Below are 72,089 nucleotides of genomic sequence, written 5' to 3'. Positions count from 1 at the left end.
ACTGTGAACCAGGAAAATCAAAATGATTGGCCAAAGGAATCCCATAAAAGGAATTCAAATTCCCACAACAGTGCGACTCATTGACTCTGTCTCTGAGTCCACCCATGTGTCTATCCATGTGTACAGTACTTTTTTCCCCTCCCAATAAATACTTGCTTCACTACTTTCTGTCTTCATGAAAATTCTTTTCTGCAAAGCTGAAGGGCCAAGGACCTTGTCACTGACCACTGGTCTAGGGCTAAGACCTTGTGCTTTCACTCCCATGACCTGGCCCCAGTCTCTGCCTGGGAAACCCAAGCCCTGCTTCAGGCCGAGGCCACCAGAGATCATCATGGACAGTATGTCCATAATACAATCTTTGCTCTGTAAAATACATATAAATATATATGTAGACTGGAAATTCTGTACCAAAAAGAATGTTGCTTTAGGGTGCTAGGATTAATAATGTCTGTGCCTGTTTTTCACATTTTAAGTAAACTATCATTGTCTAGGGCTTCACAGGTGGCACAGTGGTAAAGAATCTGCCTGCCAAAGCAGTAGACACAGGAGAAAAGGGTTCCATCCCTGGGTTGGGAAGATTCCCTAGAGAAGGAAATGGCAAACCACTCCAGTAATCTTGCCTGGAAAATTCTGTGCACAGAGGAGTCTGGTTGGCTACAGTCCACGGGTTCGCAAAGATTTGGATGCACGCACGTAGACAGCATAATTGTCTAAGTAAGATATGACAGTTTCCCCTCCTAAGAGAGCCTTACCCAGAAAGGTCCTGGGTAGCCTGTGCTTTGGCTAATTTTGAAATAAGGAAAGAGAGTTGAGGTAGCTTAAGACTCCCCAAAGCTCTGCCTGGTGGTCTGGCATTGGGAATTTTTACCTATTGTATTCTTTAGAGCCTGTTTTTATTTTCCTAAACTTTTTCTCTGACACAGCATTCCTTACCTTCGTAAATGTGAAAGTCGCTCAGTCGTGTCTGACTCTTTGCAACTCCATGGACTATACAGTCCATGGAATTTTCCAGGCCAGAATATGGGAGTACGTAGCCTTTTCCTTCTCCAGGGCATCTTCCCAACCCAGGGATTGAACCCAGGTCTCCCACATTGCAGGCAGATTCTTTACCGGCTGAGCCACAAGGACTAGCCGCTCTGAAATGAGATGCTGGTGTTGGAATTGCAGACTTGTACCAAGAGCACAGGAGGTTGTAATGATGGCTGGCTGTTGGAATAGTCTTTTTCTCCCTGGTCCCTGCAGAAGGAGTTGTGGCTCTGCAGTAGGAAGAGAGATGGGGTGCTTTGCTCTCCATGGCTGGGCTGCAGAGTGACTCAAGAGAGAATCTGCTGCAGCAATCCCCTTTAGGAAAGACGTGATATAGTCTTTATGAAGCCATCAGATTTCTTATCTTGTTTTTAATTGCTAAGTCACATCTGACTCTTTTGCAACCCTGTGGACTGTAGCCCGCCAGGCTCCTTTGTCCATAGAAGTTTCCAGGCAAGAATACTGGAGTGGGTTGCCATTTCCTTCTCCCTTTAAAAAGATTAATTCTGTTAAAATGAGGTTATTAGGGTGGCTCCTAATCCAATATGACTGATGTCCTTTTATTTATTTATTTATTTTAAATTTTATTTTATTTTTAAACTTTACATAACTGTATTAGTTTTGCCTAATATCAAAATGAATCCACCACAGGTATACATGTGTTCCCCATCCTGAACCCTCCTCCCTCCTCCCTCCCCATTCCATCCCTCTGGGTCGTCCCAGTGCACCAGCCCCAAGCATCCAGTATCGTGCATCGAACCTGGACTGGCAACTCGTTTCATACATGATATTTTACATGTTTCAATGCCATTCTCCCAAATCTTCCCACCTTCTCCCTCTCCCACAGAGTCCATAAGACTGTTCTATACATCAGTGTCTCTTTTGCTGTCTCATACACGGGGTTATTGTTACCATCTTTCTAAATTCCATATACATGTGTTAGTATACTGTATTGGTGTTTTTCTTTCTGGCTTACTTCACTCTGTATGATAGGCTCCAGTTTCATCCACCTCATTAGAACTGATTCAAATGTATTCTTTTTAATGGCTGAGTAATACTCCATTATGTACCACTGCTTTCTTATCCATTCATCTGCTGATGGACATCTAGGTTGCTTCCATGTCCTGGCTATTATAAACAGTGCTGCGATGAACATTGGGGTACACGTGTCTCTTTCCCTTCTGGTTTCCTCAGTATGTATGTCCAGCAGTGGGATTGCTGGATCATAAGGCAGGTCTATTTCCAGTTTTTTAAGGAATCTCCACACTGATCTCCATAGTGGCTGTACTAGTTTGTATTCCCACCAACAGTGTAAGAGGGTTCCCTTTTCTCCACACCCTCTCCAGCATTTATTACTTGTAGACTTTTGGATCGCAGCCATTCTGACTGGTGTGAAATGGTACCTCATAGTAGTTTTGATTTGCATTTCTCTGATAATGAGTGATGTTGAGCATCTTTTCATGTGTTTGTTAGCCATCTGTATGTCTTCTTTGGAGAAAGGTCTATTTAGTTCTTTGGCCCATTTTTTGATTGGGTTATTTATTTTTCTGGAGTTGAGCTATAGGAGTTGCTTGTATATTTTTGAGATTAGTTGTTTGTCAGTTGCTTCATTTGCTATTATTCTCTCCCATTCCGAAGGCTGTCTTTTCATCTTGCTAATAGTTTCCTTTGTGTGCAGAAGCTTTTAAGGTTAATTAGGTCCCATTTGTTTATTTTTGCTTTTATTTCCAATCTTCTGGGAGGTGGGTCATAGAGGATCCTGCTGTGATGTATGTCAGAGAGTGTTTTGCCTATGTTCTCCTCTAGGAGTTTTATAGTTTCTGGTCTTACATTTAGATCTTTAATCCATTTTGAGTTTATTTTTGTGTATGGTGTTAGAAAGTGTTCTAGTTTCATTATTTTATAAGTGGTTGACCAGATTTCCCAGCACCACTTGTTAAAGAGATTCTCTTTAATCCATTGTATATTCTTGCTTCCTTTGTCAAAGATAAGGTGTCCATATGTGCGTGGATTTATCTCTGGGCTTTCTATTTTGTTCCATTGATCTATATTTCTGTCTTTGTGCCAGTACCATACTGTCTTGATAACTGTGGCTTTGTAGTAGAGCCTGAAGTCAGGTAGGTTGATTCCTCCAGTTCCATTCTTCTTTCTCAAGATTGCTTTGGCTATTCGAGGTTTTTTGTATTTCCATACAAATTGTGAAATTATTTGTTCTAGCTCTGTGAAGAATACTGTTGGTAGCTTGATAGGGATTGCATTGAATCTATAAATTGCTTTGGGTAGTATATTCATTTTCACTATATTGATTCTTCCAATCCATGAACATGGTATATTTCTCCATCTATTAGTGTCCTCTTTGATTTCTTTCACCAGTGTTTTATAGTTTTCTACATATAGATCTTTAGTTTCTTTAGGTAGATATATTCCTAAGTATTTTATTCTTTCCATTGCAATGGTGAATGGAATTGTTTCCTTAATTTCTCTTTCTGTTTTCTCATTATTAGTGTATAGGAATGCAAGGGATTTCTGTGTGTTGATTTTATATCCTACAACTTTACTATAGTCATTGATTAGTTCTAGTAATTTTCTGGTGGAGTCTTTAGGGTTTTCTATGTAGAGGATCATGTCATCTGCAAACAGTGAGAGTTTTACTTCTTCTTTTCCAATTTGGATTCCTTTTATTTCTTTTTCTGCTCTGATTGCTGTGGCCAAAACTTCCAAAGCTATGTTGAATAGTAATGGTGAAAGTGGGCACCCTTGTCTTGTTCCTGACTTTAGAGGAAATGCTTTCAATTTTTCACCATTGAGGATAATATTTGCTGTGGGTTTGTCATATATAGCTTTTATTATGTTGAGGTATGTTCCTTCTATTCCTGCTTTCTGGAGAGTTTTTATCATAAATGGATGTTGAATTTTGTCAAAGGCTTTCTCTGCATCTATTGAGATAATCATATGGTTTTTATTTTTCAATTTGTTAATGTGGTGTATTACATGGATTGATTTGCGGATATTGAAGAATCCTTGCATCCCTGGGATAAAGCCCACTTGGTCATGGTGTATGATCTTTTTAATGTGTTGCTGGATTCTGATTGCTAGAATTTTGTTAAGGATTTTTGCATCTATGTTCATCAGTGATATTGGCCTGTAGTTTTCTTTTTTTGTGGCATCTTTGTCAGGTTTTGGTATTAGGGTGATGGTGGCCTCATAGAATGAGTTTGGAAGTTTCCCTTCCTCTGCAATTTTCTGGAAGAGTTTGAGCAGGATAGGTGTTAGCTCTTCTCTAAATTTTTGGTAGAATTCAGCTGTGAAGCCGTCTGGACCTGGGCTTTTGTTTGCTGGAAGATTTTTTATTACAGTTTGAATTTCCGTGCTTGTGATGGGTCTGTTAAGATTTTCTGTTTCTTCCTGGTCCAGTTTTGGAAAGCTGTACTTTTCTAAGAATTTGTCCATTTCTTCCACGTTGTCCATCTTATTGGCATATAATTGTTGATAGTAGTCTCTTATGATCCTTTATATTTCTGTGTTGTCTGTTGTGATCTCTCCATTTTCATTTCTAATTTTATTGATTTGATTTTTCTCCCTTTGTTTCTTGATGAGTCTGGCTAATGGTTTGTCAATTTTATTTATCCTTTCAAAGAACCAGCTTTTGGCTTTGTTGATTTTTGCTATGGTCTCTTTTGTTTCTTTTGCATTTATTTCTGCTCTAATTTTTAAGATTTCTTTCCTTCTACTAACCCTGGGGTTCTTCATTTCTTCCTTTTCTAGTTGCTTTAGGTGTAGAGTTAGGTTATTTATTTGACTTTTTTCTTTTTTCTTGAGGTATGCCTGTATTGCTATGAACTTTCCCCTTAGGACTGCTTTTACAGTGTCCCACAGGTTTTGGGTTGTTGTGTTATCAATTTTGTACCTATATTTTCTTTATAATTTTCGCGACCTTGTTTGTTTTTGTTTGTTCGTTTTTTTCTCTCTTTCTTTTCCTTCTTTTCTTTAACATCGTAGTTTTGAAATTCCAAACTCTACTCTAGATTTTTAATTTTTGCTTTTATGTATTTGTTACCAATTTTGTACCTTTAAGAATCCAATCTTCAGTACCCATTTTTCACTAGGGAGTGAGATTACTGGCTTGACTGCTCTCTCTCCCTTTGGACTCTCCTTTTTCTCCACCAGGTCGCCTGTGTCTCCTCCCTAACCCCTCTCTACTCTACCCAACTCTGTGAATTTCTGTGTGTTCCCGATGGTGGAGAACACTTAGGGAACTGATTACTGGCTGGATCTGTCTCCCTCCTTTTCATTCCCCTCTTTTATCCTTCTGGCCAGCTCTGTCTCCTTCCTCCTTCTTCTCTTCTCTGTATAACTCCGTGAACATCTCTGAGTGGTCCAGTTGTGGAGTGCACATAAGGAAGTGATTACTGGCTAGCCCACTCTCTCCAGTATTGATTCCACCTCATCTCATTTGGGTCACCTCTAACTCCCTCCTCCCTCTTCTCTTCTCCATGTAACGCTGTGAACTTCTCTGAGTGACCCTCACGGTAGAGAAACTTTTCATCTTTAACGTAGATGTTTTATTAATGGTGCTGTATAGAAGGAGAAGTTTTGAAACTACTGTAAAAATAAGACCGATAACTGGAAGCAGGAGGCTTAAGTCCAAACCCTGACTCCAGGGAACTCCTGACTCCAAGGAACATTAATTGACAGGAGCTCATCAAACGCCTCCATACCTACACTGAAACCAAGCACCACACAAGGGCCAACAAGTTCCAGGGCAAGACATACCAAGCAAATTCTCCAGCAACAAAGGAACACAGCCCTGAGCTCCAAGATACAGGCTGCCCAAAGTCACCCCAAAACCATAGACATCTCATAACTCATTACTGGACATTTCATTGCACTCCAGAGAGAAGAAATACAGCTCCACCCACCAGAACACCAACACAAGCTTCCCTAACCAGGAAACCTTGACAAGCCACCTGTACAAACCCACACACAGTGAGGAAACACCACAATAAAGAGAACTCCACAAACTGCCAGAATACAGAAAGGACACCCCAAACTCAGCAATTTAAACAAGATGAAGAGATAGAGGAATACCCAGCAGATAAAGGAACAGGATAAATGCCCACCAAACCAAACAAAAGAGGAAGAGATAGGGAATCTACCTGATAAAGAATTCCGAATAATGATAGTGAAATTGATCCAAAATCTTGAAATTAAAATGGAATCACAGATAAATAGCCTGGAGACAAGGATTGAGAAGATGCAAGAAAGGTTTAACAAGGACCTAGAAGAAATAAAAAAGAGTCAATATATAATGAATAATGTAATAAATGAAATTAAAAACACTCTGGAGGCAACAAATAGTAGAATAACAGAGGCAGAAGATAGGATTAGTGAATTAGAAGATAGAATGGTAGAAATAAATGAATCAGAGAGGATAAAAGAAAAATGAATTAAAAGAAATGAGGACAATCTCAGAGACCTCCAGGACAATATTAAATGCTACAACATTTGAATCATAGGGGTCCCAGAAGAAGAAGACAAAAAGAAAGACCATGAGAAAATACTTGAGGAGATAATAGTTGAAAACTTCCCTAAAATGGGGAAGGAAATAATCACCCAAGTCCAAGAAACCCAGAGAGTCCCAAACAGGATAAACCCAAGGCGAAACACCCCAAGACACATAGTAATCAAATTAACAAAGATCAAACACAAAGAACAGATATTAAAAGCCGCAAGGGAAAAACAACAAATAACACAGCACTGTTTATAATAGCCAGGACATGGAAGCAACCTAGATGTCCATCAGCAGATGAATGGATAAGAAAGCTGTGGTACATATACACAATGGAGTATTACTCAGCCATTAAAAAGAATACATTTGAATCAGTTCTAATGAGGTGGATGAAACTGGAGCCTATCATACAGAGTGAAGTAAGCCAGAAAGAAAAACACCAATACAGTATACTAACGCATATATATGGAATTTAGAAAGATGATAACAATAACCCTGTGTATGAGACAGCAAAAGAGACACTGATGTATAGAACAGTCTTATGGACTCTGTGAGAGAGGGAGAGGGTGGGAAGATTTGGGAGAATGGCATTGAAACATGTAAAATATCATGTATGAAACGAGTTGCCAGTCCAGGTTCGATGCACGATACTGGATGCTTGGGGCTGGTGCACTGGGACGACCCAGAGGGATGGAATGGGGAGGGAGGAGGGAGGAGGGTTCAGGATGGGGAACACATGTATACCTGTGGTGGATTCATTTTGATATTTGGCAAAACTAATACAGTTATGTAAAGTTTAAAAATAAAATAAAATAAAACACACACACACACACACACACACAAGGGAATTCCCATAAGGATAACAGCTGATCTTTCAATAGAAACTCTTCAAGCCAGGAGGGAATGGCAAGACATACTTAAAATGATGAAAGAAAATAACCTACAGCCCAGATTATTGTACCCAGCAAGGATCTCATTCAAGTATGAAGGAGAAATCAAAAGCTTTTCAGACAAGCAAAAGCTGAGAGAATTCTGCACCACCAAACCAGCTCTCCAACAAATACTAAAGGATATTCTCTAGACAGGAAACACAAAAATTGTGTATAAATTCGAACCCAAAACAATAAAGTAAATGGCAACGGGATCATACTTATCAATAATTACCTTAAACGTAAATGGGTTGAATGCCCCAACCAAAAGACAAAGACTGGCTGAACGGATACAAAAACAAGACCCCTACATATGTTGTCTACAAGAGACCCACCTCAAAACAGGGGACACATACAGACTGAAAGTGAAGGGCTGGAAAAAGATTTTCCATGCGAATAGGGACCAAAAGAAAGCAGGAGTAGCAATACTCATATCAGGTAAAATAGACTTTAAAACAAAGGCTGTGAAAAGAGACAAAGATGGTCACTACATAATGATCAAAGGATCAATCCAAGAAGAAGATATAACAATTATAAATATATATGCACCCAACACGGGAGCACCGCAGTATGTAAGACAAATGCTAACAAGTATGAAAGGAGAAATTAACAATAACACAATAATAGTGGGAGACTTTAATACCCCACTCACACCTATGGATAGATCAACTAAACAGAAAATTAACAAGGAAACACAAACTTTAAACGATACAATAGACCAGTTAGACCTAATTGATATCTATAGGACATTTCATCCCAAAACAATGAATTTCACCTTTTCTCAAGCACACATGGAACCTTCTCCAGGATAGATCACATCCTGGGCCATAAAGCTAGCCTTGGTAAATTCAAAAAAATAGAAATCATTCCAAGCATCTTTTCTGACCACAATGCAGTAAGATTAGATCTCAATTACAGGAGAAAAACTATTAAAAATTCCAACATATGGAGGCTGAACAACACGCTGCTGAATAACCAACAAATCACAGAAGAAATCAAAAAAGAAATCAAAATTTGCATAGAAACGAATGAAAATGAAAACACAACAACCCAAAACCTGTGGGACACTGATGTCCTTTTAAAAAGGGGAAATTTGGACACAAAGATAGAAGGACAGTCACGTGAAGACACAGAGAGAAGCAGCCACCGTAAAGTCAAGGAAAGAGGCTACAGAGAAATCAACCTGCCAACAGGTTGATCTCAGACTCCTAGCCTTCAGAACTGTGAGGAAACACATTTCTGTTGTTTAAACCACCCAATATGTGGTATGTTGTTACAGAAGCCTTAGCAAGCCAGCGCAACTATTTCTACTTTTCTTATGCCCTTAAAATAATTTGATAAGGAAAATTGATATTATTGTTATTTTTAATGATATACAAAACATGGCCTGAAAAGAAAAAACAGAGGCACTTGGGAGTTCCAAAAACATTTAAGTTATTTTTATAAAACAAGAGGATTGCATGATGTCAGAGAACAAACCTTCATTCTAAATTCAATTCTTTCTTCTCTCTGAGGCTATGCTAAGCAAAATATCTTTAAAGCAGAATCACAGAATATTAGAGAATGCTGTTTGAGATTATCCTCTCATTTTATAGATGAATAAATAAAAGCCTGAGGAGATATTTTTATGTCTATTGTACCAGGATTTATTCCTTCCTGCAATGCAATTGAAGGGACTATAAATCAGCAAGTATTGGCAGCTATATAGCTAATTAGCTAATTAGTTGTAGTACAACTCTTACATACTTAGCAGTGAACAGAATGGTCTTATTGTTTTCTATACTGAAAAAAATAAACATTAAAATAAAAATGCTATTATTGTGTTATAATAAAAACTATTGGTCCATTACCCTCCAATTCCCAAAGAAGCACAAGGGTTTATAAGATCTTTGCAGAATCCTCAGGATCGTCTTTAAAAATACTTAAATCTTCTATTGTGAGTTTTTTCTATTATGTCCAGTAGGTGGCACCACTTTAACCACACAAAATGAGAGCTTTGAAAAAGCCAGAGTACTTGTGATCAGCGATTCTCAAATCTTGGTCTCTAGACCTGCAGCATCAACATTGCCAGGGAACTTGACAGAAATGCAGAGTCCTGTTCCCACCCAATTGATTATATAATCTCTAGGGGTGGGGCCTGGAAATCTGTGTTTTTAACAAGCCATCCACTGATTCTGTTGATACTATATCGTGAATGAAAAGAAAAGTCAAAGTGTTAGTCACTCAGTGATATCTGACTCTCTGTGACCACATTAACTGTGGCCCGTCAGGCTCCTCTCTCTGTCCATGGAATTTCCCAAGCAAGAATACTATAGTGGGTTGCATTCCCACCTCCAGGGGATCTTCCCGACCGAGGGATCAAATCTGCATTTCTTACATCTCCTGTCTTGGAAGGTGGATTCTTTACCACTAGCGCCACCTGGGAAGCCCTATCTATCCTCAGTTAAGCAAAAGTAATATATTTTCATCTGTTTGGTTTTAAGTAACAAACTTTTTCTGCTTTAATAAATATTTATCTGCTGTATTATTTTGCTCTTTGACATTAATTTACACCTGGCTTAGCTTCACCGGTGGCTCAGATGGCAAAGAATCTGCCTGCAATGCAGGAGACCTGGGTTCAATCCCTAGGTCAGGAAGACTTCCTGGAGAAGGAAATGGCTACTCACTTGATTATTCTTGCTTGGAGAATTCCATGGACAGAGGAGCCTGGCAGGGTACAGAGTATGGAGTTGTGAAGAGTCAGACACTACTGAGTGACTAGCACTTTCACTTTTCGCTTTAGAAAGAAGTACTTCATTAAATATTAACTGTGACTCTTAAGAAATTGGGATTTCCAAATTACTAGTACTATCAAACAAATGTATACCACCATGGCTTCATATTCGGGGGGCTTCCCTGGTGGCTCAGTGGTAAAGAAGCTGCCTGACAGTGCAGGAAACCCAAGAGATGCCAATTCAACCCCTTGGTTCGGAAGATCCCCTGGAGGAGGGCAGGGGAACCCACTCCAGTATTCTTGCCTGGAGATTCCATGGACTGAGGAGCCTGGCGGGCTACAGTCTATGCGGTTGTAAACAGTCAGACACCACTGAAGCAGCTGAGTACACAGCACTTTGTATTTGGCTCACAGAGGTTCCCATTATGAAAAGAGTTTAGTGATTTCTTTATTCTCAGATCCCCAGGTGCTGTTTTTCATAAATTCTTACAAGCAGTCTACAAATGAAATACTGAACAAATGTATGTTGCACTATTTCACTGAATATACAAAGTTATTAAAATGCATATTTATTCCCCAAACAATAATCCAGGCTCCAGTACTTGAATAAGCATCCCTCGGGGACCTCTCTCTCCTTTGTGCAGTGGGAAACACCTACAGCGGGGGTGAGTCAGCATGAGTGCTTATCTGGAAGGAATAGACTGCCGCTTATGCTAAGTCTTGGGGGATTTTCAGTCATTTTGTGCTATGCTCCCAGGACTCTACAACACCAGTGGAGTTTTCAATGTCTTAGCAACTCTCTGGAGGAGTTCAAGACTATTTTAAGAGACATGGTGGGTAAGGGAGCTAGGGACAAACCATGCCATTCGACTCACTCCTCTACCAGGTTATTAACCATAATAGTCCCCACTCTGGGCTAAGACCTGGACTAGATACTTAATATTTTGTCATTTTTTCCCCTTACAAATCTACCTAAAAATATGTGTGATAATCTCCACTTGACAGAGGAAAATAAAACCCAAGGTCAGTGGATGGTAAGGGGTATGTAAGCCAGATATGTCTAAGCTGAAATCAGTTCTGTGTTCACCAAGATGCACTACTTCCCTACTCCATGTAAAAATATGTGTGTGTGTGTTTGTGTGTGTGTTTTAATCAATAGCAAAAGTACATGTGGAAGGAAGACAAGAGGACTCTAGTGTGTGGACAACTTTGGGCCTGAGTGTGGAGCAGGGTGGAGCTCAGAGTAAAGTCAGGCCCACTGGCAGGTTACAGAAATGAAAAATGTATTCCCACCTGTGCAGGTTAGTCTCCATTTGCACTGGGTGGGAGGCAGGGCCATTCTCTACCCATCCTGTGACAGCTTTTGTACAAGGTGATCTTCTCAAGGACGTGTGCACAGCAAATAGCCTTGGAAGGCAGAAACAGTGTCCCCTTCCAGGGCAGAGAGAAGGCTTGTTTTCTGACCAGAACAATGTCAATCATGTCTTCCTTGAGCATACTGTTGGCATCCTCCGAGGGGTTTCCTGAGCTTGTTGTTCCTCGGAGTGGCATAGCTCCGGTATCCACCAGGACCTGCTCCCACATGGCCCTCGTGGAACTTGGGACAAGGGGACTGGGCAGACAAAGCTCATACTGTCTGTAATGCTCTGAGTAATCAACTGTCCATCTGCATTTCTTGCTTCCTTACCAAGCAAATCTGCACAACTGCGCTACCCACTGCTGCTGCTCTCACCATCTGCTCCTGCACCCGGTCCATTCTGCACACTCCTCTGTCCTGGACTAATAACTGTATCCCCAACCCCACCTCCCAGGCCTCTGGCTTCCTGGTGAGGACTGGCCAATGGGAGGTGCCAGGGGAGGATCGATACAGGTCAGAGTATTAATTTCCTTGCTCCTTCTCTGCCGCTCTGGCTATGGCTTCTGTTGGCAGTCTTTCTATCATAGCCACATAGGGCTCTCCCTTCACCCTCAGACCGAGGGAGGTAAAGAGTGTGCCACTCTTGCTAGACCTTGAGCATGTCACCATCCCTTATTGGATCCTTAGACCCTAAACCTATGGCTCAGATGGTAAAGAATCTGCCTACAATGGGGGAGACCTGGGATCGATCCCTTGGTTGAGAAGATCCCTAGCTGCCTACTCCAGTATTCTTGCCTGGAGAATTCCATGAACAGAGGAGCCTGGAGGGCTATAGTCCATGGGGTCACAAAGAGTCGGACATGACTGAGCAACTTTCACACACACACACACACACACACACACAGAGCCTGCCCAAGTCTCTGTAAACAGACTTCAGGAAAGTTATCTGCAGTTAAACTCTTTTGAATGTGCCATTTTGCTTTCAAAAGTAATTGAAGGCAGTTTTTTAAAAATGTGTATGGAACACAGGTTATATATATTTACACACAAGACTACATTTTAACCTGAACTTACCTCTTCTTCCTCATCTTACCAAGTCATTGAGCCACTTTGAACTTAGAACAGCCAGAGACCTCTACAAAGACAAAAATATTTGCCTTGATTTCTAGCATTCTAAGAATGGTTCCAACTGAACGGTGTTACAAATGCATTTTTTCCTATTCCTAGCTATTTTTGACATAGAAGTGCTGTGGATGGGCATATTGGTAGACACAATAGAGATGTTCTCTTTACCAGTATGTTCTCTTTGCCACTGCCCATCTTCTGGCAATAGTTATCATTCCCAGTGTGTATTTAATATACTCTAAGCTTTGGTTTAGTTAAATAAAACCACAGCATTAAACCAGATCACTTGGGGAACTTAGGATCACAGTTTCTAGTTAGAAGAGATTGTTAAAGATTTTAACAAAATTCCTTTATTTGATAGTCCATTTAATTCTGGAAAAAAATATTGTTTAAATTCATTTTAATTTCTTTCAAAATTCATTTTTTCTTTTTAAGTATTATTTCTACAACTCATCGAGAGGCGGGGGAGGGGCGGGGGCCTACAAGAACAGTTCTAAAATTCCAAACCAGTGGAAGAGCATATTATCCCAGTACCACATATAAAGAGAAACTTAGTAAATAAACTGTTTCCTTCTGGTAATAATAATGATGACCTTGACTGAACTGGGAAACTATGTTTGCTCTTTGTCTTCAAGTATGGGCAGGTATTAGGCTGGAGGATGGACTGTGCAAGGACAACTCAAGCAGAGGAGACAACCCCGGCCAAGGCCTGGAGCTGAGAGAGAAGTTAATGTAGCTCCTGGGAGCTGTATCCTGGCAGTTCAGAGTTAAAGGAGCATAAAGGGTAAGCTAGAATGAGGAACGACAGAGGAGAGAATGAAATTATCTGCTTCTAGCTGTACTCCTCGGCTCTTCTCTCTATAAATGTCAACCAGCTCAGGGCTGGAGAACAGCCATAATCAATGAAATTTAGGTTCCAATTGACCAAACAATCATGATCAATCATTTGGGGATCCTTATCTCCATTGAGTCAAGAGTAATTTAGCATCTGTTATACACTAAGCACAATGATAAGTGATCCTATCAAAATCCTAAGTAATTTTAAGTCTAATTAAATGGTCATTATGAACCAAGGTCAATGCATCTATTGAACCATCTCCACCACTGCTGTCCCTTCCAAGAACTGGTTTTTGATTCTCTTCCAGGAAGTCTAAATCCACAAAGCATCTAGAGCAATACAGTTCAAGGTAAAACTGGGTCCACATTGATGAATGTGAATCTAAACAAGGGATAACTGGCAGACAATTTAGCCCCTCCATTATCTACATCCAGTCCTATCACTTCATGGCAAATAGATAGGGAAATGGTGGAAACAGTGACAGACTTTATTTTCTTGGGCTCCAAAATCACTGCAGATGGTGACTGCAGCCATGAAATTAAAAGACACTTGCTCCTTGGAAGTAAAGCTTTACCAATCTAGAGAGCATATTAAAAATCAGAGACATTACTTTGCCAATGAAGGTCCATCTAGTCAAAGCTATAGTTTTTCCAGTAGTCATGTATGGATGTGAGAGTTGGACTATAAAGAAAGCTGAGCACCGAAGAATTGATCCTTTTGAACTGTGGTGTTGGATAAGACTTTTGAGAGTCCCTTGGACAGCAAGGACATCCAGCCAGTCAATCCTAAAGGAAATCAGTCCTGAATACTCACTGGAAGGACTGATGCTGAAGCTTAAGCTCCAATACTTTGGCTGCCTGATGTGAAGAAGTAACTCACTGGAAAAGACCCTGATGCTTGGAAAGATTGAAGGCAGGAGGAAAAGAGGAAGACAGAGGATGAGACGGTTGGATGGCATCACCAATTCTATGGACATGAGTTTGAGCAAGCTCCGGGAGTTAGTGCTGGATGGGGAAGCCCGGCGTGCTGCAGTCCATGGGGTCGCAAAGAGTTGGACACGACTGAGCAACTGAACTGAACTGACCTACATCAGAGTCTGCCCCTACCTCTCCTCCAAATAACCAACGACACATGGAAGTAGAAACAGAATGCTTTTTATGCTATCACAATTTCAAGATCATCACCTATCACTTAACACAGTCAGACTGTCTTCTCTAAGCTTCATCTATGTGGAAATGTTACCTAAGTATAATTTCTGCCTAAAATGTTGTTTTATTTCTAATGTGGAAGCTTTGAGGATGGGGAAATGGTCTCAGAAATTGGAATAAAGGTAAGAAAGAAAAAAAAAAAAAAAGAAGTGTCTGCTAGCCAAGAATTTGTATTGCAACTAGATACATTATTTTTAACAGTACTTAATAAGAGATGGTCATACAGGGCCCAGAGAAGGGCCACTTTTGGTTTAATGCACTACTCTCACCATTTTGAAACAGTTAGTGATTTTTGAACAAAGGGTTCAATTCCTCTTCAACTGTGCTCCATGAATTATGTAGCTGCTCTTAACTATATGTGACATAAGAATCCTTAGAGAAGTGGTCACTGAGTGTACAACTGATCAGGGAAAGCAAATGGAATAAGACTTATACCAGGGTTAGAGTAATATTTAGGATTCAAATAATTCAGATAATATTCTTTCTGGGAAAACACTAAATAAATAAATAGTACAGATAAATTAAAATTAAATTCTGAAATAATCTCCCAAGATGGTTCCAAAAAATTAAATTAACCTGCTTTTGCTCTGCCCATTCTTCATTGACTTAAGTAGCTGGTAAATTACCCTCAACCTGTGTTACTGGTTCAGCCTCTAGAAATATTTAGTACCATAGAGAAACCAAGAAATAAGTGCCTAGTTGTCTGAGAATTCCACAAGGTGTCATCCTTGAGCTAAAATGATAAATCCAATACTGGAAGACAGTTTTCATTTGAAAATTGAAGATTCCAAGCCTCCATTTTGAACTCTGTGGGTTTGGCTCTACAGTCTTACAGCAAGTCCCCCTTATTGAGTACTTAGTATGAGCTAGGCTCTTAACATACATTATTTCTAATCTTTTAAATAACCTTGTATTGATCTAAGCTGGCATTTTACAATGGAAAAAGCCAAGATTCATAGACGTTAAGTCAGTTTCCCAAGGCACACATCTAATAAGTGCCAGAGTCAATATTCAAAGACAGAACTAGCTGAGCCCAAATTCTGTGCAATTTCTGCTTAACTATACGGTCTCAAAGTATCAAACAAAGAAAATAGGCAAAGGAGTTCAAAGAATGAACAAACAAATTCAGGGATCTCCCTCCTGTCCAGGCTGTCTATTCTACACCAGATCAGTGGCAGCCGGAGCGCTGCATGGGCATTGACCAAGCAGCTGCCCTCTCCTGAGTTTGTGGGCATAACAGGAGCCCTCACCAGACCAAACCTAGGGATATAAAGCCCTGAAAATGGGTGTTCCAGTACACCCCACCTGTTTTGACCATCATCTATTATTGTTACTTAATGTCAGAGGTGATGTTCAGAATAAGCTATGGACATGAAAACTACTATTGCCTCCAGATGTTCCTAAGTGGAAAATCATCGGCACGGCTTCCTACTGTCAGGAGCCTCTCTACATGTACAAACTCCCCCCACCCTCAAAGCTCTGGGGCCATTCTCCATTACTAACAAGGTAATATGGCATTCAGTTCCCTCTAATGGCTATTCTGGTCAGCACTGTAGCTGAGCCTTATCCCCAAGACAAAAACCCCTCTTTGTATCAGGTTCTTGTCATTTAGATCCAGTGCCTTGTTGTCCTGAACCTGAATCTCTTTCCTTGGGAAGGCAGTAAAAACTACAAGAAAAAATATCTCAGGCTCTGAGTTTGCATCCTTGTACCATCACTTTTGGAGAAGGCAATGGCACTCCACTCCAGTACTCTTGTCTGGAAAATCCCATGGACGGAAGAGCCTGGTAGGCTGCAATCCATGGTGTTGCTAAGAGTCGGACACGACTGAGCAACTTCACTTTCATGCATTGGAGAAGGAAATGGCAACCCACTCCAGTGTTCTTGCCTGAAGAGTCCCAGGGACCGGGGAGCCTGGTGGGCTGCCATCTATGGGATCACACAGAGTCAGACACGACTGAATTAACTTAGCAGTAGCAGTAGCAGTACCATCACTTTTAGGGTGACCAACTATTCTGTTCTGCTTGTAACTGTCCTGGTTTTAGCATCAAAAATCCAGTGTCTCAGGAAATCATCAGTCAAGGGTGAACTCATATGGCTAGTCACCTTAAATCCCTTCCTAACTTAGCCACCTTGAACAGGTTACCTAACCACACACCTGACAAGGAGAATGGGCAAATTACTAACACTTACCCCATCAGGTCATTGTGAAAATCAAATGAGGTGTGTGTGCAGTACTTAGCACAAAATAAGCATGTCAGATACCTTAGCTGATATTATTACTCTTGACCTACTCAGCCCATAATTCTTCTAGAGTATCCAAGACTGGAAGGCTGCTCTGATCTTACAAATCTCCTCCCGAAGAGATAATTCCTGCTCCAGAGCCTGAGACCTGGGGCCCTTCCAGATCTCACCATCTCTTGCTTTTTCCATATTGCTTGTCACTGCCCCATCACCCATCCTACTTAAAAAGCCTCTGGGATCTTCTAGTTTTTAAGCATCAGTAACCACTCTGACAGCTCACACTTCCAAAGTCTCAGTGACCATGAGAATGTCCCTCTCAAGGAGGTACAGCCAGTGATCAAGAGGACAGTAAGGAAGGGTAGACCCCTGCTGGTGCCTAAACCTTGAAAGGGTGTACTGAAAGTACACCCTTGCTTCCATTCACTCGTATAACATGGATCTATCCTTGAGAATAATTTTTGTTGATTTGGCCAATAATTCTTTGCAATCCAACTGTATCTAATGTCCTGTGTAATTAAAGATCTTTCTCCAACCAAGCATTTAATGGCTGTCATGTTTGACTACACTTTGACACATATATCTTCATCATCCTTGCAAAGATTGCTTTTCACTACTTTATAGAAGCACTGTGCATAATTAGATTCTGTTTCACATTATAAAATACATTTTTCTTTGCAACAAGATAAAAGAAAATATGATTAAATGTGTTGCCTGCTATATTTTCTTTTTCCATCTTGTGTACACTCATGTTTATGTTCAAACCCATTAAAAAACATGTACCTATTGCCTCACTTTAGGATAGCCTGCCAAGACATTCTGGCCATGTTACCTACCACTTATGAAATCATAACCAAGAATCTACAACTGAAAATGATATGCTTAATTTCTATCTTCTAAAGAGATACTAAGAGGTTATATATCATTTTCATAGGATACCATCTTCTAAATTTTTAGACTTTGCCATTTTAAGTAAAATCAATACCTTGAGAAAATAATATCTGTATTTGTCCTTTGTCTCCTCATCCAAAATGTCTTAGTCATCCGCTGAATGCCTGATTTTCACAGGAGAGCTAGTCTGGATGATTTTCAATGCAGATTTCTGTGGAACTCAAGTATACCCTCTTCACAGGATTTGACTGGTGTTCTCACAAGACTACACAGTAGACTTCACTCTCCCACTCCAGCCCAATCTCTAATCCCTCTCTGGAAGAGGAATACAAAACAGCACCTCTGAGAGCTGCAGTCCCCACTGACTTTGGGGGAGGGACATCCCCTGTCTACACAGCAGCTAGGCCTGTTCTCCCAGCTAGCTGTGTAGACCCAGTTGGAAGGAGCACCTGGAGGGTGGGGTATTAATTAGTTCAGTTGTTGAGGCTTCAACTGAAGTGTGTGCCTCTGGTGAAGCATCTGAATCTGGATTTCCAGTCCACATGTCACACAATTTAACAGAAACTCTTAGAAAATTAAGGTATTGCAATATATCTCCTTATTAACTTCCAGCCTTCAGATTTTATGACACAGTAGTTTAAATAGAGTGAGTGGACTAAACTAGGTAAATAACAATAGGCATGGTGAAGAATAGATTTGTAACACTGCAATTATTTTACAATTAGGCTCTGGTTTTTGGAAGAGTCAATCAGGAAATTACATAGTAAAGATAATGATGACATGAGCTTGAAAGTAAGGTGAGAGAAGAGGACTTCCAGGTACTTCCCTTTGACATGTTCCAAGCTGACTCCCTCAGTTTAAATCAGCAGTTAAGATCACCAATACACTGTCAGGAACACCAGAGGCAACAGAAAGTACCCACCCAGTGGAATACAGGCTTATAGTCTGCTTCTAAGTCAGCCAATCAGTCAATCCATTAATTAAAGAATCCTGTAAAAGTGATTTATCAACATCATACCAAGGTATATTTTCCGTGTTGTGAACATGTATTCTTTAGATATCTATGGAAATGAAGCTTCCTAGGATACAGAATTCTAGACCTTTAGAATATCAGAGCTAAGGACATCAGGTAAATCACTTGTGCAGCCCTCTCATTTTAAAGATAAGAAAACAGTACAAATTGTGAAACGCAGGTTTACCAGATAGGCCTTAACCTCTCCAGCAGGTTTCAGAAATAGAAGTCTTCATTATTAGAAAGAAGAGAGGAAGGACTTCAAAGGCTTTAAATGTGATCGACATCGAAAAAAATAAATATCCATTGATCTTGATCTCTGAATTATTGGACCAGTTCCAATTAATTGAGGTCATCACTAAGTTTGAACTTAAACCCAAAAGGGACAAAGAAAGCTACATGATCTCTAAAGAGAAATACATGAAAAATTTTCTAGCTCATCCTGCATGACTTTTTGTGCCTTTACACGTTCATAAATCCTAATTTCACTCCTGTGACCTGTATCAGCACACTCCATTTGAAGTAACTCTCTTTACTAGCTTAGATCCAGCAGAGAGTTCCTAACATACCTCTATTTCTAGAGGACATGGAAACTTTCTGAATGGCATAAAGTTTTGTGCAATCTCACATTTGTCCATTAACATCATTGTTTCAGTATCAGGGAGCCAGATTCAGGAAATTTAAGATGTTTATATGTACAAATAGCTCCCTAATAGTCTCTTTGACCAGATAGCATGAAAAAAACAAAACACTGATTTATTGCCTAGCACCATCTTGCATGTGTGTCTGCTAAGTCACTTTAGTCGAGTCCAGCTCTTCAGGACTCTCTGGATCATAGCCTGCCAGGTTCCTCTCTCCATGGGATTCTCCAGGCAAGAATACCGGATTGGGTTGCCATGCTCTCCTCCAAGGGATCTTCCCAACCCAGGGATCAAACCCACATGTCCTATGTCTCTTAATTTGACAGGGGGGTTCTTTACTACTAGTGTCCCTTGGGAAGCCCCGGCATCATCTTATCAATACTCAGAGGAGTTTCAACTTCTTTAAACTATTGCTCACAAGTGTTGTTATCCTGCCTATAGTTTCTTTCCTGAAAAAATTCCATTCCATTTATTCAGAAATTCTAACACTTTCATATACTCAATCTTAAACTCACCTCTGCTGGGAATAATTATTTAATAAGAAATGAGTTGATGACCCTGAAGAATAGCTTAAGAGTCTGGCAACACCAGTTGTAACCAATATCCCAAACTCTAACTCTATGGATTAATCACTATCAGAAAGAAACACTATCCCACACTGAATAACATGTAACTAACAATGATATAATGATGGTGTAGATCTTTGTATAACCTTATTTCATTTTCAGATTTGTTATATGACTTATTGTCAAACCTCTGCCCACAAAATCAAAGTTGATAGCTTGCCCTCCAAAACAAGAACATCAAAAAAGCCTTGGATCCTTCAAGTGTAGTTATGAAATAAGTTCATGCTCAGTAGAACTCCCTGATGCCTCAGTGGTAAAGAATCTACCTGCAATGCAGGAGGCACAGGAGATGCAGTTTCGATCCTTGGGTCAGGAAAAGCCTCTGGAGGAGAAAATGGCAACCCTCTCCAGTATTCTTGCCTGAAAAATCCCATGGACAGGGGAGTCTACCAGGCTACAGTCCAAAGGGTAGCATAGAGTCAGACATGACTGAGCGACTGAACACAAGCATAGAGCAAAAAAAAACAACAAAAAAACTTACCCCTATCTGACTTAGAAGAAATTTTTCCTTCCAGGCACCCATTTATTCATTATTTAATTCATTTAACAAACTTTTAGTGATCACCTACTCTATTCCAGGCACTGGGTCAATATTGGGAATTCAAAGACAAATGAGGTACATTCCTTCTCTCAAGAAGTTCATCATCAAACAGGTTAGCAAATAATCACATTGCTTTACTCACATCTATCAGTTCAGTTCAGTTCAGTCACTCAGTCGTGTCTGACTCTTTGCGACCCCATGAATCGCAGCACACCAGGCCTCCCTGTCCATCACCAACTCCCGGAGTTCACTCAGACTCACATCCATCAAGTCAGTGATGCCATCCAGCCATCTCATCCTCTGTTGTCCCCTTCTCCTCCTGCCCCCAATCCCTCCCAGCATCAGAGTCTTTTCCAATGAGTCAACTCTTCGCATGAGGTAGCCAAAGTACTGGAGTTTCAGCTTTAGCATCATTCCTTCCAAAGAAATCCCAGGGCTGATCTCCTTCAGAATGGACTGGTTGGATCTCCTTGCAGTCCAAGGGACTCTCAAGAGTCTTCTACAACACCACAGTTCAAAGGCATCAATTCTTCGGTGCTCAGCCTTCTTCACAGTCCAACTCTCACATCCATACATGACCACTGGAAAAACCATAGCCTTGACTAGACGGACCTTTGTTGGCAAAGTAACGTCTCTGCTTTTCAATATGCTATCTGGTTGGTCATAACTTTCCTTCCAAGGAGTAAGCGTCTTTTAATTTCATGGCTGCAATCAGCATCTACAGTGATTTTGGAGCCTAAAAAAATAAAGTCTGACACTGTTTCCACTGTTTCCCCATCTATTTCTCATGAAGTGATGAGACCAGATGCCATGATCTTAGTTTTCTGAATGTTGAGCTTTAAGCCAGCTTTTTCACTCTCCTCTTTCACCCTCATCAAGAGGCTTTTTAGTTCCTCTTCACTTTCTGCCGTAGCCTACAGTAAATGCACTGATGACTTCAACCTAGATCAACCTTCAACCCTTTTCAGTAATAAGTGAATTGGTATTATAATCTTTGCATATCTTCTCAAAGTCTAACAACTTCACACTTTAGATGACTCAATAGCATCTAGCCTTTTATTAAAATAATCACCCCCTTACCACAAAGGTGCCCCAAGTTATTGATTATCCAACTTCACAGCTTACAGGAATTTATAACCCACCTCCCTAAACACACATCCATCTATACACACACACGGCCTTTGTCTCATAGCCTGTCTAGTGAGTGACTCTCGAGTGCTCAGATTCCTCCAGTCTTCAGTAACCACACTAACAAGAGTAACAGGCAATGAGTTCACTTGTCACTCTACACCCCCAGTATACTTTAGAAATGTCAGCTAAGCCCGATGACCTCAGGAAAACTGATAATAGTTAAATCAAACCCCAGCCATAGGACTGGGGTTTAGAGCCACGAATCTTTTACTTGTAGAGACATTATAAGATCTAGAAAATAGTTACTGAGATCTTATCATGTGTCACACACTGTGTGCTGAGTATTTAGTCGGCATTATTTAAACCTCACAAAAATGCTACTGTCACCATTTTAGAGATAACTGAGCCCAAGGCTACTGCTGCTGCTGCTAAGTCGCTTCAGTCATGTCCGACTCTGTGTGACCCCATAGACGGCAGCCCACCAGGCTCCCCTGTCCCTGGGATTATCCAAGCAACAATACTGGAGTGGGTTGCCATTTCCTTCTCCAATGCATGTTAAGTTGCTTCAGTCATGTCCGACTCTGTGCGACCCTATGGACAGCAGTCCACCAGGCTCCTCTGTCCATGGGATTCTCCAGGCAAGAATACTGGAGTGGGTTGCTATTTCCTTCTCCTGCCCAAGGCTACACAGTAGCAAGTGGTGAGGCCTTGACCAAAATTCTAACAAGCTGACTTCAAAGCCACTCTGTAAGAGGAGAGAGAAACTGCCATCCAAGATCTTAGGATGTCATTGACTTAAGATACCTGAATACTGAACTTAATACATTTCCTTTGAGGACAAGATTGTCCATAGACTGTGGTGAAAGCCAAGTATTATGGGAAATATCCATTAGCCACACTCTTTTGTCTTTGCCTTAGTAGAGCCTGATGTGCACAGACAGTCTGCTTCCAAATTCTGCTCTTTCTGCTGTACCATGATGTCTGTTTATAAAATGTATCTGCATCACAGGTATAGAAGAGAGTAAAGAGTTATGAAAGATTGGACTATGAAAATGAACTATAAAAAAAATAGATGTTCAACTTTCATCATCACCGGCTTATTAAAGTTAACCAATTGCTTTCAACTAAATGTAGAATGTCTGTCTGATTGCATTGGAAGAACATTTTTATTCAACTTCTGAATCTTGTAATACCTTGTCTGTTAATGAGGATATCATTCTGAGTGCCTCATGTTCAGGCTGGTACAGACCCCATTTATTACCCTGAATTTCCACTAAAGTGAAGCCAAAGCTCACCATCTTTAACATCCAGAAATGAGCCTCAGAGACACATAGAACTGTGTCTAGTTGAAAGCTGTGTGTCAGACAGCCATGGGGCCCCACTATGATTAATGACACCAATATGAAGTCTCCTCTCTGCCATTTGGGGGAAATGTTTGTGATGATGGCACATTCCTCCTTTCAATCCTCGCTTTCCTCTTAAGGAAGACTGCTCATTTATGTCCTCTGAGGACGCTCCTAACAAGATGGATGTACCATCATATGTTTAAGGAGAGAGGAAAAAAGGCAATTGCAGGAGTTCAAGAAAAAAATGAAAGCTGAATCATTCTCAGTAATCTCCCACATTTATATCCCTCAGTATCACAAACTGAATTACCCCTATAAACATTAGGTTAAAAAGCCAACTTTTCTCTTACAGCTGCATGGTGAAGTGCCACATCACATCCATATAGTAAGGATTTTATTTTCAATCTAATGTGCCAATGGCAGTTTCCAATGAGAAAAAGCAATTTGCTAGTCTAGCCAATTACGATTTGTCCTTGGATGAAGATGACAGCAAAGTCTGTGCCTCTGGTTCGTTGAAAACATCAGAAAGATATCCCCAGTTCTCAGTTTGGTTCTCTGTGAAGTTAAGCATTAAGGAGGTGATTAAAATTCAGTTTAACTTTGGTAGCAAATCAAAGGAAAGGCATTGCTATCTGATGGTAGGAGCAGGTTTTCAGAACAATCCGAAACAGCAGTGGCCTGCATTTTAATTATGAGGACAATATTGAAGCTCTGTGCCTCCAGTTATGCCCTCACTAGGAAACCTTTATTCTGTACCCTGAGGGTATTAGGACTACTTGACGTATTCACACTACCACATATGGGTGTATTTAAACAGACAACCATTGCTTTACTTGATACTTCTGTTATCAAAAGATGACCCATGACTATGAATGAGAAGTTTGGAAAAAAAAAAAAAACTCCTGACTATGCCATTGATTTCCTATGTCATGATCAGAAAATCATTTTCCTTCTTTTTGCCCAAGCCATAATGTTAGAACACATCAGAGAGCTGATTTGTAAGGTTGTTATGCTGATAGAATCAGATTTTAAAAAGCAGATCTGGGATATTTGCCATTAATATGCTTTTAAAGATGAGAAAACTGAACAACTCTTGAATAATTAATTATCCAAGTCAACACTTTTGAAGTTCATCTACCACTATTATATCAATGCAATACCAGGTCATTAGTGTGAGGATATGGGAAATTTTGCTTGATAATTAAAGACCTTTCCTATACCCTGGCCCTGGATTGATGAACAGAATGTTAAGCCTAAATTATCTGCTCCAGTTCAAGCAGCAGACGAAAGTCCTGGGGAGAAGCATGATCTGCTCATTCATTTACTAATGTAGCAAATCTCCACTGGATGTTTACTCTGTCTGGCTCAGTTGCACTAGAGGAACAAAGATGAGTAAGACTTGGTTCCTGCCTCAAAGGATTTACAGAGGAGTGAAGTGGATTTACCTGCTCTCAATGCCCTAAACGCCTGTCCCTCACTTGGACACTCACTCTCCATATGCCTGTCTACCAGCTTTCTGTACTGGTCTCTCTGGCAGACCCACTCTATTTCATTCTTTACCTAAGTCACTTCTATTCATCATTTTATCTTTATGTCTGGCACATGGCATTTGCTCAGTAAGGATTACTGAATTCATTATCATACAATATGAGAAATTCTTAAATAGAGAAGGAAGCAAAACATCTTTGGGGCACAGAGACCATGGTAAGGGTGCCAAGGAATGCTTCACAGAAGGCTCTTGGGTTGGTGATATTTGAGATGGACTTGCAGCATGAATACAGGTTAATGGTGAATAGGGACAACATGAGAAAAGAACTGTAAAGTGGTGAATCAGCATTAAGGAAAATCGAACCAGACAAAGGGAACATCATCTGTACATACATGAAGATACTAATGAGGATGCGATGTTTGCAGTTTGCAAACTCAACATAGATAACATTGAGTACAGTACAGAATGGAAGGTACATTTGAGCTTACATGTCATGTTTAGAAGTATAGATTTTTTTTCCTAAGGTGATAAGCAGTCACTGAAGGTTTATCGGCAGGTGTGTCAAATGAGATTTAGAGGCAAGGTAAACACACACAGAAATTGTAAACACTCTAGCTTAAGGTGATAAAAAAATAATTTATTATACAATGTTGAGTAGGGCAGAGACATTCTGGAAGGCACAGAGAGTCCAGACTTGCATGCTTTGCCCAAGACCACTCACCTCCACTGAGTACATACTCCAGCAGCCACACCAATGAACCTGGGCACTAGTTGAACAAACCTCCACCAATCCTTTCAAGAAAGCCTATGACCTTGGACAGAACTGAATTCCACACAACACTTCCCTTCTCACATTGTTGTCTTTAAAACCAAAGTCTCACACATATTCTTCTGAATGATGGAGCCCAAGTCACATGCCAGCACCATATATGGAAGGGAGACTGAAAAAATGAATTTCTAGCTTCCATCTAGGCGGGAAGGACCCATAATGTGAGAAATGCCCAAACCTACAAAAGATGTTCTAAAACAGCTTCAGTTCAGTTCAATTCAGTTGCTCAGTCATGTCTGACTCTTTGCAACCCCATGAACCGCAGCACGCCAGGCCTCCCTGTCCATCACCAACTCCCAGAGTTCACTCAGACTCACGTCCATCGAGTCAGTGATGCCATCCAGCCATCTCATCCTCTGGCATCCCCTTCTCCTCCGGCCCCCAATCCCTCCCAGCATCAGAGTCTTTTCCAATGAGTCAACTCTTCGCATGAGGTGGCCAAAGTACTGGAGTTTCCGCTTTAGCATCATTCCTTCCAAAGAACACCCAGGCTGATCTCCTTCAGAATGGACTGGTTGGATCTCCTTGCAGTCCAAGGGACTCTCAAGAGTCTTCTCCAACACCACAGTTCAAAAGCATCAATTCTTCGGCGCTCAGCCTTCTTCACAGTCCAACTCTCACATCCATACATGACCACTGGAAAAACCATAGCCTTGACTAGACGGACCTTTGTTGGCAAAGTAATGTCTTTGCTTTTCAATATGTTATCTAGGTTGGTCATAACTTTCCTTCCAAGGAGTAATTGTCTTTTAATTTCATGGCTGCAATCACCATCTGCAGTGATTTTGGAGCCCAAAAAAATAAAGTCTGACACTGTTTCCACTGTTTCCCCATCTATTTAGAGACCACAAATCATGAAACTGTCCCTACCATAGGGAAGAGCATAATTAGACTTACATCATAAAAAAATTTCTCAGTGTTGGCAGTGGACAGAACAGAGCAAACAGAATACAATATTCTAGACAGCAAGGATTTGGTCTACCTTTTTAATTGCAGAAATAATAACGATTCCTTCCACATAGAAGGTACTCAACAAATTATTTTTCTCTTTGTAAAATTAAGAAAAATTTACATACAGTAAATTTCACCTTGTTTGCAAATTTTGACAAGCACATCCTATAGTATAACCACTACCACAATCAAGATATAGACTGGTTCCATCACTCCCAAAATTTTCTCATGCTGCTCCTCTATAGTCAGTCTCTCCACCCCAACTCCTGGCAACCATATACATGCAGTATGTAGCCTTCTGTGTCTGGCTTCTTTCACTTAGTGTAATACACTTGCGATTCATCCATGTTGTGTATATCAGTAGTCCTTTTTATTGCTGAGTGGTATTCCATGGTATGGGTGTACTAAAGTTTATCGATGCCCCAGGTTAAAAAAAAAAATATTAGAATTGTTTCCAGTTTGAGGGATTACAAATCATTCACACTTTTTCCATGAAGATAATTTTTCAATTCGTTTGGGTGAATACCTAGGAGTGGGAGTGCTGAGTCACATGATAAATACATGCTTAACAATAAAAAATTGAAAAACTCTTTTCCTAGTTTTACATCTACATTCTACGTTCCCATCAGCAATGTATGAGAGTTGCAGGTGCTCCACACCCTCATAAGCCCTTGGCATTGTCATTTCTTAAAGCCATTCTAATAGGTGTCTACTATTAATAGTACCTTATTGTGGTTTTCATTTAATTTTCCTAAATATTAGTGACATAGAATATCTTTTCATATTCTTATTTACCTCTGCTACTGCTGCTGCTAAGTCGCTTCAGTCGTGTCCAACTCTGTGCGACCCCATAGACTGCAGCCCACCAGGCTCCCCCATCCCTGGGATTCTCCAGGCAAGAACACTGGAGTGGGTTGCCATTTCCTTCTCCAATGCATGAAAGCGAAAAGTGAAAGTGAAGTCGCTCAGTCGTGTCCGACTCTAGCACACGAACTGCAGCCTACCAGACTCCTCCGTCCATGGGATTTTCCAGGCAAGAGTACTGGAGTGGGGTGCCATCGCCTTCTCAATATTTACCTCTAAGATATCTTTTTTGTTAAAATGTTCAAATATCTTGCCTATTATTTTTCAATAAATATTTAATTAATTTATAATAAACTGATTTAGAGATATTTAGAAAACTACATATATAAAGAGATTCCCCAGTGGCTCAGTGGTAAAGAATCCACCTGCAATGCAGGAGGTGCTGGAGATGTGGATTCAATCTGTGGGTGGGGAAAATGCCCTGGAGGAGGGCATGGCAACCCACTCCAGTATGCTTGCCTGAAGAATCCCATGGACAGAGGATTCTGTCAGGCTACAGTCCATAGATGTGCAAAGAGTTCATCGGGTCACGAAGAGTTGGACACGACTGAAATGATTAAGCACAGAAAAATAAAATAACCTCCACCTGGTATAACGTGACATTGCTAATGAGATAGAAAGACTTCTCAGGTGTCACTGAGGTTAATGAAACCACCTGCCAATGCAAGAGACTTAAGAGATGTGGGCTCAATCCTTGGGCCAAGAAGATCCCCTGGAGGAGGGCATGGCAACCCACTCCAGTATTCTTGCCTGGAGAATCCCATGGACAGAAGAGCCTGGCAGGCTACAATCCATATAGTCTCAAAGAGGCAGACACAACTGAAGTGACAGCACATGGTGAGACAGAAAGGAGGCATTGAGGATGATTCCAAACTTTTAAGGTGAATATTGGTTAAGAAAGTTTAACTGACTGACTTAGCAAGCATAATCAAACGTGGCTACTTCAATGCCCTCCAATTTGGGAGGGCATTGAAATACACAGTAAAGAATCTGCCTGCAGATGGAGGCTTAGACAGTAAAGAATCTGCCTGCAATGCAGGAGACTTGGGTTTGATCCCTGGGTCTGGAAGATCCCCTGGAGAAGGAAATGGCAACCCACTCCAGTATTCTTGCCTGGAAAATCCCACGGACAGCCTGGTGGGCTGTAGTCCATGGGGTTGCGGAGAGTCAGACAACTTAGCGACTAACACTTTATAGGCTTCCCTGGTAGCTCAGCTGGTAAAGAATCTGCCTACAATGTAGGAGACCCTGGTTTGATCCCTGGGTGGGTAAGATCCCCTGGAGAAGGAAATGGCTACCCACTTCAGTATCCTAGCCTGGAGAACTCTATGGACTGTATAGTCCATGGGGTCCCAAAGAGTTGGGCATGACTGAGTGACTTTCAATTTCTTCAATTGATTTTTGTCTTTCAATAATTTGCAGTCAAATCTAAAATACACAGAATAATGTTCTTAAGTTTTGGGCATCTGCAAAAACAAGTAAACCTCAATTGTTTTTTATCTTTTGCTTGTAAGAGAAATAAATAAATCTCAAAACCCAATCCCATATCATCCCCCAGGAAATCCTGGAAGTGGCTCATTATTTACCCCCTCTGAAAGAGTTCTAACTTAATACCAAACCAGGAGAAAGAGGAATGTGAAACAGAAAGCTGTGGACCCTGGAAGTTAATTAAATGGCTGATCCTTTGTAATCACCTTCTCTACAGTGAAGAATGCTGAAAAGCAAGGTTGGGAGATGGTACTATTTTGCCTCCTGAATCACAGAAGGACCAAAGGCTCTTAGACAGTAGCGGGTAGCTGGTAGCTGATAGAGGAAGAGTTCCTTTCTTTCCATGGAACTGCCAGATTGTGAAACTAAAACTGTGAGTTGCATCTGAGCCAAGACAAATCAACACTCCATGGGGTCAACTGCTGCTGCAGGAGTGAAGCTTACCCAATGGCCAGAAGCACGTGACCGTCGAGGGAAGCTGGAGCCATAGGGTGCACATAGATCTGCCAGGAGTGGGGGACTTCCTCAAGGATCAACTAACCGTGGTCTCCAGTTCACATGGTTCTGATAGAACTTTAGACACCAGGGCCAACCAAGAGAAGAAAAGAAGTTATTGAATAAGCAACAGAACATTACTTTAGAGAAAAACATTGGCTGAAAGAAATACACTGTGCCTTGAATAAGCCCAAGAAATACTCTGAAAAGGCTGGTGATTATAGATTCTCTCCATTCTCAAGTGATTCTTCCACTGGGGAAACAATACGGACAGGACCTCATTAATTCCAGCCTCCACCCCTTCAAAAATACAAATGACAGGTCATAGACGGGATTTCTGACTCCCCGATACATGGGAAGTTGCTTAGTGGCATCACCGGAATTAGAACTTAGATCTGGTGATTCTACTCAGCCACTCTGTCAGCAATGTCAACTGGGAAGAATGAAGCCTCAGCAGAGATTCCATGTCTGGCACTTCCCAAAATTTTGTTCAGGGCTTTTGATGAAGCTTTTGCATTACCCCAACTTCATCTCTGCTACCAAAAAATAAATGTTATCAAAGAAGTTATTTAATAATTTTTAAAATTTTATTTATTTAATTGAAGGATAATTGCTTGATAGAATTTTGTTGTTTTCTGTCAAGCCTCAACATGAATCAGCCATAGGTATAAAATGCATTTTATACTTAGTATGATGAAAGTCCTATCAATATTTAGTACTAAGGGAAGAGAAAAGAAAGAGAAGAAACAAAATTAATGGAAAAGAATCTCTGTAGCTCTGTCAGGTGCTACACTGTACACTAGAATGTACAGAATCTCTGCACACTGTAGCACAAATGACTGCTGTGTCCTAGATTTGCCATATGTCAGCTCATGAACCTTGGAAAATTATTTACTCTTCCTGAGGTTCAACTGGTTTGCTTCTAAAATTGATATAATAGTGGGAGTGATGGAACCAGTCTATATCTTGATTGTGGTAGTGGTTATACTATAGGATGTACTTGTCAAAATTTGCAAACAAGGTGAAATTTTCTCATGCTGCTCCTCTATAGTCAGTCTCTCCACCCCAACTCCTGGCAACCATATACATGCAGTATGTAGCTTTCTGTGTCCGGCTTCTTTCACTTAGTGTAATACACTTGCGATTCATCCATGTTGTGTATATCAGTAGTCCTTTTTATTGCTGAGTGGTATTCCATGGTATGGGTGTACTAAAGTTTATCGATGCCCAAGTGGCTCAGTAGTAAAGAATCCGCCTGCCAATGCAAGAGATGCAAGAGATGTGGGTTTGATCCCTGAGTCAGGAAGATCCCCTAGAGTAGGAAATGGCAACCCACTCCAGTATTCTTGCCTGTAGAATCCCAAGGACAGAGAGCCTGGCAGGCTACAGTGCAAAGAATCACAAAGAGTCGGACATGACTGACAAAGCACACATACACACATTAGGGCTGTTTGATGGCTTCTCTGAATCGCCAGGATTCAGAGGGCCATACCATCGGAGCATAGACTCAGAAGCACCTGCAAGAGAGAAAGTCCCCTCTACTTGGAGCATCTGTTTTATTCTTTATTAACTTTAATTATTATGATATATCAAAATAAATACACAGATAATAGATAAAAATGCAAAATTCAGAAGAATTTTATAAAGTATAGGATTTTCAAAAATTTGGAGGTCACAGCAAGTCACTTGGACATGCCCTCAGTCATAATCACTCTCCAACAATAGCAAAAAAGAAATCACACTCCAGTGGAGTGCTGGTGGCCGTTTAGTGAAAGGTTTTGGGAAAGGAAACGCTCTGCTTAGCATGTGGCATCCATATGGTTTCTTTCCATCCTCTTACAAGTTGTTCTAATGTGGGGGACTAGATGTCATGCATGAATTTGACACTGCTTGGAAATTATACAACTAATCAAAATTTCAGGCCATCAGAGAGCCACAGAGGTGAGTGGGTGTCGTGGGGCTGGGACCAACTGAAAGAGAGTTGTGGTGAGCTTTCCAGCTGCTTTCGGACCGCAGTGGGGACAGAATTCACAGATAGAAGCCCATACTTGGTGCAGAAATGACAGTTTTAAGATCTACAGCAGTCCCCTGTTACTGAGAGGGCTTAGTTTCATATTCACAAGGGCTTGTCCCTGAACTAGGTATGTCCACATTATTCTTCTTTGGTAAATCAAAGCCATCAATTATCACCTCCTAGTGCAGCTGCTCCAGGTGCTGTAGGACAGACGGGCTGAAAAGGAAAATCATTGACCGTGCATGGCTCCTTTTGGAATTGTTTGCTGCCGGTGATGGTGTCAGACAACTGCTGAAGGCACTGTTTAATCCCTGCCCCATCCTGAGCTGGGACCCCAACCGAGCACTTACCAGGGCCTGCTATTCATCACTCGGCCGCAGGCGTCTGGACCTGGAAGACCTCTACAAAGCCTTCGTGGAGGTGCAGAAGCAGGATTCCCTTGACCTCCTGCTGGTTTTGCAATAATTAAAGCTTCATTCACTACTTCCCCCATTAGTCTCTTGGTTTTAATGATACTACAAACACAGGTAGGTATAATGACCAAACTCAGAGTATATGGGCTCCTACAAGCCCCAAAGGACCCAGATTAAGCTAGAAATTTCTAGATGATAATTATGCAATGAAAGATTAAAAAGATATAGTTTTATAAGTAGAGGTTTGAATTGTTTACAAATAGTTGTTAGTAACTATTAGAAATCATTTATTCAGACAATAAGTATTGGTATTACTACTTTAAGTCAGGCTTCCTGGCTTTCCTGGTGGCTCTGACAGTAAAGACTCTGAACGCATGAGACTGGGGTTCGATCCCTGGGTGGGGAAGATCCCCTGAAGAAGGAAATGGCTACCCACTCCAGTACTCTTGCCTGAGGAATCCCATGGACAGAGGAGCCTGGCGGCCTGCAGTCCATGGGGTGGCAAAGAGTGGTACACGACTGAGCAACTAACACTTTCACTTTCACTTGAGTCAGGCATGTTTCTAACCTACAGCCCAACACTCTTTGAAGATTGTGTGTGGGCACTGAGCCTGAAAGAATAATAGTTTTATAAGTAAGCAATTTGTACATGCATGTAAAGAATAGGTACAAAATACTTGAGAATATGAAAAGTATGTCTTTCCCATGACCATCACTCTCATCCCACCTATCAGTTCAGTCAGTTCAGTTGCTCAGTCATGTCCGACTCTTTGCCACCCCATGAATCGCAGCACGCCAGGCCTCCCTGTCCATCACCAACTCCCGGAGTTCACTCAGACTCACGTCCATCGAGTCGGTGATGCCATCCAGCCATCTCATCCTCTGTCGTCCCCTTCTCCTGCCCCCAATCCCTCCCAGCATCAGAGTCTTTTCCAATGAGTCAACTCTTCGCATGAGGTGGCCAAAGTACTGGAGTTTCAGCTTCAGCATCATTCTCTCCAAAGAAATCCCAGGGCTGATCTCCTTCAGAATGGACTGGTTGGATCTCCTTGCAGTCCAAGGGACTCTCAAGAGTCTTCTCCAACACCACAGTTCAAAAGCATCAATTCTCCATCGCTCAGCCTTCTTCACAGTCCAACTCTCACATCCATACATGACCATCCCACCATTAGTAATCTATTAATTCTCCAGTAAATTTTCTCTGTGTGTGAAATGTGTGTTTAAATATAAACTAAATGATATTTTTTTCTTTTGACAAAATGTTGGTACACATTTACTTAAGTTTTTCATTTAATACTATATTGTGGACATTTGTCCATAAATCATACATATCTTTTTGATACTTTTATAGCTATATGATGTTCAGATCAGATCAGATCAATCACTCAGTGGTGTCCAACTCTTTGCAACCCCATGAATCGCAGCACGCCAGGCCTCCCTGTCTATCACCAACTCCCAGAGTTCACTCAGACTCACGTCCATTGAGTCAGTGATGCCATCCGGCCATCTCATTCTCTGTTGTCCCCTTCTCCTCTGGCCCCCAATCCCTCCCAGCATCAGAGTCTTTTCCAATGAGTCAACTCTTCGCATGAGGTGGCCAAAGTACTGGAGTTCAGCTTCAGCATCATTCCTTCCAAAGAAATCCCAGGGCTGATCTCCTTCAGAATGGACTGGTTGGATCTCCTTGCAGTCCAAGGGACTCTCAAGAGTCTTCTCCAACACCACAGTTCAAAAGCATCAATTCTTCAGCACTCAGCCTTCTTCACAGTCCAACTCTCACATCCATACATGACCACAGGAAAAATCATAGCCTTGACTAGACAAACCTTTGTTGGCAAAGTAATATCTCTGCTTTTGAATATACTATCTAGGTTGGTCATAACTTTCCTTCCAAGGAGTAAACGTCTCTTAATTTCATGGCTGCAATCACCATCTGCAGTGATTTTGGAGCCCAGAAAAATAAAGCCTGACACTGTTTCCACTGTTTCCCCATCTATTTGCCATGAAGTGATGGGACCGGATGCCATGATCTTCGTTTTCTGAATGTTGAGCTTTAAGCCAACTTTTTCATTCTCCACTTTCACTTTGATCAAGAGGCTTTTTAGTTCCCCTTCACTTTCTGCCATAAGGGTGGTGTCATCTGCATATCTGAGGTTATTGATATTTCTCCCGGAAATCTTGATTCCAGCTTGTGTTTCTTCCAGTCCAGTGTTTCTCATGATGTACTCTGCATAGAAGTTAAAGAAGCAGGGTGACAATATACAGCCTTGACGTACTCCTTTTCCTATTTGGAACCAGTCTGTTGTTCCATGTCCCGTTCTAACTGTTGCTTCCTGACCTGCATATAAATTTCTCAAGAGGCAGGTCAGGTGGTCTGGTATTCCCATCTCTTTCAGAATTTTCCACAGTTTATTGTGATCCACACAGTCAAAGGCTTTGGCATAGTCAATAAAGCAGAAATAGATGTTTTTCTGGAACTCTCTTGCTTTTTCCATGATCCAGCAGATGTTCACTATTTGATTTCTGGTTCCTCTGCCTTTTCTAAAACCAGCTTGAACATCAGGAAATTCACGGTTCACATATTGCTGAAGCCTGGCTTGGAGAATTTTGAGCATTACTTTACTAGTATGTGAGATGAGTGCAATTGTGTGGTAGTTTGAGCATTCTTTGGCATTGCCTTTCTTTGGGATTGGAATGAAAACTGACCTTTTCCAGTCCTGTGGCCACTGCTGAGTTTTCCAAATTTGCTGGCATACTGAGTGCAGCACTTTCACAGCATCATCTTTCAGGATTTGGAATAGCTCCCCTGGAATTGTATCACCTCCACTAGCTTTGTTTGTAGTGATGCTTTATAAGGCCCACTTGACTTCACATTCCAGGATGTCTGGCCCTAGGACAGTGAGCACACCATCGTGATTATCTGGGCCCTGAAGATCTTTTTTGTACAGTTCTTCTGTGTATTCTTGCTATCTCTTCTTAATATCTTCTGCTTCTGTTATATATGATGTTACAGTAAATTAATTTAGCATATTCAATTTCAGTTTCCTCTATCAATGCAAATTTTAGCTGCTTCCAACTTTTCCCTATTACAAATAAGCCATCCATGAGCACCCTGTATTTATAACTTGTGCACTTGTGTGACTATCTCTCCTTGATGGTTTCTAGAAGTGAAGTTGTTGAGACCATGAGTATACATAATTTAAAATTATTTTGAAAGGTTATACAAAGAGTTCTAAATTGTCCCACCAAATACCATACCAATTTATACTCTGACTAATATTATATGGAACAGTTCAACTCCTCCCACCCATTTTAACATTGGACATTATTCATTTTGTGAAATTTTTGTCAGTCAAAAATTATTTTAAAATACACGTCTTAATAAGCATTTTTGTTGTCCTAAAATAATATTTCCTAATCACTATTGGAGGCTGATCATTCTTGCATTTTGTAGGCCATTGTTATGTTTGTTGTATAAATTGTCAATCCATATGATTTACTTAGTGCTTCCATTGGGCCCAGCTCCAAAGAACAAAACTTTATCTTTTCACATTGATTTGCAGGAGCTTTTTGTAGAAATATTTACCCTTAGTCTTCCAAACATCTTTCACAAGTTAGTTTTTCTTTTTTCCCCTATTAATTGATTTTCTTCTTATTCTCTCTTTCATGTTGTGTACTTTCAATAATGTTTGCTGACCATTAACTGTTCTTATTTCAAAACAAGTCATTTAAAACCAACTAGACACTCCGGTGGCTTCCCTGGTGGCTCAGTTGGTAAAGAATCAGCCTGTAATGCGGGAGACCTGGGTTTGATCCCTGTGTGGGGAAGGTCCCCTGGAGAAGGAATTGAGTACCCACTCCAGTATTCTGGCTTGGAGAATTCAACGGACTATTCCATGGGGTCACACAGAGTCAATGGATACAGAGGAGTGGAGTTCACTGTGAGATCCTAAGGAAAGCTGCTTCGGAGAATCCCAAACTGTCAATGCCTTCAGACCTTTACTCTGAAGCTGCCCAGTTTTTCCAGAAAACAGTGTGTCTCTGCCTGAAAGAATTGGTGAGGTCAAAGACTTTCACAAGGATCCTGGAAGCCCATCTAGAGAAGTGGGCTTGAGATTTTACTTTTCAGTATTCAGATTTTCATCTAATTCCCCTGTTTTCAGCCTGGGATCTCACCACTTACTGATCTCCCTAAATCAAGGGGCTGTCTGGTCTGTTCCTCCAGAGTATAAGGCCACCATCTCCTACTGAACTGGGGAGGTGTATTCATCTGACTTCAACGATGAGGGGTGGGAAGCTGGGGATCTGACTATCCTGTTGGGGCCCTTCAATAAAATCCCTAGAATTCAGCCCACACTTCCTCTAACCAATATGGTCCCTGATGCCTTATTCCAGAATGGCTATAACGTTTTTCAAGATGAATTCCCGTGGGTGTTGTTGCAACCTATTCTGAAAACACCTCCATTTTTACCCCTCTCCCAGCTGTCTTTCCATCTTCTAAATACTTACTAAAATGTCATGTCCACGGTTGTTTCCTCTTATGATTCTTTTTGCTTTCATGAGTTTATGCCTTTTAAAATCCTCTACTGTTGTCTTAGTAAAATGAGGCAGGAAAAAAATGTTACAGCTCTGTGTCCAACCTTACCGGTCAACCGGAATTTTTCCGGAATGACTTGTCTTAAAAGCAGAAGTTCCTGAGAGTCTTTACTCAACAGAAGTCAAAAACAATTTTCTTTAGTTCATTTAACTCATTAATTAATGTGATGATTTTTCTCTTTGCTTTTTATTGAAGTATAACTGACTTCAATATTATATTAGTTTGGGGCATATAACATAACAATTTTATATTTTCAGACATTGCAAAATATTTACCATGATAAGTCTTGCTACCATCTTTTACTATACAGAGTTATTAGAATATCATTGATTATATTCCCTATCCTCTATGTTATATTTCCATGACTTATTTATTTTATAACTGGGAAGTTTGTACCCCTTAATCTCCCTCACCTATTATACTCATTCCCTTTCTCTGTCAACCACTAGTTTGTTCTATGGCTCTGTTTCAGTTTCTTTACGTTTGTTCATTCTTTTTTACTTTTTAGATTCAACATATGAGTGAAATGGTTTCTGTCTTCATCTGACATTTCATTCAGCGTAATACCCAAGTCCACCCATGTTGTGTGACAACTTTTCTTAAGGAATATTTAATAAATGAACAGAAACATTGGGACCAACAGAAAAAAAACTCTAACCTGGATTCAATATACAGGCTTTGGTTTTGATTCTGCCAATTATTAGCCTGTATTTTTAAAGATACCTCTTAGAGTGCTTCTGCTTCAGCAAAAATGGAGTTTAACTCCACAAGCACTTCTGTGATGGATATTTGAATAAAAGATGTTGAGACTGGCTGCAGGATGTTTCTGGAACACAGGGAAGTTTCCACAGAAGGCAGGAACTCACAGGGCCCTGCCATTTAGGACGCCGCTTCATAAGAAGGCAAAACGATGCAGTAGAATTTGGGAATTTGGAATCACCGAGGCCTGTATTCAAGTCCTTGATTCATAAAACAGCTGTGCGATAGTTATGCAACTCCTGACAATCTCATTTTCCTCACCTTAAAATATAATTATAATATTTTACAGGAATGTTAAGTAGATTAAGAATCAAAATATCTGACACATAGTATATAATTGGTAACAGTGTTTGTTTATGTTTAATGTATCCTTGCTGATTGCCGCTTGGAATTCTCCCTGTAGCTACTTCTGAACAACTTTTCTGATACACCTCTGCTTTCTGAAGCCTGAGATTCTCTTTCTGTGGCCTGATGCACAGGAATCCAACCTAACTCAAGTTGGGAGCTTGATTACAAGGTATGCTGGAATCACTAAAATATTTGTGCTGCTAGATAACATGGAGTAGGGGGCTGGGAAACAGCAAGTCTGTTGGCCTGGAGGTAAAGAAATGGATCTGGTGATAGGGCTGCCCACTGGAGGTCAGCATCCAAAGGCCTTGACCAATCTGATTGTTCTTCTGTCAGCATTGAAAGGTCCAATTCACTAGGTGAGGCACAGCTGCAGAGGTACAGATGATGCATGAGCCGTAGGATCAAGGGTGCAGAGACTTGGAGTAGGCAAGACTATTTGGAGCAGTATCAGTCTTTCTCCTAATGCGGTGACTAGGGATTAAAAAATCAATGCCTAAAGAGAGAGCAAGCAAGAAGAAGGCAGAAGGCCAGGTCCCAGCCAAGTATGCTGAGGCTATGAGGACAGGGTTGTGGTTGTGACAGGAACTTAGAAGTTCAATAAAATAAACTGAGGCAGAAAGCCAGCCAATCAGGGTGGGCATACAAGACTGGGTTAAAAGACGATGATGCACATTATGCTTCCATGTGTCCAGGGCACCCAGCAGATCCATTTTGTAGGGAACACGCAGCCAGGATTAAATGCACTTCCTTTGGGTTCAGTGCACCGCCTGCCTGGCCCTGGATGTTTCATTCGCAGTGCAGGGCTATATGTATCACCTGGATGGCTGGGCTCAGATGTGTCAGGCAAAGGACAGGCAGAACCATTACACCTGTATTGATGTTCCTGCTCAAAGAGAGCTCTGTGCTGTGCTTAGTCACTTAGTTGTGTCCAACTCTTTGCAACCCTATGGACCACAGCCCGCCAGGCTCCTGTGTCCATGGGGATTCTCCAGGCAAGAATAATGGAGTGAGTTACCATGCCTTCCTCCAGGGGATCTTCCTAACCCAGGGATGGAACCCAGGTCTCCCGCATTGCAGGTGGATTCTTTACCAACTGAGTCACCAGAGAAGCCCAAGGATACTGGAGTGGATAGCCTCTCCCTGCTCCAGGGGATCTTCCTGATCCAGGAATCAAACTGGCATCTCCTCATTGCAGGTGGATTCTTTACCTGCTGAGCTACCAGGGAAGACCCAAAGAGAGCACAGCAATAGGTGATTGTATTTTACCAGAAACCGAGGGAGGATCCTGAGAAAGGACTGTGACTCTTTCAGGTGTTGCACAACATACTTGAAAGAAAATTGTTACAGGAGACTTCTTCATGATTATCTCTTGCCTAGTAATTCTCTTCCCGGAAACAGAAGTAGCTAAATGAAGAAAATAGCTAGCTCGGTGTACTGCATAAGAAAATCTCAGAATTTGAAATTAGGAGAATTTCTTGGAAGGCCGTGATCCCTGGATCTTTGAGTTCACTGAGTCTAAGCTCAGAAGCAGCCTGTCTGTCTGGGACCTTATCACAGGCTCCAAACGTTTAGTTTTGTGGACATCAGGCTTTCAGTGGAAACAGAAAAGGGCACCTTTTTTTAAAAAAAAAAAAAAAGAAAGTTTCTTTTAATGTTGGTAATCAAGTTTATTAACATTCTCAAAGTTCATTTAACAATGAAATTTCAAAGAGCTGCTTCTTTTTCAATTACTCAAGCTGACAGGCCCATTTTTGACGTGTCATTTATGATGGATTAGGTCAGTCAAATTGCGTTAGATTTTGAGTAAGGCTCAGCGCAGCATTAGTCATATAATTGAACAGGACATACATATCGGTGACGAGTATACCAGAAATGCTGTTTTTCTGGAAGACTTATGTATCTAGATATCTATTTCTCATCTCTGATTGCTTTTCTCAAACTTCATTTTCTCTGAGGTTTGCTTTTTCTCATATTTATCTTAGTTTCTTGGGAGCATTTTCCTGCATACTTGGCTTCCTCTAGTTTGTCCACCCTGCAGAGAGAACTGATTAGGGAAAAAGCTTCTTTTCTTAGCTTACCTTGCTCAGGCTCCATGTGAACACTACAGGAGAAGAGGGCATACATGTGTAGCTTGATTTACCTTGTCAAAACTTAAATAGCATGATTAGAGATTCCAGAATTTCTACTGCTAATCAACTTCACTTCAGGTTATTTCCCTTTAAACAACAAAAACCTATTCTGGCATCTCTTTAAAAAAAAAAAAACAAAAACAACCTAATGATACAATATGGGCTAATTCACAGCTTAGAAAGGACAACTAAAGAATCAGTCTTCAAAAAGAACCAAAGACCTCTTGTGGGGAGATTGACTCGCATTGTGGGGATGTGACTCTCATAAGAACTCCAGCATTTTCAGGTGTTGTGTTTTCTGCTCTATGTATTAATTCCAAGGGAGGTCTGATGGTCCTAGTGAGTCTTTTCCCATCATTTGGCTAAGGGTGTAAAAAGCTTGATTCATCATCCTACCAAGTCTGTACTTATTGGAGGACAGGTGGCTCCCAAAGTGGTTGAGACAAGATGCTTGATCTGCAAACTTCCAGATATTCACTGCAGCCCCAAAGGAGCTGATTCCCATGAAGCCAGATCTGGTAAACAAAATGTGCTAGAATCACAGTAGTTTTGTCCCACATGAAGCCAGTGAAGCCATTATTAAAAGTACTAAGTGATAAGAGAAGCTGAGGATGAGAATCAAGTCACAAACACCAAATGAAGGCGATAACAATACCTACTCTTATAGAGGACATGTGAGGAATACATGAGATAATGCCAGCATGGCACACAGTGTAACACCCGATACTTAGTAAGCAGTCATGTGTGCTATCCTCCTTCACACAGTCCCCAGATTGTCAAGTGAACATTATTTCCCTGCAGCTTATTCCTTTCTGATGTTTTTATGTTCTTACTCCATCTCTCCTAGCATGGAAGTTTTTCTGCATAAGAGAAGCTGTACACAGAAGACACTGTTAGACATCTGCATAGTTAGGTTTGGAATATAAAAGCAACAAAACCATTCATTTTGCCCCCTCTACAGAAAACCTGACCATCGCCATGCTAAATACACTTCCCTCCTGTCTGTCTTCACTCTGGACTTCAGGGCACCATATAGTGTAAAAATGTGGAATAAACATTTGACTGAAGTGGGAAGAGGGGAAGGAGAAGAGGAGAAGAAAAGTGGATGAGATCAGGAGTGACATGCATGATGAATTCTGAGAGTCTGCAGATTCTTAGAAGCCAAGAGGGAAAATAAACCTACTCAAGAGCACCCCTCACCCACAATCCTTTAGAGTCTAGCATCCTATGGTCAGGAATTTTTAATGAGCAATTGTCTTTGAAGGCACCAGACTTATAGGACCAAGACATATGGAGCTTCCTTGCTGCCCAGTTTCAGCCTAAAAACTCTGGAGAAACACTTGGTTCCTCAGCCCCAATTAGCTTCAGGCTGTTAAAATTCTCTCTCTGCTGATTGGAGAACTGCTAGCAACTTTCTCTTCTCCAAAGGCCATTTAAGCTTTTAGGAGGTTGTTTTTCTACTAGGTCAATATTAATTGGAGCTGGTGCTGACATCTGTAGATATCAGAGTGACAGGCATTGAAATGACTGCTGGTCTTCCTTCTGATCTTATCCAGAAACATCTTTCCCTTGTGACTAACAGTTCTTACCTTCTCTTTCTCTATGACTGATTATAAAATTTAGCTCATTAATTGTGTTATATGGTGCTGTAAAATATCTGGGGAGAAAGTTCATATTATAGCTTGTCTGAAACCCAAAGAATATAAAGCACTGTTACTGGCAGAGGAGAGATAAAATTATAGTGACTGAATTCAGGAGACAGCATGTTTTTCATAGCCTAGGGAGAGAGTACAATCTTAGGCTTTATGAAATTTTAATTAAATGAATATATAGGAGCAAATAATATATAGCAGACACAAAGCATGCAGACTTACAATTGATCCCCACTGAATTTTCTGTTCTTGAGATGCCATAAAGGGAAATATTTGACAGATGGGCCATCTATGCAACACATGAGGCTGATACCCTCAATTTGTTTTACATACTACAGAAAAGTTGAATCTGAAACTATAGTTATATGTATCTAACTGACTATGCATAAATTTATTTAAACAATATGTTTACATAATCAAGAGAACCCTAAATACAAGGCAGTTTTTAGACCTAAATTCCTTAAATGTCCAGGATTTAATGTGCAGCTTAATTCATAATAACATTGCTATTTGAACACGTTTGGTAACCTGTTTCATAGGCTGCATCTTATAACTGGATTATAGATATCAAAACTTGGCAACTGTTATATCTAAACAAAATCTCTAAATGAGGATCAATTCCATTACCAATAAGAAAATTGGGTTTTTCCCAAATTTGTATAGTCTACCTGAAATCTTTCAGAAGACTGACTTTAATAATTAATTAGACATCATGAAGGCAATCTAGTCTACAGAGAAACAAACATTAAACTCTAGAAATACTAAAGACACTGCTTATTAATCACTATCATTAATCCTCCTGCTTAAAAATGAAAGACATAGCCATATGTTCTGGAAGCCCTATTGCTTCCAAATAGGGGTTTATCAAAAAAGTATCTGGACTACTGAAAATGTCACCTTTTGTCCTAATATTTTGGCACCAGAAAGATAACCTCACATGATATACTCTGCAACTGCATCAACCCTGCCTCATTTCAGAAAGAGTATTTGATCAGAAGTTTGAGCCTCACTCAGTCATGGCTCTGGCTTCCACTCCCAGTCACTTTGGATAAATTAATACTCCTCATCTAGGCCCTGCTTCCTTCAGCTCTGAAGGGAGATAATAGTACCTCCTCTGCTAAACCGATTTATGGTGTAAGAGCCAAAAGTGATCATAGATGGAAAATACCTGACAGTGATTACAGATGGTAAAACAAATGAATCTATTATACATTTGCAACCACAGTTCCTAGCTGTTGCAAATCTCTCTAAATTGTCTGGCTACCCTATTATCATCCAATAGTGAGTGTAAAGCCTTTTGGTTTGAAAATCTCTTATCGTTTTTCATTTTCTCAAGAGATAATCTCTCCAGTCTTCTTGGTATGGCTAACCAATGGAATTATGACATTTCCTGGTGTGAAGACAGAGTACCAAGTTTTATGAGGTTATCTCCCAAACAACATTGACTTCTTTGCATCTTGCTCCTCCAGGCCCTGGCCCTCCTTCCTCTTAAATATCAATAGAACCTCACAGTTCTCAGAGAGGGAAAGCTGTCAGTGCTTTGCAATAGCTCAGGAGTCACAGTCACTTTATGTGTCAATGTGACATGTCTAGACATAACTGGCTTTATTGTTTGGATCTGCCTTGGAGATGGGGCATTGAGTGCCTTCCGGACAGGTGGTAGGTATTAATGAATGAGATGGTTGCCATGCAGATAAACTAGGCTGGCAGGGAGAACAATTAAAATGATCTTGCTGCAATGCCAATGTTATTTTAAAATTTAATCATGCTGTAGGGTGGCTTAATGGGAATTTCTTTTCCATAATAAAGAAACCAAGCCAGATGCCAGTGCTGTGAATGAGCGTCTATCCACACGACACAAAGCAAAATGTTGTTTTGGTGATGAATCACGTTAATTCATAAATGTAGACAGTAAAGCAGCATAATTCAGAACCCAAGGTTGGGTTTTCTCACTCGGATTTAAGTTTGTACTTTAGCGAAGCCAACCCAGTAATTACAAAATATCTTCACTTTTACTGTACAGACTCAGCCTAAAGAGGATTATACAAGGGTGAAAGAGATACAAACACATGGGAGAACTCTAAGAAAGCAATTGATCAACTTTTAACTTCAAAAAAAAAAAGAAAATAATCCTAATAAGCAGTAACTTCTGATCATAGTAATTAGCGTGGTCCTAAGTGGAATACGTGGAGAAGGCAATGGCACCCCACTCCAGTACTCTTGCCTGGAAAATCCCATGGATGGAGGAGCCTGGTAGGCTGCAGTCCATGGGGTCGCTAGGAGTTGGACACGACTGAGCGACTTCACTTTCACTTTTCACTTTCATGCATTGGAGAAGGAAATGGCAAGCCACTCCAGTGTTCTTGCCTGGAGAATCCCAGGGACGGGAAGCCTGGTTGGCTGCCGTCTATGGGGTCGCACAGAGTCGGACACAACTGAAGTGACACAGCAGCAGCAGCAGCAAGTGGAATACGGGGTTCCCAGCTGGCTCAGTGGTAAAGAATTCGCCTGCAATGTGGGAGATGTGGGTTCAATCCATGGGTCAGGAAGATCCTTGGAGAAGGAAATGGCAACCCACTCCAGTAGTCTTACCTGAAAAATCCCATGGGCAGAGGAGTCTGGCCGGCTACAGTCCATGGGTCCGCAAAAGAGCCGGACACAGCTTAGTGACTAAACAACAACAAAGTAGAATAAAAATTACTTATCTTTATTAGGTAACACTGTTAGTATAAGACTAACTGATTTTTCACTTTTCAGTCTGGGCAAGTGAGTAGGAGCACAGAGGCTAGTATCTTTCCCTATAGAACAGGAGTCCACAATCTGTGCATGTCCTGAGGGCAAAGTGTGGCCTGCTGATTGTTTTCATACAGTGCATATGTTTAAATAATTACTACATTTTTAAATGATTTTTAAAAATCAAAAGAAAATAATATCTTATGACAGGTAAAAATTACATAAAATTCAAATTTGTGTCTGTACATTACAGTTTATTGTAAAACAGCCACAGCCAGTCATTTATGTCCTTACTGTCTGGGGCTGCTTTTGCACTACAGCCGTTGAGTTGAGTAGCTGCAACAGAGACCACACAGCCGGCAAAGCCTAAATTATTTACCATCTGAAGATTTGTAGAGAATGGTTGCTAAACCAATGTCCTAAAACCATCCTGCATATTGGCGTGCGTTCTCAGTCATATCTGACTCTTTGCGACCCCATGGACTGTAGCCCACCAGGCTTCTCTGTCCATGGGATTCCTCCAGGCAAGAATACTGGAGTGGATTGCCATGGATTCTTTACCACTGTGCCACCTGGGAAGCCCTAAAACTATCCTGCTGAGATTCAAATCCTGCTCTCCACTGATTGGGTGGGTATTCTTGAGCAAGTTAGACTTCTTGTTCCTTAACTTCTTCATCTGTAAAATGAGAATTACATTAATGCTGCATAAGTTATTTGTGAGAACTAAGTAATTTAAATGTGTAAAATGTGCTTAACATAGTAAGAATTCTATAATCATTATTTGTCATTGCTATTACATTTTGTCTTCTAAAAAGTTCAATGATTACATATTATGCAGGTCTGGAAATTGTTAGGAGAGTCTTTATTAAGTGAGAAAATAATTGAAAATGCAAACTTGATTATAAACATACTGTTTTATGTAAGTTCTGCAAATAACAATGCATAGGAAAAAATAGTATATGTGTGTTTATTATTTATGCCATCACTCAGAAATGTTCTTAGCCAAAAATCCTAGTATAATTTTGAAGACCATTGATCAAGATTGAAAATATAGTTAGGCAAAAACAGTTGCTTTGGTGCATTGGCTATATTCCTTGGAGATTGGATTAAGGCTCCTGGAATTATTTCCCTAATAAAATACATAATTAGGTATTGATTACTTGGCTAAAACACCAGCTGCAATTTAAACAGTTATGATCAATTGTATCCGCTCACTGTGTTACCTTAAATATTATAAAATATAGAACAAGTGCCTTGAAAACTAAATATATTTTAATTTCAAAATTTTGCACTAGAGGGCTTTAAACAAACACTGTTCTATCTCGAAGCAAATTTAATATAGGTTATAGCAAAGTAAAGGTGATGATAGAATATAATGGTCCACATAAATAAGTCCTTTGAAATTATTAATGAATGGAAAGTTAAAACTGGAAAGAGAATATGAATACAAATGTGAAGAAAGAATTCAAATGATAAATCAATAAAGAACATAATTGGTAAATAAATGAAAAATTACTGTTTTTCATGATTAAATTAATTCTGATTAGCATAAGAGATATTTGCTTATGGACTGGAAAATATCTTTCCTAAGTGATGTTAGTGCTGGGTACAATAATCATACAAAAGATTGATGCAATGTTTCCTGGAGACCGTATTGTCTTCTATATGTTTTATACATATCAACTCAAGTCAACCTCAGAACAACCATCTAAATTCTGTATTATTATTAAAGATATTCTAAACACTAATTTACTAAAATAGAAATGAGCGCCCCAAATCACATATCTAGTTGGAGACAGAGCGGGCATTTGAGCCCAAGCTGTCTGGCTCCACAGTTGCTGCTTCAAACCACTATGCTACTGGTAAAATGATATGGATACACTCATACTTTTTCAGAGGAAAAAATATATACATTGTGAGTTAAGGACAGGCAAAGAGGGGAAAAGATGGTCTCCATTGATTTCCTCTTCAACTTAACCCCTTCTAAGAGAATATGTGCTCTTAATTTACAGTTTGTCCTGGGTCAATGGTAAATATGTTTTCAATGATATTTTTAAGACAATACAGCAAAAGTCTTGCCAAGACATATAGTAGTAGTTTCTGTCAAGTCAGACATGCTACACAAATATGCTCAGATTTAGGGTCAGAAGAGCAATCATGAATTAAGGTTACAAAAGAGTTTTTTGTGTGTTGATATGCACAAGATTGGAGGGACAAATATTTTTGGAGGATTTGCCAAGTTCTGAGAGCTTAATGTGTGTGGACTTATGGTAACCTCATAACTCCATGAATTGAGTTATTAACTCCACTTAAAAAAAAGACAGCTCAGATTAGCTGAGTTATTTGAACTTAACTAAGTGGCAACCCACTCCAGTACTCTTGCCTGGAAAATCCCATGGGCGGAGGAGCCTGGTAGGCTGCAGTCCATGGGGTCACACAGAGTCGGACAGGACTGTGTTGTCACTTTCACTTTCATGCATTGGAGAAGGAAATGGCAACCCACTCCAGTGTTCTTGTCTGGAGAACCCCAGGGACAGGGGAGCCTGGTGGGCTGCCGTCTGTGGGGTTGCACAGAGTCAGACATGACTGAAGTGACTTAGCAGTAGCAGCAAGCTCACACAGCTAGAAAATGTCATAACCTGGTTTATCTGAACCCAAGATCTCTATTCTTTCTGGACACAGCATTGCCTGCTCTCTAACGATTATTATTTCACTTTAATCTCTATACCAAGAGGAAGTGGAATTCTGATGTGTGTTTTTGGGAGCTAGGGTATAAAACCAGGAGAGTGTGAAAGGAGGAACAAATGCAAGAGCTGGAAAGAGCATAGGAACAGAAAAGGGAGACGAGAGCCTGGATAAAAACTGGGGTCAGGAAATAAGAGCTCACAGTTGGCGTTACATGTTCCTTTAACATGACATGTGAACAGACAAGATCAAAAGGTTGAAGACAAGAAACATTGCCTAAAATTTGTATTAATATGTTGGGAAGCAGCATAGAATGATTCTTGTCATTTGAACCACTTTATAGCTAAAACCTGATGAAAATATACAAAGAGAATGAAAATAAACACCCAGCCACTAGACAGAGCCACAAATAGGAGGAGGATGCAGATTTTCAAGAAGGGGTAAGACTCCAGCATGTGGTCAGAGATGGCTCATTAGTAAGTCAGGCTAATGGTGGGAATCCTGCCTAGTCAGTACAACTGGGAGGCAGGCCCAACCAGCAATCAGTGCCAGAGAATCTGGCATGAGTGGCCAGGATCCCATGATGGCAAGAATTTGGGTCCAGATAACAGAACAAGAAGAACCAACTCATTGAAAAAGAACTTGATGCTGAGAAAGATTGAAGGCAGAAGGAGAAGGGGGCAACAGAGGATGAGATGGTTGGATGGCATCACTGACTCAATGGATATGAGTTTGAGCGAGCTCTGGGAGATGGTGAAGGATGGGGAAGCCTGGTGTGCTGTAGTCCATGGGGTCTCAAAGAGTCAGACACAGCTTAGTGATTGAACAACAATAAGAGGTAAATTAAATTGCAGGTTGATTGTTACAGCTCTCTTAAGACATTTTAATAAGCTCTGTCCATATACAGTGATGTGTCTGGACATATCTCTCCCACTAGACTAGGAACTCTTAGAAAGTGGATGCTATGATTTATCCATCTTTAAGTACCCAGACCCTGACACTGTAGATTTAATATAAATATTTTATGGAGAATGGGGAAATGAATGAAAAGAATTAATTAAATGAATTTGATGGAAAACCATTTACTATGATTGAGTCACAGAATCCAGAATAGTCTTAGCAGTCAGGCTGGCTCATTGCTGAATCATAAGAGCTACCAAACCAGACCTCCTACGGGTCTGTTGACTAGGGTCAGAGCTGTTGCAATGGCCTTGCAGGGCTGGGTCCTCAAGTGGGGCAAGTGGGGCTACTGGGCCACAGTAGTAGGATAGGAGGGCCCTGCAGGTGGGGAATCAACCTGTGGAATGTTGCCAGTTAAAGTCATTGCTTAACTGTAGATGAACAAACTGGAGCAAGTTCAGAGAAGTGAGGGCACAGTGGTGCGGGCATAGGAACCCATACTGGGAGTAGGATAATGAAAAAGCTAGGGCCATATATCTAGAAGACAGAATAATTTGTGGAGATGGTATAGCTCACTTCAAGAAGATTCTTTTCTGCCTAATATTCCAGGGCATACCTGAGACCAGTAAGTGGAGAACAAACAGGTTGACTTCACTTGCTATTAGCATGCATAAGCCCATAGCAGGGAAATTACAGGTGTCATTCCTAAATGGATGAGAATTGGTGACATTGACATGTGGAACCGCATGATCTCTGAGGTCTTTTCTTATCCAGGGTTCTGTACCTCTGATTTCTCATGTTTTGAGGATGCTCATCAAAATCTCAGAAAGACAAAAATCATGTTTCGGAACAACTGGAGAGAGAGAGAGAGGGAGAGTGGGAGGCAAAGAGAGACAAGAAAAAGAAAGAAAAGTATATGGCATCCAGAGCTGGAGTGTCTTTCTGCAGTTTTTAATCTGGATTCAATGAATATTAATAAGGCTCTCATTCTAAACAGTGTAAGCTTTCCAGAGCTTTGTGCCACTTCACTGAAGTAACATGTCCCTTATGTTGCTCTTTAACTAAAAAATTCTGAATCTCAAATTTCATCCATCCATGTAGTAGTCATACTTTCACTTTTGAAATACTAATTTGCTTTAATGATCCTACTCATTACCCCCTTATATCTATGAAATAGTATGTCATACAAACTAATTAGCTGATGCCCCCATGACAAATATCATCCCTCCCTCTCAATCTCAAAGCTAATTTTAATTGTCCAGAGTCACACTGAGTCAGCGGCAGACCCAGTACGTGAACTTGGAACTCTGACATCCAAAATGGGTGCCCTGCCCTTTAAGTGTAAGGATGATGCCTGACAACAGGATGTGACTTGGTGACTTTTGTTTTCTTTAGATGATGAAGCTGTATATAATCACCAGCACTCTATGACCCAATCATTCATTCATTCATTTATGCACTATGCTCTGCAAGTACAAGAGGAAAACACTATTCAGTTCAGTCCAGTCTCTCAGTCATGTCCAACTCTTCACACACCCATGGACCACAGCACCAGGCATCCCTGTCCATCACCAGCTCTCGGAGTTTACTCAAACTCGTGTCCACTGAGTTGGTGATGCCATCCAACCGACTCATCCTCTGTTGTCACCTTCTCCTCCTGCCTTCAATCTTTCCCAGCTCAGGGTCTTTTCAAATGAGTCAGTTCTTTGCATCAGGTGGCCAAAGTATTGGGGTTTCAGCTTCAACATCAGTCCTTCTAATGAACACCCAGGACTGATTTCCTTTAGGATGGACTGATTGGATCTCCTTGCAGTCCAAGGGACTCTCAAGAGTCTTCTGCAACACCACAGTTCAAAAGCATCAATTCTTTGGCGCTCAGCTTTCTTCACAGTCCAACTCTCACATCCATACATGACTACTGGAAAAACCATAGCCCTGACTAGATGGACCTTTGTTGACAAAGTAATGCTTTTTAATATGCTGTCTAGGTTGGTCATAACTTTTCTTCCAAGGAGTAAGTGTCTTTTAATTTCATGGCTGCAGTCAACACTGCAGTGATTTTGGAACCCCCCAAAATAAAGTCAGCTACTATTTCCACTGTTTCCCAATCTATTTCCCATGAAGTGATGGGACCAGATGCCATGATCTTAGTTTTCTGAATGTTGAGCTTTAGGCCAACTTTTTCACTCTCCTCTTTCACTTTCATCAAGAGGCTCTTTAGTTCTTCACTTTCTGCCATAAGGGTGGTGTCATCTGCATATCTGAGGTTATTGATATTGATTCCAGCTTGTGCTTCATCCAGCCCAGCATTTCTCATGATGTACTCTGCATAGAAGTTAAATAAGCAGGGTGACAAGATACAGCCTTGACGTACTCCTTTTCCTATTTGGAACCAGTCTGTTGTTCCATGTCCAGTTCTAACTGTTACTTTCTGACCTGCATATCGGTTTCTCAAGAGGCAGATCAGGTGGTCTGGTATTCCCATCTCTTTCAGAATTTTCCACAGTTTATTGTGATCCACACAGTCAAAGGCTTTGGCAGAGTCAATAAAGCAGAAATAGATGTTTTTTTGGAACTCTCTTGCTTTTTCCATGATCCAGCGGATGTTGGAAATTGGATCTCTGGTTCCTCTGCCTTTTCTATATCCAGCTTGAACATCTGGAAGTTCACGGTTCATGTATTCCTGAAGCCTGGCTTGGAGAATTTTGAGCATTACTTTACTAGCGTGTGAGATGAGTGCAATTGTGTGGTAGTTTGAGCATTCTTTGGCATTGCCTTTCTTTGGGATTGGAATTAAAACTGACCTTTTTCATTCCTGTGGCCACTGCTGAGTTTTCCAAATTTGCTGGCATATTGAGTGCAACACTTTCACAACATCATTTTTTAGGATTTGAAATAGCTCAACTGGAATTCTATCACTTCCACTAGCTTTGTTCGTAATGATGCTTCCTAAGGCCCACTTGACTTCACATTCCAGGATGTCTGGCTCTAGGTGAATAATCACACCATAATGGTTATCTGGGTTATGATGATCTTTTTTATACAGTTCTTCTGTGTATTCTTGCCACCTCTTCTTAATATCTTCTGCTTCTGTTAGGTCCACACCATTTCTGTCCTTTATTGAGCCCATCTTTACATGAAATATTCCCTTGCTATCTCTAATTTTCTTGAAGAGATCTCTAGTCTTTCCCATTGTACTGTTTTCCTCTTTCTTTGCACTGATCACTAAGGAAGGCTTTCTTATCTCTCCTTGCTATTCTTTGGAACTCTGCATTCAAATGGGTATATCTTTCCTTTTCTCCTTTGCTTTTTGCTTCTCTTCTTTTCATAGCTATTTGTAAGGCCTCCTCAGACAGTCTTAGCCCCTACTTTCCCTGAGCCCAAAAACGTTTCCCAAAATTTAGAAAAGATGTCCAAGATCATAAGTTGAAACATGAGTAAAAATAATTTTCTAGGTGGGGGAAGATTTAGCACATAACTAGACACATTTGACAAAATGTCTAGCTTTTGTGGCAAGGTATTTATGTTATTGCTCAGTCCCTTATAATAAGACACAACTATTTGTGACCCCATGGACTGCAGCTCATCAGGCTTCCCTGTCCTTCAACATTTCCCTGAGTTTGCTTAAACTCATGTCCACTGAGTCGGTGATGTCATCCAACCATTTCATCTTCTGTTGCCCCTCTCTCCTCCTGCCCTCAGTATTTCCCAGCATCAGGATCTTTACCAATGAGTTGGTTCTTCAAAACAGGTGGGCAAAGTATTGGAGCCTCAGCTTTGGCATCAGTCCTTGCAATGAGTATTCACGGTTGATTTCCTTTAGGACTGACTGGTTTGATCTTCTTTCTGTGCAGGGGACTTTCAAGAGCCTTCTCTAGAACCATAGTTTGAAAGCATCCATTCTTTAGCACTCAGCCAAGGCATTGTGATGATGCTAAATGGAGCTCAGGTTGAAGAATTGCCCCAGCACATTCTGAATCACTAAAAATTTAAAGGCCTTTAAACTGCATGAGAGCTCAAATTCTTAAGCCTTCATGACACAACTTTTTTTTTTTAATTATGTATTTATTTATTTTTGGCTGTGCTGGGTCTTCATTGCTATGCCAGCTTTTTCTCTAGTTGTGGCAAGAGGTAGCAAGTAGTTCTCTATTCTTTGTTGCACTGTGTGGCCTTCTCGTTGTGGTGGCTTCTTTTGTTGTGGAGCACGGGCTCCAGGCTCTTGGGCTTCAATAGTTGTGTGACATGGGCTCAGTAGTTGCAGTTCCCAGGCTCTAGAGCACAGACTCAGTAGCTGTGGGGCATGGGCTTAGTTGCTCCTCGGCATGTGGGATCTTCCCAGACCAAGGACTGAACTCACATACCCTGCATTGGCAGGGGATTCTTTACCTCAGAGCCACCAGGGCAGCCCCATGGCACAACTTTTCAGTTCAAACGACTTTTGAGTTTTTATCATATGACAGGAAAATTTGCATGAGTGCCACTATATCCCCAAATAACCCACAAGGAATATACATACAGTCAAGAATCTCTCAGACCCCAAAAGGCAGGAACAAACTGACAGAGGTAGGATGGAACCCAGAGCTCTCGGGCTTCAAAATCCATGGTTTCTTCACTCCTCCCAGCTATTCCCCTTATAGCAGGTTAACTACAACTGAAGTGGGGAAAGTGCGTCTCCTGAAGTACTCGGGTTTAATGCTGTCTGATTGTAGTGGTTAATGTGGTCAACTCTGGAGGCCCACTGGGAGTGTGCTCAGAGCTTTGGGGCCACTCCAGGGGAGTGCATCTGTGTGCTGAGCAGCCAGGTTCTACTAATGGCTGGAGGAGATGGAGACTAAGAGGTTGTTTGCTTTGTATTGGTACATAGGAGACAGAGGCATCCAACACCTTTACAGTAATCTACATTCAAAGGGGACATGTTTGAAGGGGATGTGATCTAATTAATACCTTTGAGTTTTGTAAGACAGCTCGACCCTGTGGAAAGGGTGAGAGTGGGTCCAGGGGAGCAGGCTAAGCCAGCAGTCGATGACCTGGGTTTAAGTCAAGCTCTGCTGGGATGCCAGCCAGCTATAGGCTGGTTCTTTATCTATCCCTGTGCTGCTGTTCAGGGAAGCCACTCGACTGCATTAGGCTTCAGGTTACACAATAGACTTAAATGCATGGGAATAATCTGATGGCACCTTGAAATAAATGCAAACAATGCAAAAGCATTACACAAACCCTGGAGCATTATTTTTCCTTTAATATTTTAAGATTGTCTGTCAGATAGGCTTGTCAGATAGGAGCTCGGGAGGGTCTATTTTCCATCCCAGATCCAAGCACGTGCTGTAGTCTGCACTGCAGCCCACCTGTGCAGGCATGCCAAGTTGCTTCAGTCGTGCCTGACTCTTTGTGACCCCATGGACTGTAGCCTGCCAGGCTCCTCTGTCCATGGGATTCTCCAGGCAAGAATACTGGAGTGGGTTGCCATGCCCTCCTCCATGGGATCTTCCCAACAGAAATCGAACCCTCATCTCTTATGTCTCCTGTATTAGCAGGCAGTTTCTTTACCACTAGCACCACCTGGGAAGCCCATCTACCTCCATATATGCATAGCTCATAACTAAGAATAAGACTTAGTTATCAGTATTTTCCATCTGACTGCATAATTATAAGAATTGATTAGAAAGTCTCTTTTTAGTTCATTCATATCTCCAGGGTAGACAGAGACTGAGGCAACTATAATTGCAGAGGCTAGAGAAAGCGTGAGGCTTTGAATTGGTGTATATAAAATGAAAAGAAAAAAAAAAACAAAACAAAGTTGTCCAGTTAAATTAGTGTGAGTTTTTATTCACTTGTTTGTGATTCTCTATTATAGCCTTGGAGACTCATAAACAAATTTTCATGTAATCTACTTTTTCTCTTTCTCTCCACATGTGCATAAGGATGAAATTGTTATAAGGATGAAATTTCACAAACCAAAATTAATCTCCTAATATGTATTTATTCCTAATGCAATAACTGGCTAGAACATTGGAAGATTATTTGAGCCATACAGTGTGATCAAATAAATATGCAGGGACCTAAATTGCAGAAATGAAATCTTGACGTCTAGAAACTTCCCTCAAGATGTGGCTTAAAGAATGAATCATGGCCCAAGAAGCATAGAGAGTCCTAAGTATATGGCAGAATTTGACCCTATTTTATTCTTACTCATACTTTGTAGATTAAAATAGTATTTTAACTTGAAATAAACAAATATATGTATCTTGTTTATTTCTCCCTACCCCCCAAAAGATAAGAGCAAAATAAAGTTATCTTTAGTGTGCAGCTGCTCCCGGAACCATCAAAAGATAACACCGGTAAATAATGCAGCCCATAAAAAGCTTTGAAGTCCACAAAGATGTTCTTCCTTTGCAAGAGGTGGGGCAGCAGCATTAAGTGAACAGAATGAGAAACAGTAAAGCCCATCATCTCTAGTGACGGTCTATGCATCTATCCACAACACAACGTTCTTAGAAATATGAGTCCCATTATTTTAGTTGCTCTGCTCACCATAAATCATTAATTTAGCAAATACAAATGGGGTTTTACCCTGAACTAGGCAGGTGGGTTTTAATAGCAATATGAGCACAGGGGAAGCAAGTTTGTCTCTCCAGGTAAGTCAGGGGTTTCTTAAAGGAAGTGATGCTTTATGTGAGCCTGATGATCAAGTAAACAAATGTGGACACATGTTCCAAGGAGAGGGGGAACATGAGTAAAGTCTTTTTCAAAAATATTTGTTTATTTATTTGGCTGTGCTGGGTCTTTTTCCAGCACACAGGATCTTTAGTTGTGGCATGTGGGATCTGGTTCCCTGACCAGAGATCGAACCCGGGGCCCCCTGCATTGAGAATGTGGAGTCTCAGCCACCAGGGGAGTCCTAACATGAGTAAAGTCTTAAAGATATACAAGTGCATGGGAGACTAAAGTAATGGGTAAAAAAACTCCAGTGTAGCTAGAGCATAAGATACTTAGCAGGGAAGGGTAGAAGATGGTGCTGGAGAAATACATGGGGATAGAAAAGTTCATATTGGAAGCTAAGGAATTTAAGCTTTAACTTGAAAGCTGTGCACAACCATTGGAGGTTTCTATACATGAGGGTGACATGATCAAAACAGTGAGAGTTTTGTTTATTTTATAAATTTTGTTGAAGTACAATATAGATAAACTATAGGTTATAGAATAAGTGTACACTTGTAGAATTGCACAAAGTGAATGCAGCCATGCGACACAGTACCAGTAACCAGTAACTATCTAACCAGTAACCAAGTAACCAGTAATCCTGTCAAGACACAGAATACTGTCAGCTCCACAGAAGACTTCCCACATTCTCTTCCTATCATTGATAGCCCCTCCCCCTCCAAAGGTCACCACCATTCTCCTAACTTCTAATACTATTGATTAATTTTGTTGGTTTTTGAACTCCATATCAGTGGAACACCATGGTACATGCGTTTGATTCCTTTTCCTCACTATTTGTAACATTTATACATATTGTGGCAGAATTGAAGTTTATTCGTTTACATCGTTGTATTGTATCTCATGGTACTAATATGCCACAAATTAACACTTGTAATATTGAGAGAACCATTTGGGCTATTTCCAAATTGAAACTATTAACAACGCTGTTATTAGCATCTCACACATCTTTTGGTATATGCTTTCATTTCTCTTGAGTACATACGGAGTGCATTTACTGGGTCAAATGGTATGCCATTAATCAGCTCTAGTAGATACTGCTGAACATTTGCCCAAGACCTGTTCCAATTCACACTCCCCCCAGCAGTCTATGTAAACGCCCAGTTGCTCCACCACCTCACCAATCTTGGTGTTGTCCTTTTCATTTCAGCTTTCATCCATGTGTATCGTAGTATCCTGCAGTGTATTTTGAACAGTGGGGTAGTGGAGAGAGACTAGAGGTGACCAGTTAGAGAACTGTGGAAGAAAATCAGGAATGAAGCATTGCAAGCATGGATCCAGGACAGTGCCAGTAAGAAAGTAACACCCTCTTTTGTCACCTGTCATGCACACCCAGATGAAAGCGTATGTGTAGGAACTCCACAATTCTGTGTGAAATGCTTCTCACCGTCTCATACATACCTGCACTTTCTACCTTCAATAAGATAATTTCCGTTTATATGAAATCCTTAATCCCAAAGCCCTTTCAAACGAAGTAAAAGAAATGCAGCCCAGTCCATGTCAGTTAGCAGAAGAGAGAAAACAAAAGGCCCAGGAGTGCTTTTCCCACCAGCCTGGTCAGGGCCAAGAGGCAAGGCTTGCCAGGTTGGGGAGCGCCTGCCTGCACCCTCCCTTTGCCTGCCTGCACCCCAGGCAGACTTGTGCCCAAGTGCCAGCTCTTCTTCAGACATTCAGGAGGGTGACAAGGAGCTTGTGGGGAGACCTAGGAGAGAAACTGCACCCAGCTAAGCCCCTTCACCAGGGCAACTGGGTGAGGACAAGGTGAGTTCAGCCCAGGCACCTGACTTGAGAGAGGGGATGTCACTGTCCTCTGAGTAGCTTGACTAGTGATGATCACTTGCTACGGCAACAGAAAGGGTTTTGTTTGTGAATTTTAACCTTCAGTCCTCGGTGCTTTAAGACAGTTTTCAGGAAGTTGGCAGGCCATAGAATTTAGGAAACCACTTCAGAGGCCAGGGTCTGAGAGGTGTCAGAGAGGCAGTCTGCTCTTGGACCACACCCTGGGCTCCTGGGCCAGACCAAGGCAGCAGCCCCTCCCGTTGGTTCACTGTTCAATAATTTCCCTACCATCAACTTCAGAAACCAGTTCTGCTGGGGCACAGCTCTTTACCACCCACACAGAGGGGCATTTCCCGAGCTGATCCCTGACACTTGGTGTCCTGCAGGGGGTCTCCTTGGGAAGGTCTCAAAGGCAGCCCAGTCCATGTCAGTTAGCAGAAAAGAGAAAACAAAAGGCCCAGGAGTGCTTTTCCCACTAGCCTGGTCAGGGCCAGGAGGCAAGGCTTGCCTTTATATTTATTTTATAAAATAAATAAAATAAAAATTACACTATTTGGAATTGGAATAGTGAAGGAAGTTCATAAATGTCTTTCCTACTGGACCATCTTACAGAACTGGAGGGTATTCTTTTTTTAGATGCATGTAAAAGTAAGCTTCTTCTCTCTTTCTTTTTTTTTTTTTTTTTGTTAACTTCTTTCAAAATGTATCTCTCAGTCCATTGATGTGTTTTTAGTTTTCCTTGTGATCGCTAAGTAATTTGAACTCTCAAGTCTGTACCTTATATTCTCTCAGCAAATCATCTCCTTTCTCAAATCTGCTGCTTTTCCTTCTGGGTTGCATTTCCCATCTCTACTAATAGCATCATTTTGCCCCCAGTCACCGACTCAGAGCCTTGGGGCATCTTTAATCCCTGCTTCTACCTCCACCCCTGCCCACATGCTCCATCCAAGTTCTCTCACATCACATCTCACCTTCCTGCTTCTACCCTTCTGGCTCAAGTCCTCCTGCCTGGGAACCTTGTTAGTCCCCAGGCTGGAGTGCTCACTTCCAATGTCACCATTCTGATTGTCTCACTGCAAGTTCAACCTTCCATATACATGCATAATTTATTTTCAAATTCTTATATTTATAAATGTCAAAGGTTCTCCAATGCTTCCAGAATAAAATGCAAACTCTGTTACATTACCTTCAAAGCCTTCTGAGTAAATGCTCTAACTCACCCTTCCAACATTTTCCACTTCTCCTCATAGGTACTTTAGAGTCTGGTCCAATAGGCTTCAAATTATATACATTTTTGGAACCCTAGTGTTTATGGAAATGCTATAGAATCCATGTCAGGAACTAACAGTGGGAAAGGAGATGCTGAACAGCTAAACTTCTGTCTCTAATTTTATTATATTTATTAAATTTAATATTTATATGATACTTACTGCATATAACTATTATACTTAACTCTTACATACAAAAGTTCCACTGTTTTAAGAAAATAGTAATGAGTTGTAAACCACCACTCTCCTATAACTGCAAACTTCAGAGAGAGCTCTGAACATCTGACCCCAGGTAACCATCTTTCGCCACTGTACTCTCCAGAACTGCCTGAATTGCCCTTCATTCTCCCCACTCTGTTCCATATCTCCACATCAGCATCTCTTCTAACCCCATCTTAAATGCCTGTCTTCCATCACTAATGCCAGAGAGGCCCTTTCGGTTTCAACTCTGGAGCCCTGAAGGAGAGGCTGCAGAAAAGCTCTGTATGTTGGCAGGTTTCTATTATGGTGCACACAGGGATCACAGGCAGGCAAGCTGGAGAATCCCCCCAAAAACTCAAAAAAAGGAAAACCTCTTTGAAGCACTCTGCCTCTCCACTGAGGCCTCTCTACTTCTTTCAAATGAAATTCTTATGTTATCAACAGAGAGGCAAACTCTGTGGTCAGAAGGCTCACTCATGTGGCCATTTCCAGCCAATCACCTTAGTTTCTATCTATGACTCTACTTTAACTCCTCATACCCATCACCCTTTTGGGGGAACATCCTTTGAAAAGAGATTCTTACCCTTATTATAAACTTTCCCCCCCCATATGTGCTCTCAGCTATGCCCCCCCACCCATTTATCCAGCCATCTTTCCCGCCTATCTTCCATAAATTCACCCAGAACCCTCCGTCTCAGTGTTTTGAACTAGAAATCTTCACACTTGGTTGAATTCATGTTTTTGATGGAATAATTTCAAAGACTCAAATATCAAGTTGAATTAGGGAAGATATCTGAGGTGCAAACTGGTCAAGGGTTAAGGAAATTCAACAGATAAAAAGGACTGAGTAGGAAACTAAATGAAGAGCCAAAAGGAAATGAATCAAACCTGTGTTGGACAAAATTGAAGACAAAGCAAGCAAAAACCCTAGGTATTCTGGAAGCCAAGACAGTAGCATGAGACAGGAAAGACGAATATCTGAGCCTGATGCTAAAATGGGGGCAGCCCAGTCTCAGTCTTTTCCATGGTTCTTCTGGGAATGAGAAGTTCTTACCAACAGATGTTAAAAGGAATGGCAAGGACTTAACCTGGTATAACACCAAGTGTGGTAGCAGCAGGAAGTTCTATAATTCTTACACTACTTAAGTGAAAAAAAATATTTCCCATAGAGGCAGCATATGATGTCATTAACTTACTTCATTCAGAAAGATTGTGTTCAGATGTTATTAGACTCCTCATACAACCACGAAAATAATGAGAAAGGCAAAGATATTAACATGCAGCTAAAGCCTTGTCTGTATACCCAAACCAATGTGATGACTTTTATTGATAATCAGTTGAAGTCCAGGGAGGAAAAATGGTTACTTCATTCAACAAGCATGCACTGATCAATTAAGTGATGCATTAAGAAACAGTTCCATAAAAAATGGTTGACATTGTGTCTGTCTCACTGTATGTTTGTCTATGTATTCAATCAAAACTAGGAAATGTCAATAAAATAACAAGCCTTTGGCTATCAGGCCAGCCAGAATGCACTTAGATGCTCTTGATCTATGACTTCTAAGGGCCTTTGGTCTTAAAAACAAGGGACCAGAGCAAAGATTTGTTTCTAAATCCACTCTTAGGAAAAATAATGAAAATAACACAGTCTGGAAAAGATGATGCTCTATGTGTGCATACGTGTGTGTGCACTTGTCCCACTAGGGGTGAAAGGACACCAGAGCTCAGAAATGAATCACCACCTCTAGAACCGAAGCACCTGCAGCCACTGAGTCTAACTTCATTTCCGTGGAAATGAGGTGGTTCAGCCATGCACAGAAATTAAAGTGTACAGGGGAGGAAAGCGCTAAACACAATATGAATTGCAATAGAATCTAAAATGCCAGTGGTTCTATTATTGTGCGCTTTATGCGATCATGAGGCAAAACAGTCTGGGTAATGAGAGGTCATGACAGCTAAAAATCAGACCACTGAAAATAGAGTGGAAACAGTCCATCTGGAAAAGGCTGGCATCTGTATTCCAGGAAAATGGAGAGAAATAGAGAAATCTTCTCAGAAATCTATTGTTTCAACAAAGAATGCCCTTTTAAATCAGTAGGGAAATTTCTGCTACAAGAACTTGTGTCTAAATCTCCTTCTACATAGACTCTGATCTTCTGACTTTCCGTTGAGTGAATCAGCCAGCTGTGTCTGTGCCATTCTTGGGAACATTCTTGGCTATGGCAAATGTGATCAGCACGGCCACGAAATAAGAGGCTGTGGTTAAATAGTGTGTAGGAAGCCTGCCGAGGAAGAAAAGATGACCCGTTAGGGCCAACAATTACCTAAGGCTTTAAAAATATTAAATATTACCTAAGGAGCCCTGGTCCTCCCCCAATAGCCTGCATATACTTAGGGTGAGGCTAAAAAAGATTAGAGGGACTTTTCATGAAGACAACTTATTATTCTGAGGACCCTGAGGGGAACTGGGTTTAAGTAGGAGACGCCATGACTCCATGCAGACTTGGGAAGATCACTCAGGTGGGTTGGATGGCTTGCAATAGGAAAAGAAAAGACAGACAGTTCAGGTAGTTAGTGTATGTGTCCCTGCTCCCAGACAACAAAACCCTCCTGTTGCTCTCTGGCTACTCAGACCCAGTTCCGTGGTCCTCTGCCTCCTCTGAACTAAGTGTCAGGCTTTGGTTCAGAACTGGGGATCATAAATTGGAATTCTACAACAGTGATTTGAAACCAAGTGTGATCAGGCATGGGGGTTATGTCTGCAAGGGAGCACAGGAATTTCTTAGCAAAGAGATTTCAAATTACATCAGCAACTGACTGGGCCCCCCAACACCTCTGCACATCCCCTATACACACCTGGAATTCTGGAACCTCCTCTTGGAGAAGCCTGTATCTTTTTTGCCACCCTCACAAGGAGGATTCAAGCCATGACCAGCTGTGAGGATGATGGGAGTGTCATTTGCTCAGGTGTGACCAGAGGCAGGAGAAGACTGAAAATCAGTCAGCTGAATGTGGGGTGGTGTTGCTCTGCTCCCTGTTTTGAAGCCCAGAGAATAACTTATTCCATGTGGGCTATTGTCTTTCCCCCATTCTAAACAGCATTTTAGGATTTGAGGAAGAGGAGTCAAAGGATGGTTATCATTGGTTAACCAGTGAATTCTATTAAGAGAGGTATATGATCCTGATTGTGTTGCCTTTCAATAGCTTGTGAAAACAACAGGGGAACTATGAAAGTAATTCACAAAACTAATTTACCCGCTTTGACTAACACTCTGTCTGTAAGCCCATCTGACTCCTATTTCTGTGTCTTCTCCCGCATCCCCTATTTCTTCTTTTCAGGTATTCCTTCCATCTCTTAATCTCATCTTTCTCTTCATCTCTACCTATTCTTCACAATGACTTGCCTCTTCATCCAACTAATAACCATTTGAATAGTAAAAACAATAACTAAAATTTTTCTTTATATGAAATTATCAGGTGAAAATATTCCAATTTAGACTCCAGAACATTCTATCTGCCGATATGGAGATGAACTGCTTATGTGTACAAATTCTCACTGTCAACCAAAAGAAAATAGAAAAAGAAGACTTTATCCAGGGTCTTAAGAGCTGCAATTCAGGGATTCCCCTGGTGGTCCAGTGGTTAAGACTTCACCTTCCAAAACAGACGATGGAGGTTTGATCCCTGGTTGGGGAGCGAAGATCCCATATGCTCTTGGCCAAAAAAACAAAAACCATGGAAGCAATATTGCAACAAATTCAATAAAGACTTAAACAAAACAAAACAAAAAAAGACTTAAACAAAAAAGAATTGCAATCCAAGATACACAGATTTGGGTAAAACCAAAAAGAGTGTCCCAGGGAAGAGACAGGGTCAGGGGTTTATAAAGGCAAAAGCCAGGAAGTTGTGCTCTGACACAGGAAAGAAAATATTTGTCCTTAAGGGATGGCTGTCAGGAGTTTTTTTTAAGGTAAGTTCCGATAGGTATCTTGAGTTCCTGGCAGATGTCCTGGATGCCTTTCTTAGGAAAATATGAGGTCAAAAGGACAGATTCCATCCAGGCTGAGACTGCAGAAATCACACTCTCTCAAGGGCCTCCTGGCTCCATTTTAGAGAGCTCCCTTAGCAATACCTAGTTCATTTGTATTTTATTTTCACATCACAAAGAACAGATGACTGAGTAAGAAATGAGTATACTGTCCATTCCCAATATGATTCCACAAATGGAGATGGAAGGATCCATTCTCTTTTTACTTCCTAAATACATGTTCTTCTCTCTTCTCTGTGTGCCTCTGTGTATAGTTCACCATATTTAAAAAATTCTTATTTCCCACTCCCCTTTCAATTTACCATCATATGTATTTCAGCAATTTTGATATATGATAACATTTTACTGTTTAATTCACCATCTTTCTCCTGTGTGGAGATCATCATACTGAGTTACAGGGCATAATTTTTTACAAGTTTAGACTCTTATAAAAGTCTTCTCTGTCCTCTGCAAGATATAGCTTCCCTTCCCTCCCTCATTCTGTCCTGTCAACGTCCTTGCCATTATTCAAGACCTAGCTCAAATCACACATTCTCTAAGAAATGTCCCTAAATCTTCGAGTCAAAATTAATCTTTTCTTTCCATTTATTTTTATAGCACTATGGACTTATATTTTTTACTCCCCCTTCCATCCAGTCATGCATTCACTCACTGTTATGAACTGAATCATGTCTCCTTCAAATTCATACATTGAAGCTCCCATTGTGACTACATTTGAAGACAGAACCTTTAAAGGAGGTAATGAAGGTGAAATAAGGTCATAAGGGCAGGGCTCTAATTCTATAGGACAGTGTCCTCCTAAGCAGAGGAAGAAACATGTGGTGGGCGGGGCATGCACACAGAGAATGTGGTCATCTGCTAGCCTAGGAGCGAAGCCTCAGGAGAAACCAAATCTACCAACACCCTGATCTTGAACTTGCAGCCTCCAGACTGTGAGAAAATAAATTTCTGTTGTTTTAGCCACCCAGGATGTGGTGTTTTGTTATGGCAGACCTAGCAAACTAATAGGATTATCCAGTGTTCACTGTGAGCTTACTGTACCTGAGGCCTCTTCATCATGGCCCCTATAGGACACAGACTGCTCAGCAGGAGTTATACCTATGCATGAGACTTCTCTCCCCTGCCCAAAAGCAAGTTCTTTGTGGACAGGTCTGACTCAGAGCTGAGCACAGCCCTGTGGTAGACTAGAGCCTTACTCATCTGCTGAACTCAGATGAAACCTGGCTCAAGATACACATGGACTCTGGGGAAGAGACAGGCGTTCAGTTTGACAGCCGACATTCCCTTTCCTTGGGGCGTGTCTCAGCCCCTTCTCTGAGTAGTCACATTGCACACTTCTATCTGACATTTTCTGCCTGAGCCCTCCTGACACCTGAACTAAGAAGTTTCTGGGCTCAGGGAGTACATTATGATGAGGTTTTTGGCCATGGCCACAGTTACTAGCTTTGCCTCCCACCCAGTTCACTGTCAGCCTAAGAAAGTCAACAATGTTTTATGTCCACTACTTTTCCTCTCATGCACACCTTGCTTTCCTTTGTACTAATTCAGTTTGTTTTCTCATTTGAAAACGAAGAAACAAGATGTATAAAAACCCTCTCTCTTCACCCCTTTTAGCTTTTTACAGTTGACTGTGAAAGACTGTCCAAGTTCAGGAAAATTTATTTTTGCCATTTAAATAATCTAATCTTCACAAACCTTTTAACACTCAAACAAAAACCATTTAAGGCACAGCAAGGTAATTAATATTGAAAATAGTCTTCACAGGGGATCTGCATACCTACCCGCCCACACTTTGCATTTGGAGGAAGTATCCAGTTGTAGTTTTAAGTTGAAAGGTTTGTCTCACCAACATGAATTCTATTTTAATAAACCTTTCTTTCCACGAACTTTACAAATTGATTAACTGGCCAAATACTAATTAAAAATGCATTAGGAAATGGTTTGTATTCAACAGCTTTGCTAATATTCTTGTTAATGTTTTCAAAACCCACTGAGTCAGAAAATCAACACCATGGAGTCTCTTTCTCTGCTGCAGTCTCCCTCGTACTGTACAAACTCAATGGTGTTGATGGGAACTGCCCTGGGAGACGAGAGCCGAGCCAGGAGGAGGAGAGAAGTCATTATCTAAAGGCCAAATGCCACTGGAAGCATTACAAGCAAATTCAAGATGCACACAAGCATGAAAATATCCCTTCCCCTAGTATTCACCTTGACTTCCACAAACTGAGAGCTTTCAGTGGAACTGGAGCAAGACTGATAAAAAACCCTGCCTAGTAGGAACCCCCTGCCTCCCCCTTCCTGCTACAAACACTGTTCCTCCCTGACCTCTCTCTGTGCCAAAACCTTTTTTTCTGCCAGAGAGACAGTTCCAATTCGTCTGTCCCTGAGGCAGAAGTTCTTACTCTGAAGTTCATGAGCAGGCTTGTGCAAATCTATGAACTTCCAAAACTGGGAATGTATGAACATATTTCTGGAAAGAGGATGCATAACTCTTAACAGATCTTTAAAGATATCTATGACCTTAGAAACATCAGAAATAAGAAAAATCTCTTCACCCCACAGGATGCTCTTTTCTCCCTTACTACACTCCAGTTAAACTGGCTTATTGCTTTTCACAGACAAGGTAGGCAGTGCCTTCTCCCCATCAAGTCTCTGTGAACATGTGTCCTCAGTTCAGTTCAATTCAGTTTAGTCACTCAGTCATGTCCGACTCTTTACGACCCCATGAATCGCAGCACACCAGGCCTCCCTGTCCATCACCAACTCCCGGAGTTCACCCAAACTCACGTCCATCGAGTCAGTGATGCCATCCAGCCATCTCATCCTCTGTCGTCCCCTTCTCTTCCTGCCCCCATCCCTCCCAGCATCAGAGTCTTTTCCAATGAGTCAACTCTTCACATGAGGTGGCCAAAGGACTGGAGTTTCAGCTTTAGCATCATTCCTACCAAAGAACACCCAGGGCTGATCTCCTTCAGAATGGACTGGTTGGATCTCCCTGCAGTCCAAGGGACTCTCAAGAGTCTTCTCCAACACCACAGTTCAAAAGCATCAATTCTTTGGCGCTCAGCTTTCTTCACAGTCCAACTCTCACATCCATACATGACCACAGGAAAAACCATAGCCTTGACTAGACAGACCTTTGTTGGCAAAGTAATGTCTCTGCTTTTGAATATGCTATCTAAGTTGGTCATAACTTTTCTTCCAAGGAGTAAGCGTCTTTTAATTTCATGGCTGCAGTCATGCACTCCAAAATCTGCAGTGATTTTGGAGCCCCCCAAAATAAAGTCTGACACTGTTTCCACTGTTTCCCCATCTATTTCCCATGAAGTGGTGTGTCCTACACCCAGAATATTCTCCACGAAAAGTGAAAGTGAAGTCACTCAGTTGTGTCCAACTCTTTGCGACCCCATGGACTGTAGCCTAACTGGCTCCTCCATCCACAGGATTTTCCAGGCAAGAATACTGGAGTGGGTTGCCATTTCCTTCTCCAGGAGATCTTCCCAACCCAGGGATTGAACCCAGGTCTCCCATGTGGTAGGCAGATGCTTTACCATTTGAGTCACCAGGGAAGGAGAATATTCTCTACATCTGCAGCCTAATTCTCTTACTCATCCTTTGGATATTTGCGTAACTATCAGTCTCACTGCCTCCTCCTCCACATTACTCCCCCTCTTTTCTTTCAAGACACTTATCACAGTCTATAACTTAATATCTGTGTAATTATATGACTACCATTTTGTCTCACATTAAACTGTAAGCTCCATAAGGATAGGAATCATGCCTGTCTCCTTCAACATTTTATCAGAACTTAGAACATTATATACAACTCATATTTTCTGTGTAGATGGAAAATGCATGAATAATAAATGAATTAATGAGTATCCCAAACCCTACTTTTCACAAAGCCTCCTATATCTAAACTGACTTATGCAATCTTAATTTTATGAAATTCTAAGTTCTCAAACACATAGAGAGTGACACCATTTATTTGAACACCGTTTCTTATCACCTGCTATTTCATCTAAGTAAGTGTACTCAGCTGACCTAAGAGTTCTTTGGGATGGAGATGGGCCTTACTCTCCTTTCATAGCTCCCATCTCACTTGGCTCATTGTTGCGAACATATTAGCAAATAATCAGATGCTGTCTGATACCCCAAAGTAAGTCAGCCAAATATAGCTCAGTCTGTTCCACACTAATTTACAGTAATGATAAAGAAAACATGAGACTTGCCTCCTCCATGATCATCAGTTTCCTGAAAGCCTGGCTTTTCCTTCTCCCCTAGAACACATAGGGTGGTACAGGATCCTCAGCACATTCAGCCAGCTCTACAGAGGCTGTAACATGTAGCACAGGACTAAGCAGTCAGTAGACATATTTTCCAGAGACCTTAAAAAAGGTTTAAATAGGAAAAATATTAAGACCAGTCTGAGTTTTCTTACCTCCTTTGCTTTTCCTGAGTTGCAACTTCGCCACTTGACTTCCCTGGTGGCTCGGTGGTAAAGAATCTGCCTGCAGTGCAGGAAACCCAGGTTTGATCCCTGGGTCAGGAAGATCTCCTGGAGAAGGAAATGGCACTCCAGTTCTCTTGCCTGGAAAATCCCATGGAGAGAGGAGCCTGGCAGGCTACAGTCTATGGGGTTGCAAAAGAGTTGGGTGTAACTTAGCAGCTGAAAAACAAACTTTCCCACTCAGAAGACTGAAGAACATCACAATATCCCCCACAGGGGCACCTGACTGGGCAACCTTTGGGGCGCCTGGCCCTGCGTCTTACAGCTATATTTGACTCAGTTAATTTGTATCACTCAGTCTTCGTGCTCCAACAATGTGTTCTTCTCAGTTAGAAGCCTGTGATATGAACTACAGGAATAGTCCATATCTTTCTCACTTACTTCCCAGCTTCTGTTCATGTTCAAGACAAACCTATATACTTAATCTGGCAGTAGACTGACGGATGGGTAAATTCTGGACAGGTTAGGAAGAGAAGGATCAAAATGGATTACTGTGCCTGGATGCCCAGAAACTCAGGCAATGGGCATATTTCATAACTCAATCAACAAGGACCTGAAGGCAGCATTTGTCCTGTATCATTATTTATGATCAACAAAGCAGGGGCAAAATGCACCGAGTTTGTGAACCAGAAGAGATCCTGTTTAATACCCTGAAAAGATATTAAGATATTATAGCAACTATAAAGTCGGTATTGTACTTGCGCCTTGGGATGTACCATGCATTCAGAACTAGAACAGGCAATGGTACACCTCCTTTGGGAGGTCATGATATTAAACTGTGTGTCTTTTTATTAAGGTTGGCCACATTTCTATCTAGGAGAGCAAATAACAGCACCAATTTCCAGGTAGAACATCAAACATAAAAATTCTGCAGGTAGCGTACTGTTTTGTCACAAAATTGCCCTAGTATAAACCCCGTGTATTAATTTGCTTGTGCTGCCAGAACAAGATGCCACAGATGAGAAGACTTGAACAACAGAAATCAATTTTCTCACAAGTCTAGAAAAACTATGACTTGAACTATGAGTTCAAGATCAAGGTGTCAACAAGTTGGCTTCTGAGGCCCCTCTCCTTGGGTTGCAGATGGCCACCATCTCACTGTGTTCTCACACGGTCTCCCCTTGGTCTATGTGCTGTCTATGTCCTAATCTCTTCTTCTTATAAGGACATCAGTCATGTTGGATTAGGCCCCACCCATAAGACCTCCTTTTACCTTAATTACATCTTTAAAAGCCCTGCCTTGAAATACTCACATTCTGAGGCATTGAGGCTAGAAATTCAACACATGAATTTGGGAGAGACACAGTTCAGCCCATAACACCCTTCTTCCTTGGACTCACATTATCTTCTCCTAACCAGTCTCTCCACACCTTCAATCCCTTCCCCATCAAAATCATACTGTGGTCAGAAATCCTTCTTAAACACAGTTCTGACCTCCTCATGCCCCTGCTTGAAAAGAAATTAAAAACATATTGCCTGAAGACAATGGAATGAAGTCCACCCTCTAGCTACACAGTGTTGTTTCAGGTTCCAGTCTCATGTGTGTCTCTTCCATTTCCCAACTAACTGAAAACCCCGCCTTCTCTGTACAGGTCTCTCACTTTACAGCTTGTGGGCAGGTCCTTTGATCCAGACTTCTTTCTGTAATACCCTGCCCTCCTCCACCTCCATCCCAGACACATCTACCCCAAACATCCTCCACCACCACCACCCTCCAGCATCACTATCATCCATGCCATCTTTCTAAGTCCAAGTTCAATTCATTTTTAGAAGAATTCTCAAATTCTTCTTTCTGAAGGTATTCTCAAATACCTTCTTCCAGGTAAATAATGTATATCTTGATACCTCCAATAGAAAGCAATAGAAGCAATGTCTCCTTCCAAACTCCTACTCTAATCAAATTAAGGCAACAATAGAATATAGAAAAAAAAATATGTTCTCTTCCTTGAAGACAGGATCTGTATTAATTTCCTGAGGCTTCTATAACAAATTACTACAAATTTGATAGTGTAAACAACATAAATTTATGCTGTTCTGGAGGCAAGAATTTTGAAACAAAAGTAATGGCAGGGCAGTGCTCTCTCTTGAGAAATTAGGTAAAATTAGTTTCCTTCCTTTTCCAACATCTGGGGCTGTTAGCATGCCCCGACCTGTGTCCACATCATTCCAATCCCAGCCTCCTCTGCTGTCTCCCTCTGTCTGTAAAATCTCCTTCTGACTTTCTCTCATAAAGACACTTTGGTGGGTTTAGGGCCCACCCACATAAATAACCCAGGATTCTCTCCTCTTTACAGAATTCTTAACTGTATCTGCAAAAATAATGTCATAGATTTAGGGAGTTAGGATATGGGCATTTCTTTTGAGGGTCATCATTCAAACTACTATAGAATTCTCAAGTCTGATCCCAACTGTATATCTAAACTGTATCTAACAGTGTCTTATATAACAGGAGTGCAACAAATATTTATGGTGTGGATGAATAACCAGTAAAGTAACCTGTTAGTTCAATCCTAACCATCGACAAATTGTTCATTGAATGAACAAACCGTTAGTCTGAAATAACACAATCAGTGGATTGATTTAGTGTTGCCAAGATAAAGCTTTTAAGCATCCCTGATGCAGCACTGAAGAATTGATGCTTTTGAACCATGGTGTTGGAGAAGACTCTTGAGAGTCCCTTGGACTACAAGGAGATCCAACCAGTCAATCCTAAAGGAAATCAGTCCTGAATATTCATTGGAAGGACTGATGCTGAAGCTGAAACTCCAATGCTTTGGCCACCTGATGCAAAGAACTGACTCATTGGAAAAGACCTGAAAATGGGAAAGATTGAAGGCAGGAGGAGAAGTGGACAATAGAGGATGAGATGGTTGGATGGCATCACCAACTCGATGGACATGAGTTTGAGTAAGCTCCAGGAGTTGGTGACGTACAGGGAAGCCTGGCATGCTGGCCCGTAGGGTCACAAAGAGTCAGACACGACTGAGCAACTGAACTGAACTGAACTGATGCAAAAATGAAATGAAAATAATTGGTGGATTCTTGGTATAAATCTCTAAGTCAGATAAATTACTTATTGATAATTTTTACAGCCTTTTAAATTTTTCGTCTAGACACTTTTCACTCTTTAATCAAAGAGAATTTTTTGTATGTTTTCATTACTGTTTCAGTATATTCTAAACACTTTAGTGCCAAGAATCTTGAAATGTCTGATGACATTATTCTTATACAAAACAAAATAAAATCGACTCATACTGTTTTAATTCCACATGTTTATGAACATTTCTTACAGAGCACCAGATTTGTATATTCCAATAGTAAAGTACAGATCATTAAGAATTTAAAATATAGCATCATTTTGCATGAATTCATCATTTATTTTGTAGGCAGATATTATAAATAGCATATATTACAGCTTACAGTGAATATTTTAAAAAATAAATAAACTTTTATTTTTATTTTAGCATATCTACATTTTTACAATATAGAAAAAACCTTTTTAAAATAATACCTTATGAGTGGGCAACAATTTATACCCTTCAACTATATTCTTGTGTTAATTTATCCCATTAAATCACTTAACAATCCTGAAAGGAAATTAAAACCCACTTTATTCAAATACCTAATCACTAACAAGGTTCCTTTCAGAATGTAGTCTTGTAATGATAAAATCCCTTTCACAGAGAAGAAATATTCATCAGAACAAGTAAAGATAAAGAAAAATTTTTCTAGAGTTTCTTAAAATCCAAGATCTCTCCATTCTGTCCCAAGATAAAAAGACATGTGACCCAGAAAAAAATCAGTGGAAAAGTTACATCTTTGCATCACTGAATAATGACTTCTAGAGTTTCTGACAGAGTCTTGGGAAACCCAAGGGCTCAGACTTAGTTGTATCTCTAAGGGGCTAAGTGACTTTTCCAAAGTCACAGGGTTCTTGGAGAATCAGAATTGGAATCACCTGATTTCCAGTCCCATGAGCACACAAGGACAGTCAGAATCTGCCATAGACTTCAAGGTACATCATCAGTATATTACAGGGAGCAAGCAGAAGATGAGATTGTATAGTTCTTGTGTGTTATTTGGGTTCAGGAAGAGAAGAAATGAAGGTGTGCTGAAGGTGGCTCCTTTCAGCTGCAATAGTCACTTGTTAGTATCTCTTCAGCTCTGTGTTCGCTGGTGTCAGATTGGTAGACTGAGTGGTCAGAGTGGGAGAATTTATACCATGAGATTAAGCCTTTATTGGGGGAGGGGAAGAAGCTAACCACTTGTTAAGTTTTATCAACTCACCACTGCTAAACCCTCTCTTTCCCACCTCTGTAAGAGCAGTATGTACCTTTGTTTCCCTGGCACCACACGCATCCAGCCTGGGATGCCATTGTGTTGCTTTTTCTACTGTTAGCATGGTAAATTGCTATTCATCTCCCAAGTTTCAGCTCAAAAAAGTCCTCTCCATGTCTCTCTCACACACATATACATGCCCTCTGGTGTAGTCTTCTTATCGTCCCTACACTCCATAAATACTTCCACAAGGTCAAGAAAGATTGGATTGCAAACATGTTATGTGTCTATCCCCTCTTACACACACACACCATACTGTGAGCCTTTGAGGTCATAGACACAGGAGTTTCTTCCCTATGATCTCAGCACTTGATAGAGGTAAACATCTCTTGTCTTAGTGGGTAGGTCTAGAGTCAGGCCATACCTGTTTCCTCCTGTCCACCTGCTCTGGGTTGATAACTGAAACTGGTCAGATGATAGAACAGCTTGGAGGGAACTTGTGAAGGAACAAAGGAAAATAGATATCCAGGGCGGCAGAGGATCACATTTTACACATTGCACTCTACTCCACCAGGCATCAAGGAGGCAAGAAATTGCATGAGAGAGTATCTACTTGCTCCTATGTTAACAGTTATCATGCTGTTTTGTAATTTAATTATCTCTTTATTAAATCATAATCTTTATGGGGTTTAGGATTGTGTGCTATTTTGTTTTGTGTTCCCAGATCCATCTCAACTTCTATCCTTAGAATGAGTCCTGAGCCATTGATGGCTCCAGCTAAGGGCCACTGTCCACTCTGTCACCATGCTGCAGTTACCCCACCTCCCCCAAGGAATTAGAGGGAGATGTATCAGGGGGCTTTGGGGAAGAGGTTATATGGAGTGACTGAAGAGTGCCCCAAAGTGGGCCCTGTGCACCCCCTGAGACTTAAACTCCAAGAATAGCTGACCTTTTATCTCTAGTCAGCATCTGGAAATGTATCTTTGATTTTAAGGAGGGCACTGCATCTTGGAAAAGAGACCTGCCACCTCCAGAAATCTCAGGTTTCTACTGGGACAGGAGGGCAACACAAGGGGTGGGACAATTAAGACATCACCTAAAAAGGAAAGAATATTCGGCTCATCTCCCAACTTCAAAAAAACACAAAACCCATCAGCCTAAAGAAACTTTAGAAGTTTATGATGCAGAAATAAGTAGCTTGTGTGTGACGCATTTCCAACTTATGGCAAGGCAGCTATTAGAGTGGAATGCTCTCCAATGGATGGGACCAGATTAGACTCCATTGCTACCAGCCAAACACGGTTTAGGAAGATTGGCAATTGCATGCAAATGTGAAGTGATTAGCATTACCTTCGCTGTTAGACTCTTCCCAATGGGAAGGTGACAGAGCATTCGTTTGCAATAGACTATTAGAAAAAGCAGACATGTGTCTGGGCTTTCTTTTAAAGATGTCACTTTTTCTCTGCATCTTTTCCTGGATAGGGTTAGATTATTGTTTCATCATTTATTCAGCAACATTAACTGACCATCCCCCAGTGTCAAGCAAAGTGCTTTAACCTGTAACTCAAAAATAAATAAGATACTTACCCTCAAGGAGTTTATAGACTAGTGGGAAATAAGAGTAAATAAGCAATAAAAAATTACAGTAATGGAGGCATGCTCAGATGCTAGAAAGCAAAAAAGACCAGCTAAATCAGACTTTGCTTTTAGCAGGGAATGTAGAGGAGAAGTGTCCAGAGGGGCGGATAAGGTGTATGGTTTTCTGGTGGAATCTGTTATTATAGTGAATCCTGAAGTATATGCAA

General features: G+C 40.9%; 1 long non-coding RNA gene across 2 annotated transcripts; it reads right to left on the bottom strand.

Moving 5' to 3' along the window:
• Window positions 1-42,683: 42,683 nt before the first annotated feature.
• LOC129644912 (uncharacterized) lies at window positions 42,684-67,136 on the bottom strand. Of its 2 annotated transcripts, XR_008711046.1 has the most exons (4): window positions 67,002-67,136; window positions 65,938-66,128; window positions 43,758-43,835; window positions 42,684-43,673 (listed from the first exon to the last, which is right to left on the bottom strand). It is a non-coding gene; the product is annotated as an uncharacterized LOC129644912 (long non-coding RNA). The 2 variants fall into 2 exon arrangements; XR_008711047.1 differs by lacking the exons at window positions 42,684-43,673; window positions 43,758-43,835 and adding an exon at window positions 65,741-65,832.
• Between the last annotated feature and the right edge of the window lie 4,953 nt (window positions 67,137-72,089).

This window comes from Bubalus kerabau, chromosome 2 (genome assembly GCF_029407905.1).
Source record: "Bubalus kerabau isolate K-KA32 ecotype Philippines breed swamp buffalo chromosome 2, PCC_UOA_SB_1v2, whole genome shotgun sequence".
NCBI lineage: Eukaryota > Metazoa > Chordata > Mammalia > Artiodactyla > Bovidae > Bubalus > Bubalus kerabau.
The sequence above is the reverse complement of the archived record's forward strand: the minus strand, read 5'-3'. Positions and strand labels throughout refer to the sequence as shown.